At 51.1% G+C, this 68,540-nt stretch overlaps 1 protein-coding gene across 9 annotated transcripts; it reads left to right on the top strand.

Annotated features, from left to right (window-relative positions):
• Positions 1–28,263: 28,263 nt before the first annotated feature.
• SEC16A (SEC16 homolog A, endoplasmic reticulum export factor) lies at positions 28,264–67,445 on the top strand. 9 transcript variants are annotated; one of them, XM_040406001.1, is made up of 34 exons: positions 28,264–28,376; positions 34,345–35,351; positions 35,976–37,547; positions 38,268–38,726; positions 38,953–39,086; positions 39,389–39,450; positions 39,537–39,666; positions 39,740–39,938; positions 40,370–40,550; positions 40,769–40,911; positions 41,342–41,403; positions 41,849–41,987; positions 42,164–42,403; positions 42,572–42,669; positions 43,096–43,177; positions 43,267–43,384; positions 56,814–56,925; positions 57,236–57,341; positions 57,417–57,557; positions 57,706–57,819; positions 57,906–58,107; positions 58,571–58,798; positions 58,953–59,038; positions 59,676–59,723; positions 59,803–59,955; positions 60,397–60,474; positions 60,853–60,912; positions 61,005–61,119; positions 61,333–61,470; positions 63,217–63,308; positions 63,624–63,689; positions 64,035–64,094; positions 65,944–66,027; positions 66,678–67,445. In XM_040406001.1, the coding sequence occupies exons 2-34, from the start codon at positions 34,404–34,406 to the stop codon at positions 66,747–66,749; spliced, it is 6,522 nt and encodes a 2,173-aa protein (XP_040261935.1). In that variant the 5' UTR covers positions 28,264–28,376; positions 34,345–34,403; the 3' UTR covers positions 66,750–67,445. The 9 variants fall into 9 exon arrangements, with proteins under 9 accessions (XP_040261935.1, XP_040261932.1, XP_040261927.1 ...); XM_040405998.1 differs by having other exon boundaries at positions 35,976–38,726; positions 64,035–64,073; XM_040405993.1 differs by having other exon boundaries at positions 35,976–38,726.
• The last annotated feature ends 1,095 nt before the right edge of the window (positions 67,446–68,540 follow it).

Genomic DNA, 68,540 nt, shown 5'->3' with positions numbered 1-68,540 from the left:
AGGCAGAATTCTCTCATTTTCTCCCTACCATCCAGATCATGATGTCCTAGTGCTAGGAGCGGGATATGTGACCGTTTTACCCCTCTAGGACAGAGAAGCATTAATTTTAACGTAAATTTGTTTTCCCTTAGTCCTAACAGCAGCACAAGGGGGGGGGGGTTCTCCCCTGTGAAACTGGTAGGACAGGTGGAATTTTTATTGATAAAAATTACTACCAAGATAATTAAACAATTAACCCACCCCCTATAAAGGGACGCCCACACTTCTACCAGTGCTTTATCAGCAAGTACACAAAACAAAAATAGGGTGGGAAATTTGTGTGCTGCTGTTAGGACTAAGGGAAAACAAATTTACGTTAAAATTAACGCTTCCCTTGCGTCCAAACCAGCAGCACAAGTGGGGACCTAGCAAGGAGCAACAGACAAATTGGGAGGGTCCCATTTTATTTTTTTATTTTTATGAGAGGGCGGCACTGAGAATGGTATGTCCAAATGCCACTCCCTCAGAGCGCCTAGAGTCTAGGCGGTAATGCTTCATAAAGGTGCTGTGGGAGCTCCAAAAAGCTGCAGCACAGATTTGTTCTAGCGGAACCAAACTTTTCTCCGCGTACAAAGTAGATACTGCCTTTGTAGAGTGGGCAGTGACAAAGGATGGAAGAGCCAACCCCTGAGCTAGAAAAGCTTCATGGATTGCCTCTTTTACCCATCTACTCAAAGAGGGTTTAGAGGCTTTTAGACCTTTGTTTTTCCCCGACAAGGACAGCAGGAGGTGTTCGGATCTTCTGAAGTCCGCAGTTCTGTTCAGGTAGATTCTGAGATTTCTTGAAATGCCCAAGGAATGGAGGGCTTCTTCCTCCGGAGATGAGGGAGAGGGACATAAAACCGGTAAGGTGATGGTCTGGTTAGTATTTCTAAATGATGGTACCTTGGGGACAAAGGTCGGTAGAAACCTCAACAGAACTCTGTCCTGTAGGAAGAGGGTATAAGGCTCAGCGGCCGCCAAGGCCTGAAGTTCTCCAATCCTCTTGGACGAAGTTATGGCCAGTAGGAATGTGACCTTCAAAGATAAAAATCTAAGGTCGACATTTCCCAAGGGTATAAAGGGGGGAGAGGATAGCCCCTTAAGAACAACAGATAAATCCCATTCAGGGATAGGTCTCAGGATTCTAGGTTTTAATCTTTCGGCTCCTTTGAGGAACCTCCTGAGTAGGGGGTCTTGAGCTAAAGGTCTGCCTAAAAAGGCAGAAAGAGCACTGGTATGAACACTGATCGTAGACGGGCTTAGACCCTTGTCCAGGCCGTCCTGCAGAAACGGTAAAATAGCTGAAAGAGGAGGATCTGAGGGTACAACCTCTTTAACAGCACACCACTGGAGGAAGATCTTGTAGTACGCTTTGTTTGTAGACTCCGCCCTGGAGTGTGAAATGGTTCTCAAGACCTCCGCAGAAAGCCCTCTACACTAGGTCCTACGTAAGGGGAAGTCTCCAATATGTGCCCCGACTCATCTTCATGAGCTGGGTGAACCAAGACCTCTTCGGCCAGAATCGTATTATCGCAATGACCGGGGTCTGATCTTGTTTGATTTTCGTCAATACACTTGATATCATGGAAATTGGAGGGAATATGTAAGCCAGCCTGAACCTCCATGTTATGGACAGAGCGTCTATTGCCAGAGGAATGTCCTCCTTGTAGAGAGAGCAGAATCTGTCCACCTTGGCGTTCAAGCGGGTCGCCATCAAGTCGATCTCTGGAGTACCCCATCGGAGAGTGATCTGGGTGAAAATGTCTCTGTTCAATGACCATTCGCCTGGAACTGGCAGACCCCGACTCAGCCGATCTGCAACTATGTTGAGATTCCCTCTGATGTGAGCAGCCAAAGGTGGGATAGACTGGTTTCTGCCCAAGCAAGAATTAGACCAACTTCCTGGAGGAGAGGTTGAGATCTTGTGCCTCCCTGTCTGTTGATGTAAGCGACTACTGTCGTATTGTCCGAGCGGACTCTTACCGCGGATAAGAGGAGCAAAGTAGTAGAGAGTGAGACGAACTGCTCTCAATTCTCTCAGATTTGATGAGAGAAGTCTCTCCTGCTGGATCCAGGTACCTTGTACTGGATTCTTCTCCAGATGGGCTCCCCAACCTAGAAGGGAGGCGTCTGTGGTCAACGTGATCCAACGAGGTTGAATCAAGGACCTCCCATCTGATAGGTTCCTCCACCACCTGAGGGAGGAAAGGACTTCGGTAGACAGGGAGTGCATCTTGTCCAACCCCCTGGGGTTGCGATTTCAGACTGCTAACACTTCTTCCTGAAGTGGACGTAGGTGCCATAGGGCCCAAGGAACTGCTTCCGCAGATGCTGACATGTGGCCTAACATCTTCATGAGAGTTCTGATGGACATTCGCCGAGGTGCCATGAGGAACTGCGCGGCTCTTATCACTCGATCCTTCCTCTCTGGAGAAAGGGAAAGAGTCATCCGTTCGGAGCCCACAATAAAACCCAGGAACATCCTGGAGGTAGATGGAAGGATCTCAGATTTTTCACAATTTATGAGCCAGCCCAAGCGCTGGAGATACTGAAGAGCCAGCTGAAGATGAGATAAAAGAACATCTAGAGTAGCGGCTGTTAGAAGCCAGTCGTCTAGGTATGGCACGATCTCTAGCCCTTGAAGCCTGAGTTGGGCGACAACCGGAGCCACAACTTTTGTGAAAGTGTGAGGAGCGGAAGAACTGCAAAAAGGCAGCACAGCAAACTGATGTTTTACCACCCCTCTTATGGAGACCGCAACTCTTAAAAACCTTATTATTTCTAGGACCCACTGGTCCAGAATGTTCTGCAGCCAGGCCTGCTGAAACAAACTTAGACAACCTCCAACCGGCCGCTTCATCCTCAATGCGCCTGCGCCGATGACGTCACATCTACACCTGGCGCAGGCGCATTGAGGATGAAGCGGCCGAGTGAGTGGCCGCCTCTCAGTGCGCCTGCGCCGATTGAAGATAGGTACGGCCGCGGCGCAGGCGCCAGATATTGAATGAAAACAGGCAGGGCCAGCGGAGAAAGATCCCGTCCGCTGGCCCTGTCAATCAACAAGCAGAGGGGGCGTCATTACCATCGGAGGATGCGGCTGCTACCAGCAAGTAGCCGCCCTACTTGCTGGTAGCAAGGTAATTTACATATTATAAAAATAGGGTTTTAGCAAATTCTACTGAACCAAAATTCTTATTTTACTTATGTATGGATAAATCGCAGTGTAGGGGTTATTATTAAGCAAAAAAACAAAAAAACGGTTTAGTGGGCTGACAGAAGCCCTTTAAATCTCTTAGTGAGAACCGGACCTTTTTCAGGATGCTTCCATTCTGTTAGCATTAGTTTCCTTAAAGGGGTTCTGCGCTTTCATTTAACTGATGATCTATCCTCTGGGACCCTCTTCGACACCCGGGACCCCCGCCGATCAGCTGTTTGAGAAGGCAGCGGCGCTCCAGCAGCGCCGCGGCCTTCTCACTGTTTACCGCCGGACCACTGACGTCACGACTAGTATCAACTAGCTTGGGCGGGGCTAAGCTCTGTTCACTTGAATGGAGCTTAGCCGCGCCCACGCTAGTTGATACTAGTCATGACGTCAGTGGTCCGGCGGTAAACAGTGATAAGGGTGTCGGACCCCCGCCGATCAGAAGCTGATGATCTATCCAGAGGATAGATCATCAGTTAAATGAAAGTGCAGAACCCCTTTAAATTTTCATCCACTTTAAAGGCCCTTGGCCCCCTAGAGGTGGACGGTGGAGCTTCCCCTTGCTTAACATCATGATCCCTTGATCAGATGGAGTGTAGAAGTCTTTGCATCTTCTCAGCAGGAAAAAGGTACGTGGAATCATCTTCATCCGAAGAGGAGGAACGGTCTTCTATAGAAATGATGTCTTCCACCATTGGTACAGGACCTGGCAATGAAACTCTGGCCCTTTTGATCTCTATAATGGAATTCCCCATAAATTCTGTCATCCAACCGAACATGTCACCCATAGTGGGTTGAGTCGGGGGAGGCCGGCATAAAGGACACCTATTATATTCATAGGAGTCTGGCATTGGCATCTCACAATTGGCACAAGTTAGGTGCTTCTGTTTATGGGAGGATTTCCCATGCTGGTCGCCATTTGAAAAAAACTTGGAGAGAGTACTTTAGTATGAACAACTCACTGCAGGCAGAGAGGCAGAGTCTGGCGTCTGCCGTGCTTATATAGCTGACAGACCCTCCCCCCAGCATAGCTCCGCCGGAAGTGACCCACAGTCACTACTTTATACTAAAATTAAAAAGGGGGGGCCCCCCCAAAATAGGGTATCAACCCTGCTGGGTAAGAACCTGCAAGAAAAACAAGGGGGGCAGCGCATTGGCAGAAACTGAGTCCGATGTATCGCGCGCCGACCTGGAAGTCGTCATCTGACGCACTTCCGGGTTATGGCACGTGCGCACGAACGCCGAGCGCGGCAGACAGAGCCCGCGGACGACAGCGCCCTTCGCCGAAGTGCTGGGTCGTACCCACAAATGTGGGATCTAGCCAGGCAAATAGACGGGAGCTGCGTGCTCCATCCGGATCGAGGAGGCAGAGGCCGCATCCCGGCCGAAAATAGAAAAAAGGCCAAAAAAGGTCCAAGTCTTGGCAGCAACAGAATATCAATAAGGTAACAGGCCGCCTGAACCTGTCCTAAGTCCACAGGACAGAGAAAAAAGCACTGGTAGAAGGGCGGGCTTCCCTTTATAGGGGGTGGGTTAATTGTTTTATCAATAAAAATTCCACCTATCCTACCAGATTCACAGGGGAGAACTCCCAATGGCCCCCCTCCCCCCACATGTGCTGCTGGTTAGAACGTAAGGGAATTGGTACTCAGCTGCCCCCAGAGTCATATTGCACCCCTTATTTCGGATTGTGGTAGCAAGGGGCGAGCTGTCACTGACAGGAACAAGCCGATCCCACCTGTCAGAGCTTGTGCTTATAGACATGTAGCAGGGCTGCAGTGTTGGTTCAGAGGAGACTGAGCACACTGTCCATAACTGTGCCCTAATGGAGAAGAGCTGCAGGGTAAAGCATAGAGGAAGGACAGTGCAGCAGCCTGAGCTTAAAGGGAAACTGTCATGTGGATTTTTGATTATAATCGAACTAATTATATACAATCATTAACTACTAAAAACTACCTTAGATGTATTCACTTACTGGTGTGACAGATGGTTACCTCATAATATACACACAAAGATGCCGCATGCTAATGAGCTGATTTGAGTCCAGCGTGATGTCATTGAGTCCAGCGTATATTTAATTAACAGCTATAGCCACTCCCCTGCCCACCTGCTGCTGATTCCTATGGAAACAAAGTGTCACTCAGCAGCAGGTGGGCGGGGAGAGTCAGGCGCTCATGAATATTCATGACTCATCATTATCAGCTGGAGCTTTTCAATACAAGATGTTGGCAGATTGACCGGGTCAATTAAAGCAAGTGACCCAGCATTTTGCTAAGAGAATCAGTCACTTATTTATGTTGCCCTTAGTTAGGACACCATAAAACTGGTGACAGGTTCCCTTTAAGGCTGGGGGGCCACATGTCGCACGGTCAGAGATTGCAATGCAGGGTTACCTACATTGTGACCCATGAAAGTGAATGGGGTCACGTCATGACTTACTGTGAGGACAATGCCCAAATAACTGCGTTTCCAGGAAATCAGCAGTCACACACCTATATCCACAGTGAAGTCAAGGACGAAAACCGCACAAATCTGCCATCGTCCTGAAACCCCGAATATCACCCGCAGTGTATAAATGGAGGTAAGATTTCAGTGTAACCGGCGGCGACTGCGCAAAATGTCGAAAAAGTGTCTGTACGAATGAGAAGAAGTGGCGCAGACCGTCACAACCACCAGCCACATAGAAAACACCACAATGTGATATTCTCCAACATACATGGCGTATGGTACAAAAAAACAATGTCCCACAAAATGGGTGGAGTCACAATCTAAACAGGTGCTGTATGGACCTACCTGAGCGCAAATATGGAGTGTATCAGGTAATGAATGATATTAGGGCCACAACCAACACATGTAACCGCGCTCTGTGTGGAACCGTCCTCCACATGTAACCGCGCTCTGTGAGGAACCGTCCTCCACATGTAACCGCGCTCTGTGAGGAACCGTCCTCCACATGTAACCGCGCTCTGTGAGGAACCGTCCTCCACATGTAACCGCGCTTTGTGAGGAACCGTCCTCTGCATGTAACCGCGCTCTGTGAGGAACCGTCCTCCGCATGTAACCGCGCTCTGTGAGGAACCGTCCTCCACATGTAACCGAGCTCTGTGAGGAAACATCCTCCACATGTAACCGAGCTCTGTGAGGAACCCTCCTCCACATGTAACCGCGCTCTGTGAGGAACCGTCCTCCACATGTAACCGCGCTCTGTGAGGAACCGTCCTCCACATGTAACCGCGCTCTGTGAGGAACCCTCCTCCACATGTAACCACGCTCTGTGAGGAACCGTCCTCCACATGTAACCGCGCTTTGTGAGGAACCGTCCTCTGCATGTAACCGCGCTCTGTGAGGAACCGTCCTCCGCATGTAACCGCGCTCTGTGAGGAACCGTCCTCCACATGTAACCGCGCTCTGTGAGGAACCGTCCTCCACATGTAACCGCGCTCTGTAAGGAACCGTCTTCAGCGTGTAACAGCGTTCTGTGAGGAACCGTCCTCAGCGTGTAACAGCGCTCTGTGTGGAAACATCCTCCACATGTAACCGCGCTTTGTGAGGAACCGTCCTCCACATGTAACCGCGCTCTGTGAGGAACCGTCCTCCACATGTAACCGCGCTCTGTGAGGAACCCTCCTCCACATGTAACCACGCTCTGTGAGGAACCGTCCTCCACATGTAACCGCGCTTTGTGAGGAACCGTCCTCTGCATGTAACCGCGCTCTGTGAGGAACCGTCCTCCGCATGTAACCGCGCTCTGTGAGGAACCGTCCTCCACATGTAACCGCGCTCTGTGAGGAACCGTCCTCCACATGTAACCGCGCTCTGTAAGAAACCGTCTTCAGCGTGTAACAGCGTTCTGTGAGGAACCGTCCTCAGCGTGTAACAGCGCTCTGTGTGGAAACATCCTCCACATGTAACCGCGCTTTGTGAGGAACCGTCCTCCGCGTGAAACCACGCTCTGTGAGGAACAGTCCTTCGCGTGTAACTGCGCTCTGTGAGGAACCGTCCTCCGCATGTAACCGCGCTCTGTGAGGAACCGTCCTCCACATGTAACCGCGCTCTGTGAGGAACCGTCCTCCACATGTAACCGCGCTCTGTAAGGAACCGTCCTCAGCGTGTAACAGCGTTCTGTGAGGAACCGTCCTCAGCGTGTAACAGCGCTCTGTGTGGAAACATCCTCCACGTGTAACCGAGCTCTGTGAGGAACCGTCGTCCACATGTTACCGCGCTCTGTGAGGAACCATACTCCACATGTAACCGCGCTTTGTGAGGAACCGTCCTCCGCGTGAAACCACGCTCTGTGAGTAACCGCCCTCCGCATGTAACCGCTCTCTGTGAGGAACAGTCCTTCGCGTGTAACTGCACTCTGTGAGGAACCGTCCTCCACATGTAACCGCGCTCTGTGAGGAACCGTCCTCCGCATGTAACCGCGCTCTGTGAGGAACCGTCCTCCACATGTAACCGCGCTCTGTGAGGAACCGTCCTCCACATGTAACCGCGCTCTGTAAGGAACCGTCCTCAGCGTGTAACAGCGTTCTGTGAGGAACCGTCCTCAGCGTGTAACAGCGCTCTGTGTGGAAACATCCTCCACGTGTAACCGAGCTCTGTGAGGAACCGTCGTCCACATGTTACCGCGCTCTGTGAGGAACCATACTCCACATGTAACCGCGCTTTGTGAGGAACCGTCCTCCGGGTGAAACCACGCTCTGTGAGTAACCGCCCTCCGCATGTAACCGCTCTCTGTGAGGAACAGTCCTTCGCGTGTAACTGCACTCTGTGAGGAACCGTCCTCCACATGTAACCGCGCTCTGTGAGGAACCGTCCTCCGCATGTAACCGCGCTCTGTGAGGAACCGTCCTCCACATGTAACCGCGCTCTGTGAGGAACCGTCCTCCACATGTAACCGCGCTCTGTAAGGAACCGTCCTCAGCGCGTAACAGCGTTCTGTGAGGAACCGTCCTCAGCGTGTAACAGCGCTCTGTGTGTAAACATCCTCCACGTGTAACCGAGCTCTGTGAGGAACCGTCGTCCACATGTTACCGCGCTCTGTGAGGAACCATACTCCACATGTAACCGCGCTTTGTGAGGAACCGTCCTCCGCGTGAAACCACGCTCTGTGAGTAACCGCCCTCCGCATGTAACCGCTCTCTGTGAGGAACAGTCCTTCGCGTGTAACTGCACTCTGTGAGGAACCGTCCTCTGCATGTAACCACGCTCTGTGAGGAACCGTAATTCATATGTTAACGCGCTCTGAAAAGAACAGTCCTCCGCATGTAACCGCGCTCTGTGAGGAACCGTCCTCCACATGTAACCGCGCTCTGTGAGGAACCGTCCTCCACATGTAACCACGCTCTGTAAGGAACCGTCCTCAGCGTGTAACAGCGTTCTGTGAGGAACCGTCCTCTGTGTGGAAACATCCTCCACGTGTAACCGAGCTCTGTGAGGAACCGTCGTCCACATGTTACCGCGCTCTGTGAGGAACCATCCTCCACATGTAACCGGGCTTTGTGAGGAACCGTCCTCCGCGTGAAACCACGCTCTGTGAGTAACCGCCCTCCGCATGTAACCGCTCTCTGTGAGGAACAGTCCTTCGCGTGTAACTGCGCTCTGTGAGGAACCGTCCTCTGCATGTAACCACGCTCTGTGAGGAACCGTAATCCATATGTTAACGCGCTCTGAAAAGAACAGTCCTCCGCATGTAACCGCGCTCTGTGAGGAACCGTCCTCTGTGTATAACCGAGCTCTCTGAGGAACCCTCCTCCGCATGTAACTGCGCTCTGTGAGGAACCGTAATCCATATGTTAACGCGCTCTGAGAGGAACTGTCCTCCACATGTAACCACGCTCTCTGAGGAACCGTCCTCCGCATGTAACTGCGCTCTGTGAGGAAACCTCCACATGTAACCACGCTCTATGAGGAAACCTCCTCCGCATGTAACTGCGCTCTGTGAGGAAACCTCCTCCGCATGTAACTGCGCTCTGTGAGGAAACCTCCGCATGTAACCACGCTCTGTGAGGAAACCTCCTCCACGTGTAACTGCGCTCTGTGGGGAACCATTCTCCGCATGTAACAGCTGTGGGGATTTGCTCTGGTAGGCAGCTTAGCGGACGCAGTATAGAGGCAATCACGAAGTCTTTAACTTAAATAGTTCAGGGTTTATTCACACAAAAGGCAAAACAAAATAACAGTTCGCAGTATTGGTGTATGCTCATGCCATGGAAAGTCCACAGAACACAAATGTTCACCTGGTTAGCAGTTTTTCATCAGCCATCCACTGCAGGCTTTAGGGGGCCTGTTTTCCAGCAATGCGGCTCTCAGCCCTTTAGCACGGCACACCTCATGCAGATCCCAAAACCACAGCATCTCCACAGCTTTACTGAGAAGTGGTGTCACGGATGGTGTACAGGAAACAAGACAAAACCATATAAACAATGTCTCTCTGGATCCACAAGTAAGGAACAAAGGGAGACCCCTGCAATAGACCTGCCGCTCTCCCTCACTGCTCAGCCTATGCGAACACCCCAAAGGTGGATGGCCGCATATCCACGTTCCTCGGCTATCTATTACCTAAAGACCCTACAATAGTGAAGGGACACGACCACCGGCTCCCTACACTGACACGGAGGGAGTCAGGGTCACCTGGATCCAGAAAAGACAAAATCATAAATACATAAACAGCACTTATCTTGCAGACGACTGACGACTGGGAACTGGGAACAGCATGCACACACACTCCAGGAAGTTGTATCAGCCGCACACTACTGCATTATGGGGAGGAACTTAAAGGGTAGCAATCAGTCCAACTGCATGACAGCTGAGATAAACTAACGAGATGAGAAACTAAACCAAAACAAAGAAATTCAAGAAGGAGGATCTGAGAAGCTCCTGTGAGCGCTTCTCAGCTGTCTGGCTGTGACAGTACCCCTCCCTCTAGGAGTGGACTCCGGACACTCAGAGCCCACCTTCTCAGGATGGGACCTATGGAAAGCCCTGATGAGACGAGAGGCCTTAATGTCCGTCACTGGGACCCACATCCTCTCCTCAGGACCATAACCCTCCCAATGAACGAGGTACTGGAGGGAACCGCGGACAAGACGAGAATCCACAATCCTAGAGACCTGAAATTCAAGATTTCCATCAACCATAATCGGAGGAGGAGGCAAAGGCGAGGGTACAATAGGTTGAACATAAGGTTTCAATAAGGACTTATGAAAAACATTATGGATCTTCCAAGTCTGAGGAAGATCAAGACGGTAGGCAACAGGATTGATGACAGACAAGATCTTGTAAGGCCCAATAAACCTAGGACCCAACTTCCAGGAGGGAACCTTCAATTTGATATTCTTGGTAGACAACCACACCAGATCACCAACATTCAGGTCCGGACCAGGCACACGTCTCTTATCCGCCACACGCTTATATCTCTCACTCATGCTCTTTAGATTATCCTGAATCTTTTGCCAAATAGATGACAAAGACGAGGAGAATCTGTCCTCATCAGGCAAACCAGAAGAGCCCTCTCCCGAGAAAGTCCCAAACTGCGGATGGAACCCATATGCACCAAAAAATGGTGACTTATTAGAGGATTCCTGACGACGGTTATTTAAAGCAAACTCAGCAAGGGACAAAAAAGAACACCAATCCTCCTGATTCTCCGCCACAAAACAGCGCAGATATGTCTCCAGATTCTGATTGACGCGCTCTGTCTGGCCATTCGACTGCGGATGGAAAGCAGAAGAGAATGACAACCGAACCCCCAAGCGAGAACAGAAAGCCTTCCAGAATCTGGAAACAAACTGCGTGCCCCTATCAGAGACTATGTCTGAAGGAATCCCATACAATTTGACAATGTGGTCAATAAATGCCTGCGCCAGCGTCTTAGCATTGGGCAAACCAGGAAAAGGGATAAAATGCACCATTTTGCTAAAACGGTCCACCACCACCAGAATCACAGACTTCCCCGAGGAACGAGGCAAGTCCGTTATAAAGTCCATGGACAGATGTGTCCAAGGACGGGAAGGAATGGGCAAAGGAAGGAGAGGACCTGATGGCCGTGAATGGGACCTTGGCACGAGCGCAAGTCTCGCAAGCTGCCACAAAACCCTCAACCGACTTACGAAGCGCAGGCCACCAGAATCTCCGAGCGATGAGATCCAGTGTGGCTCTTGCCCCCGGGTGCCCAGCAAGGACCGTGTCGTGGTGTTCTTTAAAAATCTTGTGTCTCAAAGCGAGAGGCACAAACAACCTCCCAGGAGGACAAAGATCAGGAGCTTCTGACTGGGCTGCCTGCACCTCTGCCTCCAATTCAGGAAAAAGAGCAGAGACCACCACACCTTCAGCCAAAATGGGACCCGGGTCTTCAAAATTCCCACCTCCCGGAAAACAACGTGACAGGGCATCTGCCTTCACATTCTTAACCCCAGGGCGGAACGTAACAACAAAATTAAACCTTGAAAAGAACAAAGACCATCTGGCCTGTCTCGGGTTCAGACGCTTGGCTGATTCCAAGTAGGCCAGATTTTTATGGTCAGTAAACACGGTAATAGGGTGTCTGGCTCCCTCTAGCCAATGGCGCCATTCCTCAAAAGCCAACTTGATGGCCAACAATTCCCTATCTCCCACATCATAATTTCTCTCTGCGGAGGAGAGTTTCTTTGAGAAAAAGGCACACGGTTGCCATTTGGCAGGAGAGGAACCCTGAAACAAGACCGCACCCACCCCTACCTCAGAAGCATCAACCTCAACTATGAAGGGTAACGAAATATCAGGTTGTACTAGGATGGGAGCGGAAGCAAAACTCTCCTTGATATTAGAAAAGGCCTTACGCGCCTCTACCGACCAGGAAGAAAAATCTACCCCCTTTCTGGTCATATCAGTAAGTGGTTTAACAACAGAGGAATAATTCAAAATAAATTTCCTGTAATAATTGGCAAAGCCCAAAAAACGCATCAGCGCCTTCTGATTCTCAGGAAGCTCCCACTCAAGCACAGCGCGGACCTTCTCGGGGTCCATGCGAAAACCAGAAGCGGAGACAAGAAACCCCAGAAATTGGATTTCTGGAACCGCAAACACACATTTTTCCAGTTTCGCGTATAATTTATTCTCCCGCAGGATGAGCAAGACCTGACGTAAGTGTTCCTTATGAGTCTTGAAATCAGGAGAAAAAATCAAAATGTCATCCAAATACACCAATACAAATTTTTCCATTAAATGATAAAAAATGCTGTTGACGAAATGCTGAAAAACGGCTGGGGCATTCATCAAACCAAAAGGCATAACCAAATTCTCAAAATGGCCCTCAGGGGTATTGAAAGCCGTCTTCCATTCGTCTCCTTCTCTGACCCTAACCAGGTTGTATGCCCCTCTTAGGTCTAATTTGGAAAAGACTTTAGCCCCAACAACCTGGTTAAACAGGTCCGGGATCAGAGGAAGCGGATAAAGATCACAAATAGTGATACTGTTCAGCTCCCTGAAATCCAGACAAGGTCTTAAAGAACCATCTTTTTTCTTAACAAAGAAAAAACCAGCGGCAACAGGTGACTTCGAGGGTCGTATGTGTCCTTTTCTCAGACTCTCAGAGATATAAGCCCGCATAGCGACCCTCTCAGGTTGGGAAAGATTGTATAAACGAGATTTAGGCAGCTTGGCGCCTGGGATGAGATTAATAGGGCAATCATACTCCCTGTGCGGAGGTAAACCCTGAACTCCACTCTCAGAGAAGACATCCAAAAATTCAGAGAGGAAAGGTGGTACAGTCTTAGTAGAAACCTCAGAAACAGATGTTATGAGGCAATTCTCTCTGCAAAAGTTACTCCAACCATTTATTTGCCTCGCTTGCCAATCAATGGAGGGGTTATGTTTAGTGAGCCTGGGTAGCCCCAACACTAGAGGAGTAGGCAAACCGCTAAGGACGAAACATGACACATCCTCAACATGAGCATCACTCACAATTAAACGGATATTGTGAACTATGCCCTTTAATGATTTCTGAGAAAGTGGAGCTGAATCAATAGCAAAAACAGGAATATCCTTTCCCAAAGTGCATACCTGGAAACCATGAGTTATTGCAAATTGATTATCAATGAGGTTGACAGCTGCTCCACTATCCACAAAAATCTCACCAAAAATGCTCTTGCTCTCTAGCGCCACACTAGCAGGCAGGACAAAACGGTAACTACAAGCAAACGGAAAACCTTCAATTTCCGCCTCAACCCTGCCAATAGTAACAGACGGAACATTTTTAAAAGATTTTTTCCTTTTTGTCTTTATTACTCCCAGAAAACTGCCTGAATCTCCTAGAGGGACAAACATTTGCCAGATGATTTATACCTCCACAACAAAAACAAACCCTCCCCTGCGGGCTGAATCTTCTATTGTCAGAGGCAATCAACCCCAGCTGCATGGACTCCTGCTCAGAAGGGGCTGACAGCGACTGAGACCCCTGTGCACAGAATGAGACCGCTGCACTGTCCCGGGACTGAGTATGACAGGAAGGAGAGATCTCTCCTCTCTCTCTAAGACGCCTGTCAATACGAACAGCCTGAGACATAGCAGAATCCAAGGAGGTAGGTCTTTCATGAAAGGCAAATGCATCTTTCAATCCCTCTGAAAGACCATAGCAAAATTGACTTCGGAGTGCAGCATCATTCCAACCCGTATCTGCTGCCCATCTCCGAAATTCTGAACAGTATATCTCTGTGGATTGTTTACCCTGGCATAACAGACGTAGTCTAGACTCAGCCAGAGCAATACGATCCGGATCATCATATATCTGACCCAGGGCTAAAAAGAATTCATCCACTGAACGAAGAGGCCATGCCCCCTCCGGCAGCGAAAAGGCCCAGGACTGAGCGTTACCCCTGAGCAGCGATATAATGATCCCCACCCTCCGTTCTTCATCACCAGAAGAATGGGGAAGAAGGCGAAAATGGAGTTTGCAAGCCTCTCTAAAACGCACAAAATTCTCACTACCCCCGGAGAACGTATCCGGGAGCGAGATCTTAGGCTCAGCACAAACTCCATGAACGCAAGCTGAACCGGTCACTTGAAACTGAGAAAAAGTCTTACGGATCCACAACTAAGGAACAAAGGGAGACCCCTGCAATAGACCTGCCGCTCTCCCTCACTGCTCAGCCTATGCGAACACCTCAAAGGTGGATGGCCGCATATCCACGTTCCTCGGCTATCTATTACCTGAAGACCCTACAATAGTGAAGGGACACGACCACCGGCTCCCTACACTGACACGGAGGGAGTCAGGGTCACCTGGATCCAGAAAAGACAAAATCATAAATACATAAACAGCACTTATCTTGCAGACGACAGACGACTGAGGACTGACGACTGGGAACTGGGAACAGCATGCACACACACTCCAGGAAGTTGTATCAGCCGCACACTACTGCATTATGGGGAGGAACTTAAAGGGTAGCAATCAGTCCAACTGCATGACAGCTGAGATAAACTAACGAGATGAGAAACTAAACCAAAACAAAGAAATTCAAGGAGGAGGATCTGAGAAGCTCCTGTGAGCGCTTCTCAGCTGTCTGGCTGTGACAAGTGGAGGATATTCCACACAGCTCAGACTGCTGGCTGGGATTTTATATCCCAAATCAAAACCCGGCCTGGAACGTGGGGAGAAGCCACCCACCCTGCACTTTGGCTGCTCCCAGTAAGAGCCGGCCCGGATCTGCTCTACAGCCATACTAAATAACAAATAGTGTCAGTCAGCACTAACTGCCGCTGACACTACCGGCTCTTACCTCACCGAGGCCAGGAATCTCGGTGACACATATCTTCCGTCAATGACGGATCCTTGCACCTTCCTACATACCTACACCCTTTATTCAACCCTGAGGGGGTGAACACTTGCCAGACAGTGTACACGGGACCTGCCTGCCCTATGTTTCACAGAAAACGTAAAGTTTTGTAAATACAAGAGCCACCCGGTGACCCGAGAATTCCTCTCTTTGGCTTGGCTCATCCACTTGAGAGGGGAGTGGTCGGTCACCAGACGGAACTTTTTCCCCAACAGATAATATCAGAGAGACTCGAGAAAACAATGGGATGTTCCTCCCCATCGGTCTGTACCACAAACGCCCTCTTGAATTCGATAGTCACCAATACCGGGGACCCACACAGGGCCGACTTAAAAGCGGAAAAAGCCTTTTCCGCCTACACATTCCAGTGGACCGACACTGACTGGCGTCCCTTCAAAAGGCCTGTCAAGGGTGCGGCGACTGTATCAAAATTGGGGACAAACCTCATATAGTACCCCACCATTCCCAGGAACAACTTTACTTGCCAAGTAATGACAGGTCGGGGCCAATTCCTAATTGCCTAAATTTTGTTCACCTGAGGTTTGATCATTCTGCGCCCAATTACATACCCCAGGTACTTGGTCTCTTCTAACCCTATCGCGCACTATTTTGGGTTAGCGGTTAAGCCAGCACTTCCTAAGGGAGTCCACTACAGCCTGTCCTTTAGGTAGGTGACTTTCCCAGTCGGTATTGTGGATAACGATATTGTCCAGGTACGTAGAAGCGTACCGACGATGTGGATGGAGTCCAATGTCCATTAGTGTCACGGATGGTGTACAGGAAACAAGACAATGCAATACAATTAATGACTCACTGGATCCACAACTAAGGAACAAAAGGGAGACCCCTACATGAGACCTGCCACTCTCCCTAATTGCTCAGCCTATGCGAACACCCCAAAGGTGGATGGGCGCATATCCACGTACCTCGGCTATCTAATACCTGAAGACCCTACAATAGTGAGGGGACACGACCACCGACTCCCTACACAAGACACGGAGGGAGTCAGGGTCACCTGAAAATCCAGCAGACAGAAAATCACAAATAAAGGAACAGCACTTATCTTGCAGAGGACTGAGGAATAGAAACAGCATGCACACACACTCCAGGAAGTTGTATAAGCCGCAACCTAATGCATCATGGGGAGGAACTTAAAGGGAAGCAATCAGTCCAACTGCATGACAGCTGAGATAGACTAACGAGATGAGGAACTTAACCAAAACAAAGAAACTCAAGGAGGAGGATCTGGAAAGCTCCTGTCAGAGCTTCTCAGCTGTCTAGTTGTGACAGTACCCCTCCCTCTACGAGTGGACTCCGGACACTCAGGGCCCACCTTCTCAGGATGGGACCTATGGAAAGCCCTGATGAGACGAGTGGCCTTAATGTCCGTCATAAGTCACTGGGACCCACATCCTCTCCTCAGGACCATAACCCTCCCAATGAACGAGGTACTGGAGGGAACCGCGGACAAGACGAGAATCCACAATCCTAGAGACCCGAAATTCAAGATTTCCATCAACCATAATCAGAGGAGGAGGCAAAGGCGAGGGTACAATAGGTTGAACATAAGGTTTCAATAAGGACTTATGAAAAACATTATGGATCTTCCAAGTCTGAGGAAGATCAAGACGGTAGGCAACAGGATTGATGACAGACAGGATCTTGTAAGGCCCAATAAACCTAGGACCCAACTTCCAGGAGGGAACCTTCAATTTGATATTCTTGGTAGACAACCACACCAGATAACCAACATTCAGGTCTGGACCAGGCACACGTCTCTTATCTGCCACACGCTTATATCTCTCACTCATGCTCTTTAGATTATCCTGAATCTTTTGCCAAATAGATGACAAAGACGAGGAGAATCTGTCCTCATCAGGTAAACCAGAAGACCCCTCTCCCGAGAAAGTCCCAAACTGCGGATGAAACCCATATGCACCAAAAAATGGTGACTTATCAGAGGACTCCTGACGACGGTTATTTAAAGCAAACTCAGCAAGGGGCAAAAAAGAACACCAATCCTCCTGATTCTCCGCCACAAAACAGCGCAGATATGTCTCCAGATTCTGATTGACGCGCTCTGTCTGGCCATTCGACTGCGGGTGGAAAGCAGAAGAGAATGACAACCGAACCCCCAAGCGAGAACAGAAAGCCTTCCAGAATCTGGAAACAAACTGCGTGCCCCTATCAGAGACTATGTCTGAAGGAATACCATGCAATTTGACAATGTGGTCAATAAATGCCTGCGCCAGCGTCTTAGCATTGGGCAAACCAGGAAAAGGGATGAAATGCACCATTTTGCTAAAACGGTCCACCACCACCAGAATCACAGTCTTCCCTGAGGAACGAGGCAAGTCCGTTATGAAGTCCATGGACAGATGTGTCCAAGGACGGGAAGGAATGGGTAAGGGAAGGAGAGGACCTGATGGCCGTGAATGAGGGACTTTGGCACGAGCGCAAGTCTCGCAAGCTGCCACAAAACCCTCAACCGACTTACGAAGCGCAGGCCACCAGAATCTCCGAGCGATGAGATCCAGTGTGGCTCTTGCCCCCGGGTGCCCAGCAAGGACCGTATCATGGTGTTCCTTAAAAATCTTGTGTCTCAAAGCGAGAGGCACAAACCACCTCCCAGGAGGACAAATATCAGGAGCCTCTGACTGGGCTGCCTGCACCTCTGCCTCCAATTCAGGAAAAAGAGCAGAGACCACCACACCTTCAGCCAAAATGGGACCCGGGTCTTCAAAATTCCCACCTCCCGGAAAACAACGTGACAGGGCATCTGCCTTCACATTCTTAACCCCAGGGCGGAACGTGACAACAAAATTAACCCTTGAAACGAACAAAGACCATCTGGCCTGTCTCTTGTTCAGTTGCTTGGCTGACTCCAAGTAGGCCAGATTTTTATGGTCAGTAAACACGGTAATAGGGTGTCTGGCTCCCTCTAGCCAATGGCGCCATTCCTCAAAAGCCAACTTGATGGCCAACAATTCCCTATCTCCCACATCATAATTTCTCTCTGCGGAGGAGAGTTTCTTCGAGAAAAAGGCACATGGTTGCCATTTGGCAGGAGAGGAACCCTGAGACAAGACCGCACCCACCCCTACCTCAGAAGCATCAACCTCAACTATGAAGGGTAACGAAATATCAGGTTGTACCAGGATGGGAGCGGAAGCAAAACTCTCCTTGATATTAGAAAAGGCCTTACACGCCTCTACCGACCAGGAAGAAAAATCTACCCCCTTTCTGGTCATATCAGTGAGTGGTTTAACAACAGAGGAATAATTCAAAATAAATTTCCTGTAATAATTGGCAAAGCCCAAAAAAACGCATTAGCGCCTTCTGATTCTCAGGAAGCTCCCACTCAAGCACAGCGCGGACCTTCTCGGGGTCCATGCGAAAACTAGAAGCGGAGAGAAGAAACCCCAGAAATTGAATTTCTGGAACTGCAAACACACATTTTTCCAGTTTCGCGTATAATTTATTCTCCCGCAGGATGAGCAAGACCTGACGTAAGTGTTCCTTATGAGTCTTGAAATCAGGAGAAAAAATCAAAATGTCATCCAAATACACTAATACAAATTTTCCCATTAAATGATAAAAAATGCTGTTGACGAAATGCTGAAAAAACGGCTGGGGCATTCATTAAACCAAAAGGCATAACCAAATTCTCAAAATGGCCCTCAGGGGTATTGAAAGCCGTCTTCCATTCGTCTCCTTCTCTGACCCTGACCAGGTTGTATGCCCCTCTTAGGTCTAATTTGGAAAAGACTTTAGCCCCAACAACCTGGTTAAACAGGTCCGGGATCAGAGGAAGCGGATAAGGGTCACGAATAGTGATACTGTTCAGCTCCCTGAAATCCAGACAAGGTCTTAAAGAACCATCTTTTTTCTTAACAAAGAAAAAAACAGCGGCAACAGGTGACTTCGAGGGTCGTATGTGTCCTTTTCTCAGACTCTCAGAGATATAAGCACGCATAGCGACCCTCTCAGGTTGGGAAAGATTGTATAAACGAGATTTAGGCAGTTTGGCGCCTGGGATAAGATTAATAGGGCAATCGTACTCCCTGTGCGGGGGCAAATCCTGAACTCCACTCTCAGAGAAGACATCCGAAAATTCAGAGAGGAAAGGTGGTACAGTCTTAGTAGAAACCTCAGAAACAGATGTCATGAGGCAATTCTCTCTGCAAAAGTCACTCCAACCATTTATTTGCCTCGCTTGCCAATCAATGGTGGGGTTATGTTTAGTGAGCCAGGGTAGCCCCAACACTAGAGGAGTAGGCAAACCGCTAAGGACGAAACATGACACATCCTCAACATGAGCATCACTCACAATTAAACGAATATTGTGAACTATGCCCTTTAATGATTTCTGAGAAAGTGGAGCGGAATCAATAGCAAAAACAGGAATATCCTTTCCCAAAGTGCATACCTGGAAACCATGAGTTATTGCAAATTGATTATCAATGAGATTGACAGCTGCTCCACTATCCACAAAAATCTCACCAAAAATGTTCTTGCTCTCTAGCGCCACCCTAGCAGGCAGGACAAAACGGGAACTACAAGCAAACGGAAAACCTTCAATTTCCGCCTCAACCCTGCCAATAGTAACAGACGGAACATTTTTAAAAGATTTTTTCCTTTTTGTTTCTTTATTACTCCCAGAAGACTGCCTGAATCTCCTAGAGGGACAAACATTTGCCAAATGATTTATACCTCCACAACAAAAACAAACCCTCCCATGCGGGCTGAATCTTCTATTGTCAGAGGCAATCAACCCCAGCTGCATGGGCTCCTGCTCAGAAGGGGCTGACAGCGACTGAGACCCCTGCGCACAGAAAGAGACCGCTGCACTGTCCCGGGACTGAGTATGACAGGAAGGAGAGATCTCTCCTCTCTCTCTAAGACGCCTGTCAATACGAATGGCCTGAGACATAGCAGAATCCAAGGAGGTAGGTCTCTCATGAAAGGCAAATGCATCTTTCAATCCCTCTGAAAGACCATGGCAAAATTGACTTCCAACCAGTATCAGCTGCCCATCTCCGAAATTCTGAGCAGTATATCTCTGCGGATTGTTTACCCTGGCATAACAGACGTAGTCTAGACTCAGCCAGAGCAATACGATCCGGATCATCATATATCTGACCCAGGGCTAAAAATAATTCATCCACTGAACGGAGGGGCCGTGCCCCCTCCGGCAGCGAAAAGGCCCAGGATTGAGCGTTACCCCTGAGCAGCGATATAATGATCCCCACCCTCCGTTCTTCATCACCAGAGGAATGGGGAAGAAGGCGAAAATGGAGTTTGCAAGCCTCTCTAAAACGCACAAAATACTCACTACCCCCGGAGAACGTATCCGGGAGCGAGATCTTAGGCTCAGAACAAACTCCATGAACGCAAGCTGAACCGGTCACTTGAAACTGAGAAAAAGTCTTACGCAGATCAGCTACCTCCAATGAAAGACCCTGGAAGCGCTCAGCCAAAAGTGAAACCGGATCCATGCTTGAGACGGTTTTGGCGGTTTATAATGTCACGGATGGTGTACAGGAAACAAGACAATGCAATACAATTAATGACTCACTGGATCCACAACTAAGGAACAAAAGGGAGACCCCTACATGAGACCTGCCACTCTCCCTAATTGCTCAGCCTATGCGAACACCCCAAAGGTGGATGGGCGCATATCCACGTACCTCGGCTATCTAATACCTGAAGACCCTACAATAGTGAGGGGACACGACCACCGGCTCCCTACACAAGACACGGAGGGAGTCAGGGTCACCTGAAAATCCAGCAGACAGAAAATCACAAATAAATGAACAGCACTTATCTTGCAGAAGACTGAGGAATAGAAACAGCATGCACACACACTCCAGGAAGTTGTATAAGCCGCAACCTAATGCATCATGGGGAGGAACTTAAAGGGAAGCAATCAGTCCAACTGCATGACAGCTGAGCTAGACTAACGAGATGAGGAACTTAACCAAAACAAAGAAACTCAAGGAGGAGGATCTGGAAAGCTCCTGTCAGAGCTTCTCAGCTGTCTAGTTGTAACAATTAGCCTTTGAAACGTGGCGGGAACACCATGTAGACCAAAGGGTAATACCTTGTACTGATACAGCCACTCTGGCGTGATGAAAGCCGTTTTTTCCTTGGCAGCCTCCGTCAAGTGTACCTGCCAGTACCCTTTGTTGAGGTCCAACACAGAAAAATACCGGGCTTGGCCTAACTTCTCAATAAGCTCATCTACTCGGAGCATGGGATACGCGTCAAACCTGGACACCTCATTCAGTTTGCGGAAATCGTTACAGAAACGCAATGTCCCGTCCAGCTTGGGTATTAAGACTATCGGACTGGCCCACTCACTTTTTGACTCCTCGATGACACCTAGCTGGAGCATTAGCTGCACTCCCTCCATGATGGCTTGTCGCCGAGACTCGGGTAAACAGTACGGTTTTAACCGGACTTTTGCCTTAGGCTCAGTGACAATGTCATGCCGGATTATGGACGTGTGTCCAGGGAGGTCCAAGAACACATCCGTGTTCCGACTAATGAACTCCCTGGCTTACTGAGCCTGTTTAGAGGAGAGGCTGTCAGCAATTTTCACTGTGGCAGCCGCTTCCCTTGCTTCAGACCGAGGGGCCGAAACCGCTTCCCCTAAGAACCCTGGTCGTGGGCTGTCTTCCGTACAGGTTTCCCTATCTTTCCAGGGTTTGAGCAGGATCACGTTACGCCTGCTCCGGCTTTCGCCTCCCTGGCTGGTGTACCTTTTAATCTACCTCTCCAATTTTTTCAAGTACCTCGTAGGGCCCCTGCCACCTAGCTAGGAACTTACTGTCTACGGTCGGTACCAGAACCAACACCCGATCACCTGAGTTAAAGTTCCGGACTCGAGCCTGCCGATTATAGATCCTACTCTGGGCTCGCTGCGCTGCTTCCATATGCTCCCTAACCAAAGTTAAAACAGTATCTGAGGAAAGGGATTTATGAGTAATTATTTCAGAAGACTTAAAGGTGGGAAGACAATGTAATAGAGCAGCACGAAATGCCAGCAGAATGCTTGGATGTATAGGGAGAGGTATAAGCAGTAGAAAGAGTGAAGTGCTTATGCCGCTGTACAGAACACTGGTGAGACCTCACTTGGAGTATTGTGCGCAGTACTGGAGGCCATATCTCCAGAAGGATATAGATACTCTAGAGAGAGTTCAGAGAAGAGCTACTAAACTAGTACATGGTACCCTTTCCTAACCAGGAAAGGTTAAAGGACCTTAATATGTATAGCTTGGAAGAAAGAAGAGACAGAGGGGATATGATAGAAACTTTTAAATACATAAAGGAGGAGAGCATATTTAAAAGAAGAAAAACTACCACAAGAGGACACAGTTTTAAATTAGAGGGGCAAAGGTTTAAAAGTAATATAAGGAAGTATTACTTTACTGAGAGAGTAGTGGATGCATGGAATAGCCTTCCTGCAGAAGTGGTAGCTGCAAATACAGTGAAGGGGTTTAAGCATGCATGGGATAGGCATAAGGCTATCCTTCATATAAGATAGGGCCAGGGACTATTCATAGGATTCAGATATATTGGGCAGACTAGATGGGCCAAATGGTTCTTATCTGCCGACACATTCTATGTTTCTATGTTTCCATCCGTCCTTGCATCTGGGTGACGTACTCAACAACACTTTTGTGTGGTGTGGGTTGTTGTTCCCACGCCTCTTTGGCGACGTCTAACAGACCGCGAGGGTGTCTGCCGTATAGCAGTTCAAAGGGCGAGAACCCAGTAGAGGCCTGGGGCACTTCTCGCACTGCGAACATGAGATAGGGTAGAAGAAGGTCCCAGTCCCTCCCATCCTTAGAGACCACTCTTTTTAGCATATTTTTTAATGTTTGATTAAACCTCTCCACCAGGCCATCCGTTTGCGGATGATACACGGACATCCATAGCTGTTTTATGTGGAGCAACTTACAGAGTTCTCTCATGACCTTGGACATAAACGGGGTCCCTTGGTCAGTCAGAACCTCCTTAGGCAGTCCTACTCAGGACATCTCCATTAACTCCTTAGCTATGAGTTTGGCTGATGTATGACGCAGTGGCACCGCCTCCGGGTACCGAGTGGCGTAGTCGAGGAAGACTAAGATGTGTTGGTGCCCTTTAGCGGACTTCGAATGGAACCTCAATAATCGGGAGAGAGACCAGGGGACTACGGAAATGTGGCTGGGGGCTGGTTATCTGGCAGGTTGGGCAAGACTTGCAATACTCTTCTACCTCTCTGAACACACTGGGCCAGTAGAACCGCTGTAGAATCCGGTCCTGCGTTTTCTGCTGGCCCAGGTGTCCCCCAAGAACATGTTGGTGGGCTTACTCCAACAGGAGCTTGCGATACGCCTTGGGCACCACTAGCTGTTCAATATGCTCACCTCCTCCGTATGTAACCGCGCTCTGTGAGGAACCCTCCTCCGCATGTAACCGCGCTCTGTGAGGAACCGTCCTCCGCATGTAACCGCGTTGTGTGAGGAACCGTCCTCCGCATGTAACCGCGCTCTGTAAGGAACCATCCTCCGCATATAACCACGCTCTGTGAGAAACCCTCCTCCGCATGTAACTGTGCTCTGTGAGGAACCGTCCACTGTGTGTTACCGCGCTCTGTGAGGAACCCTCCTCCGCATGTAACCGCGCTCTGTGAGGAACCGTCCTCCACATGTAACCGCGCTCTGTGAGGAACCCTCCTCTGTGTGTAACCGCGCTCTGTGAGGAACCCTCCTCTGTGTGTAACCGCGCTCTGTGAGGAACCATCGTTCACATGTAACCGCGCTCTGTGAGGAACCCTCCTCTGTGTGTAACCGCGCTCTGTGAGGAACCATCGTTCACATGTAACCGCGCTCTGTGAGGAACCGTCCTCTGTGTGTAACCACGCTCTGTGAGTAACCCTCCTCCACATGTAACCGCGCTCTGTGAGGAACCGTTGTTCACATGTAACCGCGCTCTGTGAGGAACCGTCCTCCGCATGCAACCGCGCTCTGTGAGGAACCGTCCTCCGCACGTAACCGTGCTCTGTGAGGAACCGTCCTCCGCACATAACCGCGCTCTGTGAGGAACCGTCCTCCGTACGGAACCGCGCTCTGTGAGGAACGATCCTCTATGTGTAACCGCGCTCTGTGAGGAACCGTCCTCTGTGTGTAACCGCGGTCTGTGAGGAACCGTCCTCCACATGTAACCGCGCTCTGTGTGGAACCGTCCTCCACATGTAACCGCGCTCTGTGAGGAACCGTCCTCCACATGTAACCGCGCTCTGTGAGGAACCGTCCTCCACATGTAACCGCGCTCTGTGAGGAACCATCGTTCACATGTAACCGCGCTCTGTGAGGAACCGTCCTCTGTGTGTAACCACGCTCTGTGAGTAACCCTCCTCCACATGTAACCGCGCTCTGTGAGGAACCGTTGTTCACATGTAACCGCGCTCTGTGAGGAACCGTCCTCCGCATGCAACCGCGCTCTGTGAGGAACCGTCCTCCGCACGTAACCGTGCTCTGTGAGGAACCGTCCTCCGCACATAACCGCGCTCTGTGAGGAACCGTCCTCCGTACGGAACCACGCTCTGTGAGGAACGATCCTCTATGTGTAACCGCGCTCTGTGAGGAACCGTCCTCTGTGTGTAACCGCGGTCTGTGAGGAACCGTCCTCCACATGTAACCGCGCTCTGTGTGGAACCGTCCTCCACATGTAACCGCGCTCTGTGAGGAACCGTCCTCCACATGTAACCGCGCTCTGTGAGGAACTGTCCTTCGCTAGCCGTCCTCTGTGTGTAACCGCGCTCTGTGAGGAACCCTCCTCCGCATGTAACCGCGCTCTGTGGGGAACCATCGTTCACATGTAACCGTGCTCTATGAGGAACCGCCCTCCGCATGTAACTGCGCTCTGTGAAGGAACCGTCCTACGCATGAAACCGCGCTCTGTAAGGAACCGTCCTCCGCACGTAACCGCACTCTGTGAGGAACCGTCCTCCACATGTAACCGCACTCTGTGAGGAACCGTCCTCCACATGTAACCGCGCTCTGTGTGGAACCGTCCACTGTGTGTTACCACGCTCTGTGAGGAACCCTCCTCAGCATGTAACCGCGCTCTGTGAGGAACCGTCCTCCACATGTAACCGCGCTCTGTGAGGAACTGTCCTTCGCTAGCCGTCCTCTGTGTGTAACCGCGCTCTGTGAGGAACCCTCCTCCGCATGTAACCGCGCTCTGTGGGGAACCATCGTTCACATGTAACCGTGCTCTATGAGGAACCGCCCTCCGCATGTAACTGCGCTCTGTGAAGGAACCGTCCTACGCATGAAACCGCGCTCTGTAAGGAACCGTCCTCCGCACGTAACCGCACTCTATGAGGAACCATCCTCCGCATATAACCACGCTCTGTGAGGAACCCTCCTCCGCATGTAACCGCGCTCTGTGTGGAACCGTCCACTGTGTGTTACCACGCTCTGTGAGGAACCCTCCTCAGCATGTAACCGCGCTCTGTGAGGAACCGTCCTCCACATGTAACCGCGCTCTGTGAGGAACTGTCCTTCGCTAGCCGTCCTCTGTGTGTAACCGCGCTCTGTGAGGAACCCTCCTCCGCATGTAACCGCGCTCTGTGGGGAACCATCGTTCACATGTAACCGTGCTCTATGAGGAACCGCCCTCCGCATGTAACTGCGCTCTGTGAAGGAACCGTCCTACGCATGAAACCGCGCTCTGTAAGGAACCGTCCTCCGCACGTAACCGCACTCTGTGAGGAACCGTCCTCCACATGTACCGCACTCTGTGAGGAACCGTCCTCCACATGTAACCGCGCTCTATGAGGAACCATCCTCCGCATATAACCACGCTCTGTGAGGAACCCTCCTCCGCATGTAACCGCGCTCTGTGTGGAACCGTCCACCACATGTAACCGCGCTCTGTGAGGAACCGTCCTCCACATGTAACCGCGCTCTGTGAGGAACTGTCCTTCGCTAGCCGTCCTCTGTGTGTAACCGCGCTCTGTGAGGAACCCTCCTCCGCATGTAACCGCGCTCTGTGGGGAACCATCGTTCACATGTAACCGTGCTCTATGAGGAACCGCCCTCCGCATGTAACTGCGCTCTGTGAAGGAACCGTCCTACGCATGAAACCGCGCTCTGTAAGGAACCGTCCTCCGCACGTAACCGCACTCTATGAGGAACCATCCTCCGCATATAACCACGCTCTGTGAGGAACCCTCCTCCGCATGTAACCGCGCTCTGTGAGGAACCCTCCTCCACATGTAACCGCACTCTGTGAGGAACCGTCCTCCGCACGTAACCGCACTCTGTGAGGAACCGTCCTCCACATGTACCGCACTCTGTGAGGAACCGTCCTCCACATGTAACCGCGCTCTATGAGGAACCATCCTCCGCATATAACCACGCTCTGTGAGGAACCCTCCTCCGCATGTAACCGCGCTCTGTGTGGAACCGTCCACTGTGTGTTACCACGCTCTGTGAGGAACCCTCCTCAGCATGTAACCGCGCTCTGTGAGGAACCGTCCTCCACATGTAACCGCGCTCTGTGAGGAACCGTCCTCCACATGTAACCGTGCTCTGTGAGGAACTGTCCTTCGCTAGCCGTCCTCTGTGTGTAACCGCGCTCTGTGAGGAACCCTCCTCCGCATGTAACCGCACTCTGTGAGGAACCGTCCACTGTGTGTTACCAAGCTCTGTGAGGAACCCTCCTCAGCATGAAACCGCGCTCTGTGAGGAACCGTCCTCCACATGTAACCGCGCTCTGTGAGGAACCGTCCTCCACATGTAACCGCGCTCTGTGAGGAACCGTCCTCCACATGTAACCGTGCTCTGTGAGGAACTGTCCTTCGCTAGCCGTCCTCTGTGTGTAACCGCGCTCTGTGAGGAACCCTCCTCCGCATGTAACCGCACTCTGTGAGGAACCGTCCACTGTGTGTTACCACGCTCTGTGAGGAACCCTCCTCAGCATGAAACCGCGCTCTGTGAGGAACCGTCCTACACATGTAACCACGCTCTGTGAGGAACCCTCCTCAGCATGTAACCGCGCTCTGTAAGGAACCGTCCTCCACATGTAACCGTGCTCTGTGAGGAACCGTCCTACACATGTAACCGTGCTCTGTGAGGAACTGTCCTTCGCTAGCCGTCCTCTGTGTGTAACCGCGCTCTGTGAGGAACCCTCCTCAGCATGTAACCGCGCTCTGTGTGGAACCGTCCACTGTGTGTTACCACGCTCTGTGAGGAACCCTCCTCAGCATGTAACCGCGCTCTGTGAGGAACCGTCCTCCACATGTAACCGCGCTCTGTGAGGAACCGTCCTCCACATGTAACCGCGCTCTGTGAGGAACCCTCCTCCACATGTAACCGCGCTCTGTGAGGAACCGTCGTTCACATGTAACCGCGCTCTGTGAGGAACCGTCCGCCGCACGCAATCGCGCTCTGCGAGGAACCGTCCTCCGCACGTAACCGTGCTCTGTGAGGAACCGTCCTCCGCACATAACCGCGCTCTGTGAGGAACCGTCCTCCGTACGGAACAGCGCTCTGTGAGGAACAATCCTCTGTGTGTAACCGCGCTCTGTGAGGAACAATCCTCTGTGTGTAACCGCGCTCTGTGAGGAACAATCCTCTGTGTGTAACCGCGCTCTGTGAGGAACCGTCCTCTGCATGTAACCGCGCTCTGTGAGGAACCCTCCTCCCATGTAACCGCGCTCTGTGAGGAACTGTCCTCCACATGTAACCGCGCTCTGTGAGGAACCGTCCTCCGCACGTAACCGCGCTCTGTGAGGAACCCTCCTCCAGGCGTAACTGCGCTCTTTGACTTCAGAACCACCATTATTTTGGATTTGACGTCAGAACCACCATTATTTTGGACTCCTGATGATATAAGTACAATATTTTTGGCCATTTTAATACTTTTTTCTTACAGAAATCAGGAATGCTATACTCAGTACTGTCCTACCCTTGGTGTGAAGCTGTGAATGGACACTTCTTGTCATGCAGGGACTTGCAGTTCCTCAACAGCCAAAAAGCGCAGAGAGGAACACACGATTACCTCAGAACCCGACACCAAGAAAATGGCCACGAACGAACTGCTTCTGAGGCGACACGGTTCTGACGCAGACTCCGCCCACTTCGTCGTACAGCTCACAGTCACGGACGCGAGTCTGGTGACGTCACGACGTAACGTGGTCTGACGTAGGAATGTACACGTCGGCGAGCCGGATATCCAAGATGGCCTCGCTGTCGAGTTCGGCTTAGTTCGTTCTCTGCCGGTAACAGTGAACGGAGTCGGTGATCTGTGCGGGCTGAACGGGGCTGCCGGGAGTGGAGGTGAGGAGGGGTGTCATTGAGACATGGCGTGTGCAGTAGTGGGGGGCGCTGCTTGTATCTGGGGGAGGGGGTCTCTGCTGTGTTTTGGGGTTCAGTCATTGCTCTGTGGACTTGTGGGCTGTCATGGAGGTGACTGTCTGCAGCTCCTCTGCTCTGGTGTTTGCCCCCAGTGTCAGGACATGTTGGGGACGTTATGTCACTTGGGTTGTCAGAGTACAACATTACATTGTATTGTGCAGTGATAGTAAAGGCATCTCCTCAGAGTACGAGCATGGTGGTGTCACCTGAGCCTCAGAAGTATTTAGGTTAGATTTTTGGGGGATCTGTTTGAGACATGACCCCAGGTTACAAGTCTTTGTGGGGGGGGGGGGGGATGCCCGGCGGTGGCTGTCGGGGGGGGGGGGGGATGCGCGGCGGTGGCTGTCGGGGGGGGGGGATGCGCGGCGGTGGCTGTCGGGGGGGGGGGGTGCCCGGCGGTGGCTGTCGGGGGGGGGGGGGGGGTGCGCGGCGGCTATGTCGGGGGGGGGGGTGCGCGGCGGCTATGTCGGGGGGGGTGCGCGGCGGCTATGTCGGGGGGGGTGCGCGGCGGCTATGTCGGGGGGGGGTGCGCGGCGGCTATGTCGGGGGGGGGGGGCGGCGGCTATGTCGGGGGGGGGGGGGCGGCGGCTATGTCGGGGGGGGTGCGCGGCGGCTATGTCGGGGGGGGGTGCGCGGCGGCTATGTCGGGGGGGGGTGCGCGGCGGCTATGTCGGGGGGGGTGCGCGGCGGCTATGTCGGGGGGGGGGTGCGCGGCGGCTATGTCGGGGGGGGGTGCGCGGCGGCTATGTCGGGGGGGGTGCGCGGCGGCTATGTCGAGGGGGGTGCGCGGCGGCTATGTCAGGGGGGTGCGCGGCGGCCTGGCGGCTGTGTCGGGAGGGTGCGGCGACCTGGCTGGATAAACTCCTCACACGTTTTCTGGGGTTCAGTCTGTGGGGTTGTTGGGGTCAGTGACATGTGACCCCCTTTGTGGTATGTAACAGACTCCCGGCTGCTGCAGAGCATTTCTTCCCTTCCTCCTGCAGAATGTTTCAGATGTAGTAGCGGAACTCTCATAGATGAACTACAACCCCCATCAGGATCTGCAAGGGGACAACCCTAGACTGAGGCTTTAGCGCTTTCCTGGGGACTCATTAGTCGCCGGATTCTCAGCAGGATGTTTGTCCGGGGCTTGGCACTGCACTGTGACCTGAAAGGGTTAAAGGGAACCTGTCACCAGGATTTTGTGTATAGAGCTGAGGACATGGGCCGCTAGCACATCCGCAATACCCAGTCCCCATAGCTCTGTGTGCTTTTATTGTGTAAAAAAAGATTTGATACATCTGCAAATTACCTGAGATGAGTCCTGTCCCTGACTCCCCTCGCATACAGGACTCCCCTCGCATACAGGACTCCCCTCGCATACAGGACTCCCCTCGCATACAGGACTCCCCTCGCATACAGGACTCCCCTCGCATACAGGACTCCCCTCGCATACAGGACTCCCCTCGCATACAGGACTCCCCTCGCATACAGGACTCCCCTCGCATACAGGACTCCCCTCGCATACAGGACTCCCCTCGCGTTAATTTGCAGATGTATCAAATGTCTTTTTTTACACAATAAAAGCACACAGAGCTATGGGGACTGGGTATTGCGGATGTGCTAGCGGCCATCTAGCAGCCCATGTCCTCAGCTCTTCACACAAAATCCCGGTGACAGGTTCCCTTTAAAGTGCATGGAAGCAACATGCCTAATGCTTCTCACAGCTGAGGGTTTGGAGCTAAACACCTAAGTGCTGAACTCCCTCCTGTTCTGATACTTTTAGTGTCTAGACTGGATAGAATGTAACAAACCCTCAGCTGTGAGAAGTGTTAGGTCTGTACCTGATTCTGGATATAAACAGTGAATGTCCCTATTTGCTGGCAGCAAGCAGAGCTCTTGAAAATGGGGAGAAATTCTGAGGATTTTATTATACAGCATTGGTGGTGTCCCTAGTCTGTAGCCAGTCTGCTCCAGGGGCCAGTCCCCCCCCCCCCCCCTCCTAAAAATAAATAAACATTTGAGAGAAGGGTCATTAGCTGATGGCATTCTGGTACATGTAGTTCACTTTAGTAACCACTATGTGGTTTCCATAGTGGAGTCGTGTGATGTCGGCACATGTGGCTGTGTGTCCTGGCAGCTGCGCTGTGTGGGCTCTGCTATAATCTCACGCAGTGTTTGCTCTTTGACGTGCCCTGTTCCACGCCGTCAGTCATGAGTGTGCAGCACATTATTTGCTTTATACGTTTCATTTCGTCTGCGCTCCTCCTTGTGGACATCCCGGCTCGTCTGTCACTCGAGGAGGCATCACATTGCGGTTTTCTGGTGGCGGTTTACCAGGCAGCGGTGAGTTGGTGACCCCAGCACCGGGGGGCGGTTCTCTATAATGGGGTTTGGCTAGCCGCTCTATTTCCTGTCCACATCCTGGTTGGATAAGGGATTGCTGGCAGGGGTTAGGTGCTGCCGCTCTGCCCGGCACCCTGGGCTCCCACTTCTCCTGCGTCTGGTACTAGTCGCGGACTAAAGCGCTCTCTCCGTGTAGTCAGACACAAAGCGTTACAGAAGTAGTAAATATACAGTCAGGTCCATAAATATTGGGACATGGACACAATCCTAACATTTTTGGATCTATACACGATCACAATGGATGTGAGATGAATCGGACAAGATGTGCTTTACCTGCAGACCGTCAGCTGTAATCTGAGGGGATTTACATCCAAATCAGGTGAACGGTGCAGGAATTACAGCAGTTACATCTGTGCCTCCCACTTGTTAAGGGGCCAGAAGTAATGGGACATAATAATAATCATAAATCAAACTTTCACTGTTTAATACTTGGTTGCAAATCCTTTGCAGTCAATTACAGCCTGAAGTCTGGAACACATAGACATCACCAGACGCTGGTCTCATCCCTGGTGATGCTCTGCCAGGCCTCTACTGCAACTGTCTTCAGCTCCTGCTTGTTCTTGGGGCATTTTCCCTTCAGTTTTGTCTTCAGCAAGTGAAATGCTCAATCGGATTCAGGTCCGGGGATTGACTCGGCCATTGCAGAACATTCCACTTCTTTCCCTTAAACTCTCTGGTTGCTTTTGCAGTATGCTTTGGGTCATTGTCCATCTGCACTGTGAAGCGCCGTCCAATGAGTTCTGAAGCATTGGGCTGAATAGGAGCAGATAATATTGCCCGAAACCCTTCAGAATTCATCCTGCTGCTTTTGTCAGCAGTCACATCATCAATAAATACAAGAGAAGCAGTTCCATTGGCAGCCATACATGCCCACGCCATGACACTACCACCACCATGCTTCACTGATGAGGTGGTATGCTTAGGATCATGAGCAGCTCCTTTCCTTCTCCATACTCTTCTCTTCCCATTGCTCTGGTACAAGTTGATCTTGGTCTTATCTGTCCATAGGATGTTGGTCCAGAACTGTGAAGGCTTTTCTAGATGTCGTTTGGCAAACTCTAATCTGGCCTTCCTGTTTTTGAGGCTCACCAATGGTTTCCATCTTGTGGTGAACCCTCTGTATTCACTCTGGTGAAGTCTTCTCCTGATGGTTGACTCTGACACACATACACCTACCTCCTGGAGAGTGTTCTTGATCCGGCCAACTGTTGTGAAGGGGGTTTTCTTCACCAGGGAAAGAATTCTTCGCTCATCCACCACAGTTGTTTTCCGTGGTCTTCCGGGTCTTTTGGTGTTGCTGAGCTCACCGGTGCGTTCCTTCTTTCCAAGAATGTTCCAAGTAGTTGTTTTGGCCAGGCCTAATGTTTTTGCTATCTCTCTGATGGGTTTGTTGTGTTTTTCAGCCTAATGATGGCTTCACTGATAGTGACCGCTCTTTGGATCTCATCTTCAGAGTTGACAGCAACAGATTCCAAATGCAGATATCAGACTGGAAATGACCTCTGGACCTTGTATCTGCTCATTGTAATTGGGATAATGAGGGAATAACACACACCCGGCCATGGAACAGCTGAGAAGCCAATTGTCCCATTACTTCTGGTCCCTTAACAAGTGGGAGGCACATATGCAAACTGCTGTAATTCCTGCACCGTTCACCTGATTTGGATGTAAATACCCTCAAATTAAAGCCAACAGTCTGCAGTTCGTGGTATCCCGACCTGGATTCCTCCTGACAGCAGGAGCGCACGGCGTCATTGGTTGCTATGACGCCGTGCGCTTTATGCCGCCGCTGCACTACAGTAATACACTCGTATGATCTATACGAGTGTATTACTGTAGTGCTGCGGCGGTATGAAGTGCACGGCATCATAGCAACCAATGACGCCGTGCGCTCCTGCTGTCAGCAGGAATCCAGGCTGGGATACCACGGACCGTTCACGGCCGTGTGCATTCGGCCTAAAGCACATCTTGTTCGTTTCATTTCAAATCCATTGTGGTTGTGTATAGAGCCAAAAATGTTGCAATTGTGTCCATGTCCCAATATTTATGGACCTGACTGTATCTGCAGATGGATCCGGGCTCTGGGTGTAATCCTGTGATGATAGGTACAGGAGCCCCCACCCTGGGTACACAGTGTATTAGGTTCTCTACCTCCTTCCTCACGCCTTGTCTTGTCCTTCCTCACGCCTTGTCTTGTCCTTCCTCACGCCTTGTCTTGTCCTTCCTCACGCCTTGTCTTGTCCTTCCTCACGCCTTGTCTTGTCCTTCCTCACGCCTTGTCTTGTCCTTCCTCACGCCTTGTCTTGTCCTTCCTCACGCCTTGTCTTGTCCTTCCTCACGCCTTGTCTTGTCCTTCCTCACGCCTTGTCTTGTCCTTCCTCACGCCTTGTCTTGTCCTTCCTCACGCCTTGTCTTGTCCTTCCTCACGCCTTGTCTTGTCCTTCCTCACGCCTTGTCTTGTCCTTCCTCACGCCTTGTCTTGTCCTTCCTCACGCCTTGTCTTGTCCTTCCTCACGCCTTGTCTTGTCCTTCCTCACGCCTTGTCTTGTCCTTCCTCACGCCTTGTCTTGTCCTTCCTCACGCCTTGTCTTGTCCTTCCTCACGCCTTGTCTTGTCCTTCCTCACGCCTTGTCTTGTCCTTCCTCACGCCTTGTCTTGTCCTTCCTCACGCCTTGTCTTGTCCTTCCTCACGCCTTGTCTTGTCCTTCCTCACGCCTTGTCTTGTCCTTCCTCACGCCTTGTCTTGTCCTTCCTCACGCCTTGTCTTGTCCTTCCTCACGCCTTGTCTTGTCCTTCCTCACGCCTTGTCTTGTCCTTCCTCACGCCTTGTCTTGTCCTTCCTCACGCCTTGTCTTGTCCTTCCTCACGCCTTGTCTTGTCCTTCCTCACGCCTTGTCTTGTCCTTCCTCACGCCTTGTCTTGTCCTTCCTCACGCCTTGTCTTGTCCTTCCTCACGCCTTGTCTTGTCCTTCCTCACGCCTTGTCTTGTCCTTCCTCACGCCTTGTCTTGTCCTTCCTCACGCCTTGTCTTGTCCTTCCTCACGCCTTGTCTTGTCCTTCCTCACGCCTTGTCTTGTCCTTCCTCACGCCTTGTCTTGTCCTTCCTCACGCCTTGTCTTGTCCTTCCTCACGCCTTGTCTTGTCCTTCCTCACGCCTTGTCTTGTCCTTCCTCACGCCTTGTCTTGTCCTTCCTCACGCCTTGTCTTGTCCTTCCTCACGCCTTGTCTTGTCCTTCCTCACGCCTTGTCTTGTCCTTCCTCACGCCTTGTCTTGTCCTTCCTCACGCCTTGTCTTGTCCTTCCTCACGCCTTGTCTTGTCCTTCCTCACGCCTTGTCTTGTCCTTCCTCACGCCTTGTCTTGTCCTTCCTCACGCCTTGTCTTGTCCTTCCTCACGCCTTGTCTTGTCCTTCCTCACGCCTTGTCTTGTCCTTCCTCACGCCTTGTCTTGTCCTTCCTCACGCCTTGTCTTGTCCTTCCTCACGCCTTGTCTTGTCCTTCCACAGGGTAACATTCTGCAGTCTCCAGAAGATCAGGCACACTTTTCCAATTACAAGGGAAGAAAATGCAGCCGCCTCCACAAGCTGGTCCTGCAGGGACGGGTGGACCTCCTCGCATGGGAATGACCACTACCCCATACTGGCGTAGGAGAACCCCTCCTCCTTCAGCAATGGCGCCCCCTCCAGTGCAACCTGTCACAGACCCTTTTGCTTTTGGCAGAATGACCCCCCAGAATGTACCACCAACTACTGTACCCAAGGCTCCCATTTTGGCCACACCTAGCCCATCCCCGTCATTGTACCCGCAGCCTGCTGCTCTTGCCTCATCTCATGGTGACGGAGCTCAAGCGTCTTTACCCATGGGAGCTGTGACCTCATACAGTAATGTCCCTACTCCACCAGTACAGAGTGGGAATTTTACCAATAACATGGCTTCATCTCCGATCGGCCAGCTAACACTTGGTCCCTCTGCTGGCTCGTCCCTGCAGAACATGGCAGGTGGACTAGAGAATGCCTATGGACCCCTGCCGGGCAGATCTCGGAATATGGACATGAATAGCAGCAGCAGTATTGCACCGCCATTACAGTCTCATCCATCCTCCGCAAATCAGCAAACCACTGCACCTTGGTCGTCCACTCAGACTACGCCACCTACCTCCTCACAGCACGTTCCTGCAGCTCAGCACCCAGCATACACTGCTCCCTATTACTCTCCTCCATATTTAGAAGTATCTCACTTGCCTCCCCAAAACAGTGACCCCAGCTATTTTTCAGCACCACAAAGGACTGCACCAGCTACTTTCCCTCTTGGCGGCGGATCAGGTCAAGTACAGCAACATGGCATCTCGCCATACAGCAGTGTCATGCATACGGATTACATGCAGAACCAGAATCCAGACCACATCAGCTGGTTTAATCCACCACATCCAGAACCTCTCAAGCAAGCTCAGCCGCCCCATACCATGCAGACTGGAACACTGCACAACGCTATTCAGACTGGAGCGCCAGGTCCACAGCCCAGCACCATACAGACTGGAGCACCAGCTTCCCTGCCCAATACCATACAGACTAGAGCATTAGCTCCCCTGCCCTACACCATACAGACTGGAGCACCAGCTCCCCTGCCCAGCACCATACAGACTGGAGCACCAGCTCCCCTGCCCAGCACCATACAGACTGGAGCACCAGCTCCCCTGCCCAGCACCATACAGACTGGAGCACCAGCTCCCCTGCCCTACACCATACAGACTGGAGCGCCAGCTTCCCTGCCCAGCACCATACAGACTAGAGCGCCAGCTTCCCTGCCCAGCACCATACAGACTGGAGCGCCAGCTTCCCTGCCCAGCACCATACAGACTGGAGCACCAGCTCCCCTGCCCAACACCATACAGACTGGAGCACCAGCTCCCCTGCCCTACACCATGCAGACTGGAGCGCAAGCTCCACTGTCCAGTCCCAACACCATACAGACTAGAGCATTAGCTCCCCTGCCCTACACCATACAGACTGGAGCACCAGCTCCCCTGCCCTACACCATGCAGACTGGAGCACAAGCTCCACTGTCCAGTCCCAACACCATACAGACTGGAGCGCCAGCTCCCCTGCCCAGCACCATACAGACTGGAGCGCCAGCTCCCCTGCCCAACACCATACAGACTAGAGCATTAGCTCCCCTGCCCTACACCATACAGACTGAAGCGCCAGCTCCCCTGCCCTACACCATACAGACTGGAGCGCCAGCTCCCCTGCCCAGTCCCAACACCATACAGACCGGAGCACCATTTTCTGCTCTAGAGAACCGGCCACAAAGTGAGCCTGCAGGATCTTTGGGCCAAGCCACCAGTGACACGGATTCTGGGACGATATCCATGTTCTTCAAAGGAGATGAAGCTGAAAATGTGGAGATCCCTTCCACAGATCAGCAGCACATGCCTAGAAACCAATCTATGGACACTGCATACCACCAGAACCTGGGCCGCCAGGGGAGCATGCATCCATTTACAGATCCGCCAGCAGCACCCAATACTGCATCGCTTTTGCCTTTACATCCCAGTGCTCAGCCGACTTCATTATTCCAAAGTGCCAGTGGTTTTCATGATTCTCATGTCCCATGGAAAGCGGGTAACACAGAAAATCAACCCACAGAGGCCAGAGCTGGTTCTGAGCTCCCATACGATAATGTGGAGAATATAGAAGTTCTTCCCAATGAGCCTCCTAATAGCAGTCTCATCTCCTCAGGACCTGAGACCTTTAGATACGGGCCTGTTCTTGGTTCTGCCCCGCCTAAGAATACAGTTGGCCAACCTGAAGGAGGTCCAAATCTGGAGGCTCCAGACGCGTTACCTCACCCTGTCAGATCGGATAGTGTGTCTTCTAATTACAGTAATCTGAGTCACAGAAGTTTACCAACTTCGGTCCGACCGCAGGAGCTGGAGGGGACCTTCATTCAGAAGGAGATTGGAAGACTTGAGAGGGAAAGCTCCACGGGTTTCTTTAAGCAGATTGACTCCTCGCCCTTGACCGGAGACGTTATTACCCACGGTATGACACAAAACCCCTACCATGGAAGTCTGTCACAGCCACCAACGCCAAGTCCACCAAAACCGACCGGGATCTTTCAGGCAAGTGTCAACAGCTCCTTTGAACCCGTCCGTTCACACGCAGGCGTAAAAGCTGCAGAAGTCGACCAGTCAAAAGTAGTTGATGTCCGAGAGAACCAGAAGTTGCCACCAACTTCTTCCCATAGTGCAGGACTTGCCGCCTCCCCGGGGAACCTGGAGCAACCTCCTGATAATCTGGAAACTATTTTTTTGGGTAAATCGAACGCTGAAATTTGTGCTGTGAATAGTGGACACCATTTCCCGACAGGAACCATGCTAGATAACATCTCTTTGCTGCTAGAGAAACGTCCATCTTCAAGAGCGCACGGGTCAAATAAGAAGTGCGAGAGTCCTGCGACCACCCTGTGGGCACAAGGAGAGCTGCCCAATTTTGGAGGCAATGTCCTTCTAGCCCCGCCAGCTCCTGCTCTCTATGTTCCCCCTAAACCTCAGACTGAAGTCATTCAGCCTCCAGAAGATGGGTCACTGGAGGTGCATCCTGGTAGGCCAGACCAGAGCCAGTTCGCAGCTTCACCTGAGGAGCACACATCTTCAGAAAACCTGGAGAACCCTCCAAAGATTGGAGATGATGAACATACCCAGTCCCAGGCAAGTTCCGGCTATGCTAGCTTGCTGTCTTCTCCGCCCACTGAATCCTTACAGAATCAGCCTGTTCTAATTGCTGCACCTAGTAAAAGCTATAATTTGACACAACCTATAAATTTTTCTCTCTCTTTACCCAATCAAATAAGGAACGTTAATTCTGCACAAGATTTCTCCACTGCTGATAAGCCGCTTCCAACCAGCGCTTTTGCAGCAGATCCGAGTGCTGCAGCCTCTCTCGTCCAGCTCGGACCTCCTATTAAAGCGCCCTCATCCTCTAATCCAGCTCATAAATTACCCTCCGGCAGCAATCACTTTTCTGAATCTTTTTCCAATCATCATCCGACGCTCCTGTCTTCATCTAGTCAGATTCCTCTTAATTTAGCAACTGAAAATCAGAGAACTGCTTACACCGAAAGCATAGCCAGCGAGTCCGCAAGCAAGCCTGCGCTCCCTAGCTCCGGAGCACATTTACCGGTGGGTAACGGAGCAGGGATGTACGCCCCACCGGTCAGTAGTGGTGGTGGTGGTGCCAGCGCCAAAATAGAGAATGCAGTCGCTCTAGATTTTACCATTCCACGCATGCCTGCCAATCACAATGCAAATGGGCGGATGTCTGTACCAAACAGGCCTCCAACAGGGGGTCTCCTCTATACCGGGCAGTCGACAGTTGTCCCAAATTTCCCACCCGGGCCTGATGATGATAAACAGTTTTTTTACCAGCAGGTTACTAAAGATGTTCAAGTCCAACCTTCAGTGGAGACTTCACGGCCTGGACCAGGGGCTGCTCCTGAATACATGGCTCCTGCGTCGCATCCACCAGCACCTTCAGTGCAGACCATCGCAGGAGCTAATAAACCTTCTGCTTACCCCCAGCAAACAGGGGCTCATGTGCCCAGTTCTCAGAACCCTGCCGGCCTTCCTTACAGTGGGACAGCAGAGCCAGCCGCTAAATACAGCCACCCCGAACACCCACCATACCCGAGTCAGCCCGCAACGAGCACGTCTGCAGCAGTCAACCCCATGCAACCTGCTGGCTATCCAGAGCCTGCAAGACCTCCTGCTTCTCATACTCCTCAGCAAGCAGATCCCTATTACTACTACCAAGGTTATGGAGCATACCCGTCTGCGTACCAGCCTCCGTACCCAACAGTGGACCCCCGAGCATCTCATTTGTACTACCAGGTAAACGCTGCATTGTCTGGGCAGTTCAGGAGGTTGATAAAGGGGGGGTCTGAATGTATGTTATAGTACATGCTGGGTGTTCAGCCTGTGAGTAAGAGCTTGGGCCTGCAGCTGGCAATAGTCTGCAGGTGAAAGCCTAAAATGGTGGGCCCTGTAAGTCGTTGACCTGCGTCATATGTTTTTCTTGGAAGGCTGTCTCTTGATATATGCGCCTTTCTTCCTGCAGGACTCCTACGGAGCCTATGACCCTGCATACAGACAGTACAGCAATTCCGGCTTTGTGAACCCTGCAAAGTACTACCAGGAACCTGAACGGCCCAGCTCGAGGTCCAGTCACTGCTCGGATCGGCCCCCTTCAGGGTGCGTCACACGGCCTTCAGAATTGTACATTTCCTACTAGAAAACTCTTGATCTGCTTTGTAGTTTCTTTTCAGAATCGGGTATATTTAGGTAATTGGGTGGTCTCAGAATGGAACGCCCCCCTTGCCCTCGTGTGTCTGCATTTTAGGGATGGCCTGGTAATTGCTGGGCAATGCTTTGGAGTATTCCCGTCTTAGAGGTGTATGGCATATGCTATAAATGTCTCCAATATTTCCATGTTTCTGGTCACTGACAGCAAGCAGAGATCAGATCTTGCTGAGTAGTACTTTTTCATTCTGCAGGCAGGGCTACACGGCTCCCGCCAGCTACTACGATTACTACCAGAGTCAGTATGAGTATGGAGGTGAGTAGTGAGCCCCAATTATACCCAGCGCCTTCTGTACACGGGCGATGGCTGATGCCATTATTCGGCTGCTTTCTTATTTGCAGACCCTACCAGGTGGGATCGGTATCCAGGGGCCTATGATCCCGGGTACAGGGACCCTCGAAACAACTACTGGAACTACACGTACCGAGAGGACGCCTATGGCAGGAAGGTTCCTTATGCCTACACGAGCAGGTAACTATCCCTTTAAGAAAAGCAGTGTGGACTCCACGAGTTTCTGCAGCAGCTGATAAAGGATTGATTCTAGGTATGATGTGTATGAGGACCGCTGGCAGTATGACCCCCGTTACGTCGGCGGTTTTGATGATGAACCAGATGCTCGGAGGGATCTTACGAAGGACGACTTTGATCGGCGTAGCGTGCACAGTGAGCATTCAGCCCGTAGCGTCCACAGCGAGCGCAGCACCCACAGTCGCCGGAGCAGCTTCAGTTCTCGCTCCCAGCAGGTGAGTTCCTGTGACTGCGTCCTTTCTCTGCTGGCCGAGGAATAGTTAAAAGGGTTTTCCGAGATTTAAATACTGATGGGTAATCGGTATCTGATTGGTGGGGGTCTGACACCAGCGTTCCTGTGAGTGCCGCTGCCTTCTCCGCGCTCGCCAAGCACAGCGCCGCACATTGTACAGTGGCCGTGCTTAGTATCGCGCTCAGCCCCATTCACTTCTATGATGCTGAGCGGCTCCGAGGCCACGTGACCGATGACCGTGATGTCACTGGCCTAGGAAAAGCTGTGAGAAGACTGCAACGCTCACAGGAGCTCCAGCTGATCGGTGGGGGTCCCGGGTGTCAGACCCCTACTGGTCAGATACTGATGTCCTAACCAGATGATAGGTCATCAGTTATAAAATCCCCTTTAATGTGACTGCATCTCTCTTTCCAGAGCCAGGTCTACAAAAGCGAACAGGACCTCGCTGCCAATGCCTATGGCGGCCAGGTGCCTAACCCCCCACTGGAGGATTACTCCTATCGTCTCTATCCTAATGACTACAGCACCCAGCAGTCGCTGGACTCCTATCAGTATGGTTACCCGGTCACCAGTGAGTGGCAGCCGGTGGAACAAGGTGAGTGTCCCATACCCCTGAACCTACCTGCAGGGGAAGGGGAGCCGACAGGATGAGAAACCATTGCTCTACTCGAAGCTGCAGCAGCTGGTGTGTATGAGATTAGAAGAACATGGCTGCTTTGTTCCAGAAACAGCGCCACGCCTGTCTGTGGGTTGTCTGGTATTGCCCCGGAGAGCTCCTTTATCATATAGGAATTAACCCTTCTTTATCTGTAGTTCCTTCTAGGTCTCTGACTCCAGAGAAGTTCGGCAGCCCACATGTGTGCGCCCGGTTTGGCCCTGGTGGACATCTAATTAAAGTGCTTCCCAACTTGCCTTCAGACGGGCAGCCGACCTTGGTCGAGATCCACAATATGGAGGTGAGCAGACTGCCCTGCGTGACTTCTCGCGCTGCCCGACCCAATGACCGTGCCAAATCATCCGATCCAAGTGCATTATGTACACTGACCGCATCCGTATTTTGTGGACCATAAAGGGGATACGGTCGTGTGCTGGAGTCCAAATCTAAAGTTTTAATTCTGCTTCCAGTTGATAATCTCTGCTTGCTGTCACTGAATGGGACTTATCATTATTTACAGTGGAGATGGGAGGTCTTCAGCCTCTGGCTGTAAAGAACTTTTACATGGCAGCAAGCAGAGATCTTGAAAGTGGTGAGGAATGGCCCGAGGTCTACAGGAGCAGATTCAATAGCTTTCCTACTCTGCTCCGCACCCTGCCCGCCATACTTGGGTTTTATAAGCTGCTCCTCCTCTTTAGTAATTATTATTATTATTATTATTTTTCCTTCAGGTTATTATGCAGAACAGCCCGGAACAGGAGCAGATGAGGGGCTTCCCCGGCCCCTTGGTCAAGTAAGAATTCTGTGACCCTCATCTGACAAATGATGGATTTTGGGTGGAAGGGGTCTTCTGGTACTTGGGTATGAGAGGGCTATCCTCAGGATAGATCACAGATATCAGATCTGTGGGGGTCCGACGCTCCCACTGATCAGCTGTTCAGAAACGATCCAGTGGATGGAGCAGGTAGCGGTAGGTTCTGTGCACCGTGGGGATAGCCTTCCATGCAGCCTGAAACAGCTGGATCGGTGGGGATGCCAAGTATTGGAACGTGAGATTGATGATCTACCCTGAGGATAGCCCATCACTGTCTTAGTCCTGGAAAACCTCTGGGCTGCAAATGACCCTCTCCCGGCGTATTCCGGGATGTTTTATGCTCCATTATCTTATTAAGGGTTAATCATGTTGTCCTTCCCGCACTTCGCCTTCGTGTCTCACGTTTCTCGTTTATTCTCTGCAGAGATGAAACTCACAAAGTCGACGTCATCAATTTTGCACAAAATAAAGCCAAAGAGTGTTCCCAAAATGAGAACTTGTTAGACCAGGAGTCTGCGCGCCTTCTGTGGGATTTCATCGTCCTCATGTGCAGGCAGAATGGGGTGAGTAGTTCCGGAGGGACATCTGTGTACGGGTGTATATAGCATGGGGTTGTTGTGTTGAACATGAGACAGATATAGGTATGTGCCCTATAACTAATGCCGAGCACTATGTGATGGGGAACTAAGAGTCCCAGCATGCCCTAAAGCCTCCTGATTCCACGTTCTGTGTCTCGTAGACTGTCGTAGGCACGGACATCGCAGAGTTGCTCCTTCAGGACCATAAAACAGTCTGGCTCCCCGGGAAGTCGCCCAATGAAGCCAATCTGATAGATTTCACCAACGAGCCTCTGGAGCTGGAGGAAGAGTCCGGGGCCTCGCAGCTCTCCTTCCTCACAGACACTCTACCCAACTCCGGGGCCGTGATCGAGAAGGAGACCGAGCGCTTCAGGGAGCTGCTGCTTTTCGGACGGAAAAAGGTTAATGAGCCCCTCTTCACTATGCTTCCTCGCGTCTTGTCGCCCCGCCGCCCTTTGTGCGGTTCCTCGCTCTTCTTGTGAAATCGGAGCCTCTTGGTCTCTGAATGTTTCATGCGTCTGTGAGTGACGGTGGATCCGCTGCTGTCCTGAACGTCTCCTCTTTCACAGGATGCTCTGGAGTCTGCCATGAAGCACGGCCTCTGGGGCCACGCTCTGCTGCTCTCCAGTAAGATGGATAGCCGCACACACGCCCGGGTGATGACCAGGTAACCCCCGCCATCATATACAGCTGCTTTATCCCTTATGGCATTTACCTGCGCAGTGCACTGGCCACGTGTCTGGCTTTCACTTGTTACACCTCCTGCATTTATTTCAATGACGCTTCGTCTCTGCTTTATGTTTGTGTCAATGGTTTCACTTGCTCTGTGTTCACTGTGTGCCTGAAATACTCTGTGCTGCTGTTTCCTTTGATGTCTGTTCCTTCCTGACCTTATCGTTCCTAGTTTTCTCTGCATATAGAGATTTTCAGTTTTGCCGCTGCATGCAGTCTGTGGGGTAAACCCTCAGCCATAGGAATTAGTGGAGGTTCTGGTCTTTGGTTACTGTGGGTAGATGCCGGTGTGCGCCAGTCACAGTAACCACCTCAAGGTCCAGCTGCTAAATATACGGGGCTGGTGTCCCTTCCATTACAGGTTTGCCAACAGTCTCCCAATTAACGATCCCCTGCAGACGGTTTATCAGCTCCTGTCTGGCCGGATGCCGGCGGCTGCCACGGTGAGTCTATTAGGATGGTTGTCTTACCGCTCTGTGGGGGAGTTTTGCACTTTGCGAACCTGAATGAATACGTAAAATTCTTGTTGCAGTGTTGTGGAGATGAGAAATGGGGCGACTGGCGACCGCATCTTGCTATGGTGCTCTCGAATCTAACCAGTAATGTCGATGTACCGACCCGGACCATTGTGACTATGGGAGACACTCTGGGTGAGTACTGGTAATGGTGGTCTTTGATTTGTTTGGGGGGGGGGGGGGGGGGGCATGGGCATAGCTAGCCATAGCACTTGCTATGAGGCCCAGAGGTTGAGGGGGCCAATCGGGGGCAAACACATTATTATTATCTCTAATTATTGCTACTTATGCCACTGTTTTAATTTTCTTACACTAGGTGTTGGGGGCTCCATCTTATTTTGCTGTGGGGCCCTATGAATTATAATTCCGCCCCTCGGCGGGGGGTGCTGCCTCTTGTATCGTGCTATAAGGTTCAAAGAGGACCTTTCATGGGTTTATGTATTACAACCTGGCATGCTGGGCAGCCCCTACAGATGCCAGCCCTCATCTGGTAATAATAATCTTTACTTCTATAGCGCCAACATATCCCGCAGCGCTTTACAGTGCGGGGGTTCATGTACAGTCATCAATAACATGGCAACAGACAAGTCAATAATAACAAAAGGAGTGAGGACCCTGCTCGCAAGAGCTTACAATCTATGAGGAGATAGGGGCGTCACAAAGGGTAAAAGTGCTTGTTTTGTACAATGGTCCGGCCGTCTTGGGAGATTAGGGGAGCGGATATGAAGTGCTTCTGGCTGTAGTGGAGGATGAGGGTCAGGAAATGGTCTATATATGGAGAGGGGTTAGATCAAGGGAGGCGACACCTTAAAAAGATTAAAACTGTGTATGTTGTGGTTTAACCTGATTTCTTGGGGTAGGGCGTTCCAGAGAACCGGTGCAGCTCGGGAGAAGTCTTGCAGCCAGGAGTGAGAGGTTCGGATAATGGTGGAAGTCAGTCGTAAATCGTTGGCTGAACGGAGGGCACGGGAAGGGTGGTAGACGGAGATGAGGGAAGAGGTGTAGGGGGTGCAGCACTGTGGAGAGCACAGGTAGGGTGGTAGACAGAGATGAGGAGGAGATGTAGGAGGTGCAGCACTGTGGAGAGCACAGGTAGGATGGTAGACAGAGATGAGGGGTGCAGCACTGTGGAGAGCACAGGTAGGATGGTAGACAGAGATGAGGGGTGCAGCACTGTGGAGAGCACAGGTAGGATGGTAGACAGAGATGAGGAGGAGATGTAGGAGGTGCAGCACTGTGGAGAGCACAGGTAGGATGGTACACAGAGATGAGGAGGAGATGTAGGGGTGCAGCACTGTGGAGAGTACAGGTAGGATGGTAGACAGAGATGAGGAGGAGATGTAGGGGGTGCAGCACTGTGGAGAGTACAGGTAGGATGGTAGACTGAGATGAGGAGGAGATGTAGGGGTGCAGCACTGTGGAGAGCACAGGTAGGATGGTAGACAGAGATGAGGAGGAGATGTAGGGGGTGCAGCACTGTGGAGAGCACAGGTAGGATGGTAGACAGAGATGAGGAGGAGATGTAGGAGGTGCAGCACTGTGGAGAGCACAGGTAGGATGGTAGACAGAGATGAGGAGGAGATGTAGGGGGTGCAGCACTGTGGAGAGTACAGGTAGGATGGTAGACTGAGATGAGGAGGAGATGTAGGGGTGCAGCACTGTGGAGAGCACAGGTAGGATGGTAGACAGAGATGAGGAGGAGATGTAGGGGGTGCAGCACTGTGGAGAGTACAGGTAGGATGGTAGACAGAGATGAGGAGGAGATGTAGGAGGTGCAGCACTGTGGAGAGCACAGGTAGGATGGTAGACAGAGATGAGGAGGAGATGTAGGGGGTGCAGCACTGTGGAGAGCACAGGTAGGATGGTAGACAGAGATGAGGAGGAGATGTAGGAGGTGCAGCACTGTGGAGAGCACAGGTAGGATGGTAGACAGAGATAAGGAGGAGATGTAGGAGGTGCAGCACTGTGGAGAGTACAGGTAGGATGGTAGACAGAGATGAGGAGGAGATGTAGGGGGTGCAGCACTGTGGAGAGTACAGGTAGGATGGTAGACAGAGATGAGGAGGAGATGTAGGGGGTGCAGCACTGTGGAGAGTACAGGTAGGATGGTAGACAGAGATGAGGAGGAGATGTAGGAGGTGCAGCACTGTGGAGAGCACAGGTAGGATGGTAGACAGAGATGAGGAGGAGATGTAGGGGGTGCAGCACTGTGGAGAGTACAGGTAGGATGGTAGACAGAGATGAGGGAGGAGATGTAGGGGTGCAGCACTGTGGAGAGCATGGGTAGGATGGTAGACAGAGATGAGGAGGAGATGTAGGAGGTGCAGCACTGTGGAGAGTACAGGTAGGATGGTAGACAGAGATGAGGAGGAGATGTAGGAGGTGCAGCACTGTGGAGAGCACAGGTAGGATGGTAGACAGAGATGAGGAGGAGATGTAGGAGGTGCAGCACTGTGGAGAGTACAGGTAGGATGGTAGACAGAGATGAGGAGGAGATGTAGGGGGTGCAGCACTGTGGAGAGCACAGGTAGGATGGTAGAAGGAGATGAGGAGGAGATGTAGTAGGTGCAGCACTGTGGAGAGTACAGGTAGGATGGTAGACAGATGAGGAGGAGATGTAGGAGGTGCAGCACTGTGGAGAGTACAGGTAGGATGGTAGACAGAGATGAGGAGGAGATGTAGGAGGTGCAGCACTGTGGAGAGCACAGGTAGGATGGTAGACAGAGATGAGGAGGAGATGTAGGAGGTGCAGCACTGTGGAGAGTACAGGTAGGATGGTAGACAGAGATGAGGAGGAGATGTAGGGGGTGCAGCACTGTGGAGAGCACAGGTAGGATGGTAGAAGGAGATGAGGAGGAGATGTAGGAGGTGCAGCACTGTGGAGACCACAGGTAGGATGGTAGAAGGAGATGAGGAGGAGATGTAGGGGGTGCAGCACTGTGGAGAGTACAAGTAGGATGGTAGACAGAGATGAGGAGGAGATGTAGGGGGTGCAGCACTGTGGAGAGTACAGGTAGGATGGTAGACAGAGATGAGGAGGAGATGTAGGGGGTGCAGCACTGTGGAGAGTACAGGTAGGATGGTAGACAGAGATGAGGAGGAGATGTAGGAGGTGCAGCACTGTGGAGAGTACAGGTAGGATGGTAGACAGAGATGAGGAGGAGATGTAGGGGTGCAGCACTGTGGAGAGTACAGGTAGGATGGTAGACAGAGATGAGGAGGAGATGTAGGAGGTGCAGCACTGTGGAGAGTACAGGTAGGATGGTAGACAGAGATGAGGAGGAGATGTAGGGGTGCAGCACTGTGGAGAGTACAGGTAGGATGGTAGACAGAGATGAGGAGGAGATGTAGGGGGTGCAGCACTGTGGAGAGTACAGGTAGGATGGTAGACAGAGATGAGGAGGAGATGTAGGAGGTGCAGCACTGTGGGGAGTACAGGTAGGATGGTAGACAGAGATGAGGAGGAGATGTAGGAGGTGCAGCACTGTGGAGAGTACAGGTAGGATGGTAGACAGAGATGAGGAGGAGATGTAGGAGGTGAAGCACTGTGGGGAGTACAGGTAGGATGGTAGACAGAGATGAGGAGGAGATGTAGGAGGTGCAGCACTGTGGAGAGCACAGGTAGGATGGTAGACAGAGATGAGGGGTGCAGCACTGTGGAGAGCACAGGTAGGAGGATAGACAGAGATGAGGAGGAGATGTAGGGGGTGCAGCACTGTGGAGAGTACAGGTAGGATGGTAGACAGAGATGAGGGAGGAGATGTAGGGAGTGCAGCACTGTGGAGAGCACAGGTAGGATGGTAGAAGGAGATGAGGGAGGAGATGTAGGGGGTGCAGCACTGTGGAGAGCACAGGTAGGATGGTAGACAGAGATGAGGAGGAGATGTAGGAGGTGCAGCACTGTGGAGAGTACAGGTAGGATGGTAGACAGAGATGAGGAGGAGATGTAGGGGGTGCAGCACTGTGGAGAGCACAGGTAGGATGGTAGAAGGAGATGAGGAGGAGATGTAGTAGGTGCAGCACTGTGGAGAGTACAGGTAGGATGGTAGACAGATGAGGAGGAGATGTAGGAGGTGCAGCACTGTGGAGAGTACAGGTAGGATGGTAGACAGAGATGAGGAGGAGATGTAGGAGGTGCAGCACTGTGGAGAGCACAGGTAGGATGGTAGACAGAGATGAGGAGGAGATGTAGGAGGTGCAGCACTGTGGAGAGTACAGGTAGGATGTTGGACAGAGATGAGGAGGAGATGTAGGGGTGCAGCACTGTGGAGAGCACAGGTAGGATGGTAGACAGAGATGAGGAGGAGATGTAGGGGGTGCAGCACTGTGGAGAGCACAGGTAGGATGGTAGAAGGAGATGAGGAGGAGATGTAGGAGGTGCAGCACTGTGGAGACCACAGGTAGGATGGTAGAAGGAGATGAGGAGGAGATGTAGGGGGTGCAGCACTGTGGAGAGTACAAGTAGGATGGTAGACAGAGATGAGGAGGAGATGTAGGGGGTGCAGCACTGTGGAGAGTACAGGTAGGATGGTAGACAGAGATGAGGAGGAGATGTAGGGGGTGCAGCACTGTGGAGAGTACAGGTAGGATGGTAGACAGAGATGAGGAGGAGATGTAGGGGTGCAGCACTGTGGAGAGTACAGGTAGGATGGTAGACAGAGATGAGGAGGAGATGTAGGAGGTGCAGCACTGTGGAGAGTACAGGTAGGATGGTAGACAGAGATGAGGAGGAGATGTAGGGGGTGCAGCACTGTGGAGAGTACAGGTAGGATGGTAGACAGAGATGAGGAGGAGATGTAGGAGGTGCAGCACTGTGGAGAGTACAGGTAGGATGGTAGACAGAGATGAGGAGGAGATGTAGGGGGTGCAGCACTGTGGAGAGTACAGGTAGGATGGTAGACAGAGATGAGGAGGAGATGTAGGAGGTGCAGCACTGTGGAGAGTACAGGTAGGATGGTAGACAGAGATGAGGAGGAGATGTAGGAGGTGCAGCACTGTGGAGAGTACAGGTAGGATGGTAGACAGAGATGAGGAGGAGATGTAGGGGTGCAGCACTGTGGAGAGTACAGGTAGGATGGTAGACAGAGATGAGGAGGAGATGTAGGAGGTGCAGCACTGTGGAGAGTACAGGTAGGATGGTAGACAGAGATGAGGAGGAGATGTAGGGGGTGCAGCACTGTGGAGAGCACAGGTAGGATGGTAGAAGGAGATGAGGAGGAGATGTAGGAGGTGCAGCACTGTGGAGACCACAGGTAGGATGGTAGAAGGAGATGAGGAGGAGATGTAGGGGGTGCAGCACTGTGGAGAGTACAAGTAGGATGGTAGACAGAGATGAGGAGGAGATGTAGGGGGTGCAGCACTGTGGAGAGTACAGGTAGGATGGTAGACAGAGATGAGGAGGAGATGTAGGGGGTGCAGCACTGTGGAGAGTACAGGTAGGATGGTAGACAGAGATGAGGAGGAGATGTAGGGGTGCAGCACTGTGGAGAGCACAGGTAGGATGGTAGACAGAGATGAGGAGGAGATGTAGGAGGTGCAGCACTGTGGAGAGTACAGGTAGGATGGTAGACAGAGATGAGGAGGAGATGTAGGAGGTGCAGCACTGTGGAGAGCACAGGTAGGATGGTAGACAGAGATGAGGAGGAGATGTAGGAGGTGCAGCACTGTGGAGAGTACAGGTAGGATGGTAGACAGAGATGAGGAGGAGATGTAGGGGGTGCAGCACTGTGGAGAGCACAGGTAGGATGGTAGACAGAGATGAGGAGGAGATGTAGGAGGTGCAGCACTGTGGAGAGTACAGGTAGGATGGTAGACAGAGATGAGGAGGAGATGTAGGAGGTGCAGCACTGTGGAGACCACAGGTAGGATGGTAGAAGGAGATGAGGAGGAGATGTAGGGGGTGCAGCACTGTGGAGAGTACAAGTAGGATGGTAGACAGAGATGAGGAGGAGATGTAGGGGGTGCAGCACTGTGGAGAGTACAGGTAGGATGGTAGACAGAGATGAGGAGGAGATGTAGGGGGTGCAGCACTGTGGAGAGTACAGGTAGGATGGTAGACAGAGATGAGGAGGAGATGTAGGAGGTGCAGCACTGTGGAGAGTACAGGTAGGATGGTAGACAGAGATGAGGAGGAGATGTAGGGGTGCAGCACTGTGGAGAGTACAGGTAGGATGGTAGACAGAGATGAGGAGGAGATGTAGGAGGTGCAGCACTGTGGAGAGTACAGGTAGGATGGTAGACAGAGATGAGGAGGAGATGTAGGGGTGCAGCACTGTGGAGAGTACAGGTAGGATGGTAGACAGAGATGAGGAGGAGATGTAGGGGGTGCAGCACTGTGGAGAGTACAGGTAGGATGGTAGACAGAGATGAGGAGGAGATGTAGGAGGTGCAGCACTGTGGGGAGTACAGGTAGGATGGTAGACAGAGATGAGGAGGAGATGTAGGAGGTGCAGCACTGTGGAGAGTACAGGTAGGATGGTAGACAGAGATGAGGAGGAGATGTAGGAGGTGAAGCACTGTGGGGAGTACAGGTAGGATGGTAGACAGAGATGAGGAGGAGATGTAGGAGGTGCAGCACTGTGGAGAGCACAGGTAGGATGGTAGACAGAGATGAGGGGTGCAGCACTGTGGAGAGCACAGGTAGGAGGATAGACAGAGATGAGGAGGAGATGTAGGGGGTGCAGCACTGTGGAGAGTACAGGTAGGATGGTAGACAGAGATGAGGGAGGAGATGTAGGGAGTGCAGCACTGTGGAGAGCACAGGTAGGATGGTAGACAGAGATGAGGGAGGAGATGTAGGGGGTGCAGCACTGTGGAGAGCACAGGTAGGATGGTAGACAGAGATGAGGAGGAGATGTAGGAGGTGCAGCACTGTGGAGAGTACAGGTAGGATGGTAGACAGAGATGAGGAGGAGATGTAGGGGTGCAGCACTGTGGAGAGCACAGGTAGGATGGTAGACAGAGATGAGGAGGAGATGTAGGGGGTGCAGCACTGTGGAGAACACAGGTAGGATGGTAGACAGAGATGGGGAGGAGATGTAGGAGGTGCAGCACTGTGGAGAGTACAGGTAGGATGGTAGACAGAGATGAGGAGGAGATGTAGGAGGTGAAGCACTGTGGAGAGCACAGGTAGGATGGTAGACAGAGATGAGGAGGAGATGTAGGGGGTGCAGCACTGTGGAGAGTACAGGTAGGATGGTAGACAGAGATGAGGAGGAGATGTAGGAGGTGCAGCACTGTGGAGAGTACAGGTAGGATGGTAGACAGAGATGAGGAGGAGATGTAGGAGGTGAAGCACTGTGGGGAGTACAGGTAGGATGGTAGACAGAGATGAGGAGGAGATGTAGAAGGTGCAGCACTGTGGAGAGTACAGGTAGGATGGTAGACAGAGATGAGGAGGAGATGTAGAAGGTGCAGCACTGTGGAGAGTACAGGTAGGATGGTAGACAGAGATGAGGAGGAGATGTAGAGGTGCAGCACTGTGGAGAGTACAGGTAGGATGGTAGACAGAGATGAGGAGGAGATGTAGGGGGTGCAGCACTGAGGAGAGTACGGGTAGGATGGTAGACAGAGATGAGAAGGAGATGTAGGGGGTGCAGCACTGTGGAGAGGACAGGTAGGATGGTAGACAGAGATGAGGAGGAGATGTAGGAGGTGCAGCACTGTGGAGAGTACAGGTAGGATGGTAGACAGAGATGAGGAGGAGATGTAGGGGTGCAGCACTGTGGAGAGCACAGGTAGGATGGTAGACAGAGATGAGGAGGAGATGTAGGAGGTGCAGCACTGTGGAGAGTACAGGTAGGATGGTAGACAGAGATGAGGAGGAGATGTAGGAGGTGAAGCACTGTGGGGAGTACAGGTAGGATGGTAGACAGAGATGAGGAGGAGATGTAGAGGTGCAGCACTGTGGAGAGTACAGGTAGGATGGTAGACAGAGATGAGGAGGAGATGTAGGGGGTGCAGCACTGAGGAGAGTACGGGTAGGATGGTAGACAGAGATGAGAAGGAGATGTAGGGGGTGCAGCACTGTGGAGAGGACAGGTAGGATGGTAGACAGAGATGAGGAGGAGATGTAGGAGGTGCAGCACTGTGGAGAGTACAGGTAGGATGGTAGACAGAGATGAGGAGGAGATGTAGGGGGTGCAGCACTGTGGAGAGTACAGGTAGGATGGTAGACAGAGATGAGGAGGAGATGTAGGGGGTGCAGCACTATGGAGAGCACAGGTAGGATGGTAGACAGAGATGAGGAGGAGATGTAGGGGGTGCAGCACTGTGGAGAGCACAGGTAGGATGGTAGACAGAGATGAGGAGGAGATGTAGGGGGTGCAGCACTGTGGAGAGCACAGGTAGGATGGTAGACAGAGATGAGGAGGAGATGTAGGAGGTGCAGCACTGTGGAGAGTACAGGTAGGATGGTAGACAGAGATGAGGAGGAGATGTAGGGGTGCAGCACTGTGGAGAGTACAGGTAGGATGGTAGACAGAGATGAGGAGGAGATGTAGGAGGTGCAGCACTGTGGAGAGTACAGGTAGGATGGTAGACAGAGATGAGGAGGAGATGTAGGAGGTGCAGCACTGTGGAGAGTACAGGTAGGATGGTAGACAGAGATGAGGAGGAGATGTAGGAGGTGCAGCACTGTGGAGAGTACGGGTAGGATGGTAGACAGAGATGAGGAGGAGATGTAGGAGGTGCAGCATTGTGGAGAGTACAGGTAGGATGGTAGACAGAGATGAGGGGGAGATGTAGGAGGTGCAGCACTGTGGAGAGCACAGGTAGGATGGTAGACAGAGATGAGGAGGAGATGTAGGAGGTGCAGCACTGTGGAGAGTACGGGTAGGATGGTAGACAGAGATGAGGAGGAGATGTAGGGGGTGCAGCACTGTGGAGAGTACAGGTAGGATGGTAGACAGAGATGAGGAGGAGATGTAGGGGGTGCAGCACTGTGGAGAGTACAGGTAGGATGGTAGACAGAGATGAGGAGGAGATGTAGGAGGTGCAGCACTGTGGAGAGTACAGGTAGGATGGTAGACAGAGATGAGGAGGAGATGTAGGAGGTGCAGCACTGTGGAGAGTACGGGTAGGATGGTAGACAGAGATGAGGAGGAGATGTAGGGGTGCAGCACTGTGAAGAGTACAGGTAGGATGGTAGACAGAGATGAGGAGGAGATGTAGGGGGTACAGCACTGTGGAGAGTACAGGTAGGATGGTAGACAGAGATGAGGAGGAGATGTAGGAGGTGCAGCACTGTGGAGAGTACAGGTAGGATGGTAGACAGAGATGAGGAGGAGATGTAGGAGGTGCAGCACTGTGGAGAGTACAGGTAGGATGGTAGACAGAGATGAGGAGGAGATGTAGGGGTGCAGCACTGTGAAGAGTACAGGTAGGATGGTAGACAGAGATGAGGAGGAGATGTAGGGGGTACAGCACTGTGGAGAGTACAGGTAGGATGGTAGACAGAGATGAGGAGGAGATGTAGGAGGTGCAGCACTGTGGAGAGTACAGGTAGGATGGTAGACAGAGATGAGAAGGAGATGTAGGAGGTGCAGCACTGTGGAGAGTACAGGTAGGATGGTAGACAGAGATGAGGAGGAGATGTAGGAGGTGCAGCACTGTGGAGAGCACAGGTAGGATGGTAGACAGAGATGAGGAGGAGATGTAGGGGTGCAGCACTGTGGAGAGTACAGGTAGGATGGTAGACAGAGATGAGGAGGAGATGTAGGAGGTGCAGCACTGTGGAGAGTACAGGTAGGATGGTAGACAGAGATGAGGAGGAGATGCAGGATGGCAGCACTGTGGAGAGTACAGGTAGGATGGTAGACAGAGATGAGGAGGAGATGTAGGGGTGCAGCACTGTGGAGAGCACAGGTAGGATGGTAGACAGAGATGAGGAGGAGATGTAGGAGGTGCAGCACTGTGGAGAGTACAGGTAGGATGGTAGACAGAGGTGAGGGAGGAGATGTAGGGGGTGCAGCACTGTGGAGGGCTTTGTGGGTGAGGACGAGCAGTTTAATTTGGATTCTATAGTGTATGGGCAACCAGTGCAATGACTGGCACGGGGCAGAGGCATCGGAGTAGCGGTTGGGCAGATAGGATAGATTGGAGAGGGGAGAGTCTGGTGGGGGGGGGGGGGGGGGGGGGGGCCTATTAGTAGTGAGTTACAGTAATCAAGGCGCGAGTGGATCAGGGCAACAATGAGAGTTTTTGTTGTTTCCATGGTGAGAAAGGAGCGGATTCATGAGATGTTTTTGGCGACATGAGCGGGAGAGAGACTGGATGTAGGAGGTGAAGGAGAGATCCGTGTCCATGTCACCCCGAGGCAGCGGGCATGCTGCCTAGGCCTGATTGTAGTGCCACGCACGGAGAGGGAGACATCAGGTTTGGACGGTTAGTAGATGGAGAGAACAGTCACTGGTGGATTGTAGTACAGCAGGGGAGATGTCGGGGGATGAGGTGTAAAGTTGTGTGTCATCATAGCGATGGAACTGGAAACCAATTCTGCTGATGGTCTGTCCAATTGGGGCTGTGTAGAGAGAGGAGAGGATCTAGGACTCAGGAACTCCGACAGCGAGAAATGGCGCCACTGATACGCTGAAAGAGCGGCCAGAGATAGGGAGAAAACCAGGAGAGGACCGTGTCCTGTAGGAGATGGGGGTCTACAGAGAGGTCAAGGAGAATGAGCAGAGAGTAGTCACCGGTGCTTTTTGCTGTCAGGAGGTCATTTGTCACTTTGGTTGAGGGCAGTTTCTGTCGAATGTAGGGAGCGGAAGCCCAGATTGTAATGGATCAAGGAGAGAGTGAGCAGAGAGTAGAGCGGAGGAGGCGAGAGTAGAGCGGACGCTCCAGGAGTTTAGAGATGAAGGAAGATTGGAGTCTGGTCTGTAGTTAGTTGTGATGGATGAAGAGAAGGTTTTTTTTAATGATGGAGTGTTTGAAAGAGGAGGGGAAGATACCAGAAGAGAGGGAGAGGTTGAAGATTTTTGCTAGGTGAGTGATCTCAGCTGGAGAAAGAGGCTGGAGTAGGTGTGAGGCAATGGGGTCAGAGGCACAAGTGGTAGGAGGAGAAGACAAGGAGCCTGGAGACTTCTTCTTCTGCGACTAGGTCAAATGTGGACAGTGGGGGGGGGGGTGGAGGTGGTCAATAGCACTTGGTGGCCGGGAGCTGATTTCATGCCGGATGTGCTCTATTTTCTCTGAAGTAGGCGGCCAGGTCTTCAGCAGAGACGTCTCTGATGGGTGCCTGGACTTTAGGACTGAGGAGCGATTGGAAAATGTCAGTTTTTTGGGTTGTTGGACAGTGAAGAGATTAGGGTGGTGAAGTAGGTCTGTTCAGCGAGGTGGAGGGTCCATAGCATGAATTTGTAATGGAGGACATTCTCTGAGGTGTGAGTTTTCCTCCATAGGCGCTCAGCACTCCCGTAGCAGCGCTGGAGGAAGCGGGTTTGTGGTGTAAGCCAGGGCTGCTTGGGTCTGTGTTCGGAGGTTCTGAGGGTAGGGGGCGCTACTGTGTCCAGGGTGCAGTGGTTTATGGCCAGATCAGGGCAGAAGAGGGAAGAGATTGGTGACCACGATGAGGGTCAATGGCAGAAGAGGGAAGAGATTGGGGACAACGATGAGGGTCAATGGCAGAAGAGGGAAGAGATTGGGGACCACGAGGAGGGTCAATGGCAGAAGAGGGAAGAGATTGGGGACAACGATGAGGGTCAATGGCAGAAGAGGGAAGAGATTGGGGACAACGAGGAGGGTCAATGGCAGAAGAGGGAAGAGATTGGGGACAACGATGAGGGTCAATGGCAGAAGAGGGAAGAGATTGGGGACAACGATGATGGTCAATGGCAGAAGAGGGAAGAGATTGGGGACAACGAGGAGGGTCAATGGCAGAAGAGGGAAGAGATTGGGGACAACGATGATGGTCAATGGCCTGTAGGTTTCTGTGCATGTAGTAGGTGGGGTGGTGCGGGGATGGGCGCAGATCTGTGAGAGTGAAGGAGAGGATGTTGTGCTCAGAAAGCGGGAGAGTTATTAAAGCTGGAGATTGAGCAGAGGCGGAAGTCGAGTGCGTTACCGTCTGAGAGAGAAGCGGCAGGCAGACGGGCGGCGGGGCTGCTTATGGGGATGTTGGAGTCTCCCAGGATAAGGGTTGGTATTTCTGAGGGCAGGAAAGTGTGTCAGCAAAGTGGTCTCGGAACTGGGTGGGTGAGCCAGGGGGACGGTGTGGACCTGGAAAGAAGGGAATGAGCGTGATGGAACTGGGGGGACAGGAGAAGGCCGTCTCCACCACCAGGTCTGGGAGAAGTGTAGGCCGCCATAGGAAAGAGCAGTAATACGTGAACCCACCATAGAGCATCTTTTAGCGTCCTCTGTTTTCTGTAACTGTTGGTGAATAGGACCTTTCGTATTCACATCACTAATGAAGATTGCTACAGTGTATTCAGTCTATGCAATCCACTGTGTGATTAACAGGCTGGACTTATACACTTCACTTGCGCTGATAGTTTGTTACAATGTATCAGGGCAGGAGAGGGTGTTCAGCTCACTTTTGATTGACTACACTTACAGTTGTGAGAAGCATGGAGTACTGAATACTGTTTGTGTAGCCCTGCTCATGTGACCTCATGATGAGGCTCCGCGTCCCTGCCCGACCTCGGCTGTACGGCATTGTGTCAGTACGGTTCATGACAGCCAAGGTCGGCCAGGAACGCTCAGCATTATAAATCGTTATGGTGCTGTTTGTTTGTGTTCGGGGAAATACCCGTCACACAGAGTGTATTGTATTAGACACACTGCATACGCAGTAAAGTTTCCAACTAATTGACAGCAAGCAGAGCTCTTAAAGGGGTCCTCTCATTTCAGTAAGTTGCATTTATCATGTAGAGAAAGTTAATACAAGCCACTTCCTAATGTATTATTATTCTCCATGTTGCCTCCCTTGCTGGCTGAATTCATGTTTCCATCATATTACGCACTGCTCATTTCCATGGTTACGACCACCCTGCAATCCATCAGTGGTGGTCGTGCTTGCACAATATAGGAAAAAGCTTCAGCCTCTCTGGTGGCCGGGACCGTGGGAGCTCACATAGACCAGTGCTTTTTCCTACATTTTACAAGCACGACCACCGCTGAAGGATTGCAGGGTGGTCTGTAACCATGGAAACGAGCCGTGTGTAATATGATAGAAAAATGAATCCAGCCAGCAAAGGAGGCAACGTGGATAATAGCAATACATTAGGAAGTGGCTTGTATTAACTTTCTCTACATGATAAATGCAACTTACTGAAGTGAGAGGACCCCTTTAAGAATGTCAGTAATTGGTTATGGCTAGTTGCTGGCAGTTCCGTGATGTAGTCCTGTCCTGTAATGTGATTGCTGAATAGACCTGACTCCACCTCTGGCACAGTGATGGCTGACCTCCAGCTGTGCTAAAACTACGACTCCCAAAATGCACAATGAATGGAGCATGCTGGGAGTCGTAGTTTCCCCACAGCTGGAGTGTCGGAGGTTTGCCATCGCTGCTCCATCATATTCAGTATTTTTTTCATGTATTCCAATGATTTGTGATGTTTCTCAGCGTCCCGAGGTCTCTTGGAAGCCGCTCATTTCTGCTACGTAATGGCTCAGGCTGGTTTTGGCGTCTACACAAAGAAAACAACCAAGCTGGTTCTCATCGGCTCCAACCACAGGTGAGGACGCGGCGGAATGTTCTTCTGTTAGACAATGGAGCCGAAACTTGCCTAGAAGCTGGTTCACACTGCGCATTTTACTGCTGTCAAACATGGCGGCCCTGGTTTAGCCTCATTCCACAGGACTTGATGGAGCGGACACCCGCGGCAGCGTCCTTCCAGACACCGCTGCTGTGCTACAGAATGTGGGGGCCTAGGCACATGTCCTGACGCGTGGAGCCCCCAAACTGAAGACGTACCCCAGTAATGCATCGTCCTGTGACGGGCCAGCCGGATTTACTAAGATTTTATTCTCCATTATTTTTCTCAGTTTGCCTTTTGCAAAGTTTGCCACGAATGAAGCCATCCAGAGGACGGAGGCCTACGAGTACGCCCAGTCGCTGGGGGCGCAGACCTTCTCGCTTCCCAATATACAGGTACGGGGCCCTCCATGTGGATGGTTCGCTTCTGCGCGGCCGAGCTCACTAACTGCGTTGGATTCTCTCTCGCAGGTTTTCAAGTTCATCTATGCCTGCCGCTTGGCTGAGTGCGGACTTTCTGCTCAGGCTTTCCATTACTGTGAGGTCATCTCCAAGACTGTGATCCAGCATCCATCCTACTACTCCCCTGTGCTGGTCGGGCAGCTGCTTGAGGTAGATTGGCAGACGGGGCGTATCTATAGTGGAGGAGACGGTGCAGCTCGGCAATGCGTCCGCTGTAGTCTGTGCTCACAGGCGTTGGGATCCGGTCCTGCACACCGCCATATTGAGGTTGTTAACCCTGCCTATGTTGTTGTTTTAGGTGTCCTCACATCTGAGGTTCTTCGATCCTCAGTTGAAGGAGAAACCAGAGCAGGAACTATTTGTGGAGCCGCCATGGCTTCTTAGATTGCGCCACTTGGACATGCAGATGAAGGTACGAAGCATTACAGGTTTTCTGTCGGATATTTGTGACTACACAGGGTGTGAATAAAGCAATGTGTCTTATTGCTCCACCTTTAGCAAGGAGCCGTGGTATACAACACGGGCAGGACCACACCGCAGCAGTACGCCTGTAGCACGCCCAGCTCGGAGCAAGACCTCATCAGCCAGTCTGAAGGCATCGCTGCAACACACGAGGGTCCAGCTGCTTCCGATAATCCATTGCTGACAAACTTCCTACCCAACGTGGTGCCCAACCAGGGGGTCCAGCTGGCATTGCCTGGTATGATTAATTGTAGGGGCAGGCAGACAGCGTCATGTCTCCTAATCAGATGTGACCTCTATGCCGAATACCAGCCATCGAGGGCATACTAATGACTTCATGGGTAGCAGGACTCCATACTTATCCTAGCAGGAAGTAGTCATGGTAAAGGTGACTCCATTCTGACTTTAGGCTGCGGTATATATGCCCACTACTTGTGAGGACACTGAAATCGAGGTCTGTCTTTAGGGGCTAGCAGGGGGTCATCTCTTGGCTTTGCCTCTCTGCCCCTGAGGTTGCTCATGCGCCCGTGACAAGAAGCGTTTCCTAACATGTGGTGTCAGGACGTTACCTTGTGGGTTAGGACAGAGGTTACCATGTTGTCAGTATATACCCAGAGGAATACCCCGGGCTTTGTATCTGTGGCTCCAGCCACCAGCAGCCGGTTGGTCGCAGTTCATGACCGCACTTTTATCCTTCCTAGGTCCTGATCACACGGCTGCTCTTTATCCACCTCCTGAGCCACCCAGCTCCTTCCCACCCCAGACGTTTCTACCCTCACCCACACTAGCCCCTCCAGCAGCTGGACAAGGACCTGTACCTGTCAGCAGTGAGCCGGTGGCGGCGTATACCCCTGCACCTATGGAATCTGTACCGTCCCCTCTGCAGCCGGCAGAATATATTTCTCAGGAGCAGTGGATCCAGGACCCTGGTAAGTTACGGTACGGTGCTGGATGGTGCGTCCGTCAAGCACAATGGCCGCGGCTACACATCCATATATGTGACGTGTTTCCACTGTGAATCTCCCCATCCATGGCCGCTGACTCCATGAATGAAGCGTCATTTGTTGTCTCTTCTTTCTTCAGCCTTACAGAGACCCCCAACAAACTCTCCAACCAAAACCACCTTCCACGACTCTGGCTTTGACTTCTATGGCGAAATGGCCAAAATGGTAGGTACTCGTTTTCCTGCCTTGAATAACCCTGTAGAAAGTGGAAGGGGTGCAGAGACGGGCTACACAAATGGTGGCGGGTCTTAAGCATAAAACGTGCCAGGATAGACTGGGGTTCATTTGTTAGGACCAGCGTTTTAGATGCCGGTCTCAATAAAGCCCCTGTGCAGGTGGTGGATCGCCGACGTTACGAACAGGCGCCGGCCTCGCCATAACTTCAAAGCATCCAGCGCTGCTGCTAGCCGTCTTAAATTTGGATCATTATTACGACTAGATGGGGGGGGTATTTTTCTGCCGTCAGTCTTCTATGTTTCTATGGATCAAGTGCAAAATGGATATTCCCAAGTCATTTGTTGAAAGGGTTAATAATTGACTTTATAAACCTTTTGGATGTGTCTGAGAACGTTTTAAATGGTGGTGATGCAGGAGCTGAGGCCGACGGATCCCTGAAAGAAAGGGGAAGAAGCCTTGCGCTCTAGTCCGTAGCGGACAGGGCTCCTCTCTCCGGAGTGGGCCCTTACAGTTAGCTCTGCAGTGCTGGTCATGACAGCGATCGGTGGGGGTCTGCTCACTCAGACCCCTCAATAGAAACCTCTGGCATGAGCGTTATCAGTGATTGTGACCATTGTTGTCTCAGGCGCCGGGGCAGAGGTCCAGAACAGTCTCTCAGTCGTCATCTCATATGGTAAGCTGCTGTGCTCTCCTTTATGTGGCGGTTTACCTTCTGCTCTAGAGCGCCCCCTAATGTTTCTTCTTATGTGCAGAGACGGACCCGGACAACCTCCGAATCCTCCACGCACTCGGTGGGGTCCACCAGGAGGAGTTCTATCGGTCTGCAGCCATCACCTCCTCCAATCCCTGAAATGAAGAAGCCGGAGCCCAAGAAAGAACCAAAGCCCAGTTCTTCATCACAAGGGGTGAGCGGAGTCCGGCCGCAGGCATTAATAGCCGGCAGTAGCGCTCTAGTGAAACCTTTAGACAGGTCTATACTAGTACAAGGCAGCGGGTCCCACCTCAGGAACCTGCTCTGGAGTAGAGGGCACCATCCTGCAGTGAATGGGGGCAGGCGACGTACCATCACCCACTCCAGTCACTGCTATGGGACTCAAGAAAATAGTATTGTAAATGCACTTGGCTATTTTGGGAAGTCACATGGCAGTTAATAGAGAGAGAGGCGTATGCACAGCCTGCTCCCCACTCACTGCAGTCCCGGCTCTGGGACCCCCCATCCGATATTTATGGCGTACCCTGTGGGTATGCTGAGAATGCAGCCATGCAAGCGCTTCAGTCTGTACTGATCGGAATGAATGCTCAGCACTTTAGTCCTTACACTTGTCTCTCTTCCAACCATTTTGTAGAGCGGTAGAAGTTGGCTCGGCTGGCTGATGAGGAAAGGGAAGAACGAGGCACACTTGCCAGATGACAGGAATAAATCTGTAAGGATGATGGCTATGAGCAGCGTGTCCTCTGCTTGCTGTGCTCCGGCTGCGTCTGGGCCTTCTCTCGCCGGGGGTCATATAGTAATCCTTCTGAGGCGCCCCATGATAGTGATACCCCCAAAAGTCAAATGGGTGGTGTCTGAGACAGTGACCACGTGTATGTCCCCATGCGCCTGCTGAGACTCCGCTGCCACCAGTGTACTTTGTATTCAGGCATTTGATCCATTTAAGCCGTGGCTGGCGTCACCCATGAATGAATGTATGAAAAGGTTGGAGAGCGCAGCTCTGGAGCAGCTTAGCGGTTAATGCCCGCCGCGCCCCCTTGCCCGCTGCACCCTGTCGGTCACTTGCTGAAGTCTTTTGTTTTTGTTGTAGATCGTGTGGGACGAGGCAAAACAGCGATGGATTAACCTGGATGAGCCCGAGGGGGAGGAGGTGAGGAGGGCCCGGCGGTGCGGGCAGAAGTCTCATCCTCACGGGAGGAGGGATTTCCATTATTCCATTTCATCCAATTTTCTGTTTTCCAGAACAAGCCACTACCACCTCCTCCATCCAGCATGCCCAAACTTCAGGTTCCTTCAGGCCCCGGGGGGCTGAGCGCTCCCCCCAATTCTTCAGTCAATATGTTCTCCATAAAAGCAGGTACAAGTAACCCCTCGCAGAATGGCCTGAGCACGTACTGGAGGTGATGGCTTTCTCTATTGATGTGGGTGTCAGGCCATCCTCTTCGGAAAGGCTTGCAGGCTCCCACCATCGGGGACAGTTATCTTCTTACCTGCCCTGCACACTTGTGTCCCTGTATGACCTTGGCACGGACATCTTCTGAGCGCCCTTCTGCTTGTCATCCTCTTCCAGGTGGAGCACGAACCCGTTATGTAGATGTGTTAAACCCGGGGGGCAACAAACCTACAACCTCTGTGCTGCCACCAGCCGATCTGTTCGCTCCCTTGGCCCCGATGCCGATCCCTACAAATCTCTTTGTCCCTAATGCAGGTACCTGATGCTTCTCTCTCCTCATTAACTGTTTGTTTCTCAGAATTTATACCCCTCACGTGGTAAGTTTATACTGCTCTGATAAACGGCTTAATTTATTTATGGAAAAACAATCTAAATCTGTAATAGAGGAGATTCTAACTTATTTCCACAAATAAAAACGAGAGCTCATTATCTGCGCTACAGTTGAAGGAAAAAAGGAAGACGGTTGTCTACAAAATATATATTTATTAGTAATAGTTCAGTGCAATAAAAAATATTTATAGAAGACAATATAAAATTGGTGACAATTCAAGAATAATAATCAATTATATGCAATTAAGAAGACAAAATAACCTATGGGATATAGATCTAATTAAACTGGTATCTTAGTAATAACAGAAAATAAAAAAAAACTCAACATTGACACTTGATTTCTCCCAGCGAACAGGTTTTCCTACTCAAGATTTAACGGTGCATGATGACTTCATCTGGACATGCATGAGTTTTGTTATAACTCTAGATTACAATCCAAATAAAATTAAGCTTCCACCATGTTATGTAATATATATCAATTCAATTAGACCATCTGGCTAGAACTACAATCTTTGGAGATCACACAATTGTATAGATTTATCTCCCTAGATTTAAAAAGGCACAATTGATACTGCAGTTACAATTATCTCAAATCAATCTAGATCCTATAAAGAACAATATGGTCTAATAAAAAAAATAATTATAATATATATATATATATCTGTGTGTGTGTATATGGCTAATCAGTTGCCTAATATACAGACAAAATGTATACTATACCAGAGAATCTGTCTGGGAGAAATCAGCGTCAAGGTTGAAATGTGAAGTAAGATCAGATAATTTTTTCCTTCTGATCTCTTCTCTCTCTTGTGTGTGTCTTGTCTTGGGTGGTGTCCGCTCCCTTGTTGTGGATCCTTCTCCTCCTATGGTGTCCCACGCTATTCTTATCCCCCCTTACACTGTGGCCTGACCTGATTTTCCACGTGACTAATGACATCATTTTGTGTATATATTTGTTTTTTTTCCACTCTTGTTTTATTTATTTTCACCACCAGAGGGCACTAGGGTTCTGTGTAACAAACCTGTGTAATGACCCTTCATTTTTCTATTTTCTTTTGATAACCTATGACCTAAATCTAGGACCAAGTTATAAATATAGATAAGAGCGACATTAAGGCATAGTAACTGTCAGACATTCAGTCTACTTCAAAAATATACAAGTTTTAAACAAACTCCCTAGATACACAATTTTCTTATCTACACATTCTTTAGACATATGGTAATTAGCGCCAAACGTTCTTCACGCACTTGGAGACTATATTGGAAACCTTACCTAATTATCCACACTCAAAGAATATATTTTGATTACAAGATTATACTTCAGCTTCTTAAAACATAATCATCTAGGATAACGTAGATCACAATACAATTATAATCCTCACAATGAATATAAAAATGATCCCCTTCTATTTATTGGGAATGGGAAAAAAAACTTGGCACATTCAGACCATTGTTCTGCAAGGGTCTGCATTTTTACGGTACGTCTCGGCACCCCCCCCCCCCCCCCTCAATTTATGACCCTTCTCCTCCCATGTAGTTTCCTTCCCTCCATGTTTTAGTGGAGGGATTGTTCATTTCTTATAGGGGTCTTTGTCAGCTAATAGACGGAGGTCCAGGGGTCTGCAGGCGTGAAGGTAAATTTACATGGCCTTTATGGTTTGTTTCTGACAGTCCCAGAAGAGGCTCAACCTCCTGTAGGCTCTGAGGCAGAAATGGCGCAGCTGTCTGATCAACCTGGGATCGATGGCACCGCACAGACGCAGGTGAGAAGCAGTGGTCACTGGTGATCATGGAGGTAGGAGGTTCCCTATTCTTAAGGTGGCCCCTGTGGCATCTAGTTCTTCACCTGTACAAGCCGCGCGGCTGAAAACCGTGTCGTGGTAAAGTCTGCTCTCTACGGCCTGGCAGACATTTTGGTTACGGGTATAAATCCCAATTCCTGATTGGTTGCAGAAATCCATGTGCTGATCTCCAAAGCGACCTCGTTCAGATGAATCTGCTATAGCAGCAGAGGGCGCACAGGCAGTCGGGGGTTAACTGAATATGCGGTCCGGTGATCTCCCTGTCATTTCTTCCAGTTTTTGAATGCAGCCCCCGGACTGGATCTCCTGACGACGAACCATGAAGACGTTCCTTCTGGAGAGGTAGGAGCGGTCAGAATATCATAGGCCGAAATCTGCCCCCCCCCCCCCCATCATGTCATGGGTCTGCAAGTGATGCCGCTGAGATTGGGAGGGGCGCTCTGTGTCCCCCGATATCAGCCCTATATGGGGAGCAGGCTTTATTATATGTGGCACCCCAATGAGGTCAGAGGAGCCAGGGTGCAGGGGTCCTACATCTAAAGGGGGCTGTATGGAGCCCCGTCTGCTCTCCAGGGCTGTTTTGTGCTCAGCGTTCGCCGGTTGTCCGGTTTTGGCGGATGTGACGCACGATGATTTGCATGAATATTTATCATCATTTTTTGTGTGGATTTTGCTTTTTCTTTGTAGCTTTCTCGATCTAGTTCTCAGAGTTCCTTATCTCGTGAAGTAAGCCAGCATTTTCATCAGGTATTCGCCGCTGGCCGCCATTCATTCTCCGTTTTTTTTCCGTCCTTTTCACACCTCTTCTGCACTAATGTTGCTTGCTTCCTGCTGCACCCGTCCTAACCCTGTGAAGGTGCGAGGAGACCCTCTGTGCACGCCCCACTTTACACAGGCCCAGGGGGTTAGGCCGCTCCCCACCAGCCAGAATCCTGTTCACCATTTCCATCTCTGCTTGCTGTCAGTGAATGGTGGAAACCTTCCCTGGTCGTGTGCTGCTCATGCAGGTCACCAACTTATTGCTCTCTTGTATTGATGCCATGACTTACAAGACTGGCTTGAGTTTTTTCATTGACAGCAAGCAGAGTTCTTTATAAGGTGAGGCATTGAAGCACTGCGTATACTAGACTATCAATCTTTATTCACAAGCGACTGGCGAATCCTTTACGGACACTATACCGGCAATGATTACATCAGACGGCAGTCCACTGCCGACCGTCGGCCTCTTAACCACATCCTGAGTTATATCATCCCTTATATTGTAGTCACATCCAAAGCTGCCCACACTACAATGCAGCTGTTGATGTGACTAGAGTAGAAGACATTATTCTGATGTCTTGCTGGTAGCCGGTGCATACGTGTAAACTCGGACAGACGCGCAGAGTGACTAATATACTAACGCCACGGCGTGTGCATGCTGCGTGTCCCTCCTCACGTGTTGCATGGAGCGTGCCTGTAATAACTCCTCATCGCTGTGAAGAAGTTGTCCTGCAGAGCCAGACACGCCAAACTGCACCAGAAACTTTCTAAAAGAAATCCTCGCCAAAACCCTGCTTGCTGTCGGTGAATGGAAAAATTCTCGACTACTTATGGCAGCTGAAAACCCCTTCACTTATCCCTGATCTGGTGCAGTAGATTCCAGACTGAAACACCCAGGTACATTGGGCCCCATTCACACGACCCTGTGATGGCCATGTCCGTTTTTTAGACCGCAAGCAGCGGATCCCCAAAACGCAGTCATTAGCCGTGTTCACCCCGCATCGCATTTGCGAACCCAGTGACTTTAATGGGTCTGTGATCTGCATGTTGGAAACAAAGGTAAGGACAGGTCCTATGTTTTTCCATCTGGCGGCACGGAAGGGCCCCTGCGTGCTTCTGGGTCCATGTGGCCACGCTACAAAAGATAGTGTCCTCATCTTTGTCTTCAGCATGCCGATGGCAGACCCTTTGACGTCAGTAGGTCCGCACCGTAATGCAGGTTGAACATGGCGCTCATGTTTTGCGGATCTACTGTTTGTGGTTCGCAAAACGGACCCAGCTGTCCCACAATCGTGTGACTAGGACCTAAGGCTCGCAAAGGATGGCGCTGGGAATTCAGGACAGGTTTACTGCCACTGAATGTAAGCCAGCATAGTTCAATTCACTGACAGCAAGCATAGTTCAATTCACTGACAGCAAGCATAGTTCAATTCACTGACAGCAAGCATAGTTCAATTCACTGACAGCAAGCATAGTTCAATTCACTGACAGCAAGCATAGTTCAATTCACTGACAGCAAGCATAGTTCAATTCACTGACAGCAAGCATAGTTCAATTCACTGACAGCAAGCATAGTTCAATTCATTGACAGCAAGCATAGTTCAATTCACTGACAGCAAGCATAGTTCAATTCACTGACAATTGATATACAAATTTGATTAGAAAGTCTTCTAATTCTGAGACCTGGAGCAGGAAGGCCTCAGTGCCGCCTGCAGCCCCCATCATGCCCGGTGCCATTGTCCCGGAGACGGTGACTCCGGCGTTGCGGTCCGGCTCTGCAGGCGCCTTCGGCAGCGTAGCGGTGTTCAGAGCTGACCATTCACATTGCTTCTTGCAGGTCTCCGGTAACATGGCTCCCGGCGGTGGCCCCCCTCCCCCTCCTGCTGCGGTTCCCTTCTATAATCCTGCAAGTTTTGCACAAGTAAGTGCAGTCCACTTCCTGTCCACGTCGTGCCGGTCCCCGCAGGAGGCTCTCGGGCCCTTTTCACCTCGCACCTTCCTGCTGGATCCACCCGAGCACTGCAAGTGTGATTCCAGCCCAGTGCTCCAGTCACATCCAGAGCTGCATTCATGGTCTAGGGCAGTGACGACTAACCTCCGGCACTCCAGTTGTGGTGAAACTACGACTCCCAGCATGCTCCATTCATTTCTAAGGAGTTCTGAGAACAGCCAAGCAAGTGTGCATGTTGGGAGTTGTAGTTTTACCACAGCTGGAGTGCCGGGGGTCGGCCATCACTTTCCCCGCTGTAATATGTGCTGTTATACATGAAGACCGCGCAGCAGGTGGCGGTGTACACGAAGAAATGTCTTACGGCAGTCCTTGGCCGTTTTTGCAATAAAGGACACCTTATGTAACCGCAGAATTTTGACTGCAGCTTGGGATGTGATTGGAGTGTAAGACATGATGTAGCTCTTCTACCTATCTTGTTTTATACCAGGGCTCAGAAACCTCCAGCTGTTGTGAAACTACAACTCCCAGCATGCCCCACTGGCGCTGGAGGTTGCTGACCCCCCCCACAATGATGAGCGTTCCTGTTCTATGTCTCACAGCCTCCCTTTGCTTCCCCGCAGCCTCCAGCCTCCTCATCAGGCGCAGCGCGGCCGGGACGACTTGGGCAGCGGAAATATCCATCTCTGAAGTAGAGCCGGCGAATCCTCCCAAACATTTCACGACTAGAGGGCGGCAGCCGCCAGCGACTCCTGCAACTGACATGACGGAGGAGGGGCGTCCGCCATCACTCAGCCCCCCCCCCACGCTACGGAACGTTCTAGAACAGATCTGTGGAGACAGTAGATGTCGCTCTGTGGCCTTTTCCCTTCTTTGCCATTTACGCTGCACAGAATTAGCGCTGACCTCCGGATGGACACGCGGCCGTACCGCCATCCCTTTCCCCTTAGAAAGTAATATATTGAGTTAAGACTGTGACTAATTAAACCCAGAAGATTTTATAATCCCGTAGTCTGTCGCTAGCGGCGTCTCCCCGGCGCCCTCCCGCTTGTATAGTCTCCTTTTGTATAATAGGTCCTGGTGGGGGAGGGGTCCGCAGCGCCGCCGGCTTCTGCTGTCGACCCCGTAGGTTTTCTGATTTCTGTGATTGATTTATTATTATTTTTTAAGTGCAATATAATGACCGCTGTATCTGATTACGGGAATAGATGATCAGGAACCGGCTCCACCGCGCTCTAGAACCGTCTTCTTCTAGCCCTTCCTGTGTCTTAAGAGACTGTGGACTCGGCGCCTACAGGAGCGGCAGGAGAGACGGCGCCGAGCAAACTTGAAATGCTTTTAATGTTTTTTAAAATTATTTAATTAAAAAATGCACAAAAGCTTAGATTTAATGAATATGGAGCGCGATGTCTGACGGCGGACCACTGCGAACACATGATGCCCATATACTGTATTATACTCCAGAGCTGAACTCTCCCAAAATTCCCTGCTTGTTCAGGTAATGCAACAGAATAAATAGTGAGTGCAGCTCTGGAGTATAATACAGGGTGTAACGCAGGATCAGTACAGGATAAGTAATGTATGTACACAGCGACTGCACCAGCAGAATAGTGAGTGCAGCTCTGGAGTATAATACAGGATGTAACTCAGGATCAGTACAGGATAAGTAATGTATGTATACAGTGACTGCACCAGCAGAATACTGAGTGCAGCTCTGGAGTATAATACAGGATGTAACTCAGGATCAGTACAGGATAAGTAATGTATGTACACAGTGACTGCACCAGCAGAATAGTGAGTGCAGCTGTGGAGTATAATACAGGATGTAACTCAGGATCAGTACAGGATAAGTAATGTATGTACATAGTGACTGCACCAGCAGAATAGTGAGGGCAGCTCTGGAGTATAATACAGGATGTAACTGAGGATCAGTACAGGATAAGTAATGTATGTACACAGTGACTGCACCAGCAGAATAGTGAGTGTAGCTCTGGAGTATAATACAGGATGTAACTCAGGATGAGTACAGGATAAGTAATGTATGTACACAGCGACTGCACCAGCAGAATAGTGAGTGCAGCTCTGGAGTATAATACAGGATGTATCTCAGGATCAGTACAGGATAAGTAATGTATGTACACAGTGACTGCACCAGCAGAATAGTGAGTGCAGCTCTGGAGTATAATACAGGATGTAACTCAGGATCAGTACAGGATAAGTAATGTATGTACACAGTGACTGCACCAGCAGAATAGTGAGTGCAGCTCTGGAGTATAATACAGGATGTAACTCAGGATCAGTACAGGATAAGTAATGTATGTACACAGTGACTGCACCAGCAGAATAGTGAGTGCAGCTCTGGAGTATAATACAGGATGTAACTCAGGATCAGTACAGGATAAGTAATGTATGTACACAGTGACTGTACCAGCAGAATAGTGAGTGCAGCTCTGCAGTATATAATTTCATGGGTTTTGTTTTTACAT

Source organism: Bufo bufo, chromosome 8 (assembly GCF_905171765.1).
Source record: "Bufo bufo chromosome 8, aBufBuf1.1, whole genome shotgun sequence".
Classification (NCBI taxonomy): domain Eukaryota; kingdom Metazoa; phylum Chordata; class Amphibia; order Anura; family Bufonidae; genus Bufo; species Bufo bufo.
The sequence above is the reverse complement of the archived record's forward strand: the minus strand, read 5'-3'. Positions and strand labels throughout refer to the sequence as shown.

Bases quoted from the DNA above. Each gene is read 5' to 3' on its own strand.
- SEC16A (XM_040405993.1), top strand. From the start codon at position 34,404: ATGCAGCCGCCTCCACAAGCTGGTCCTGCAGGGACGGGTGGACCTCCT. The intron at 40,551-40,768 runs GTGAGTGTCCCA...CTTTATCTGTAG, and splicing joins GTGGCAGCCGGTGGAACAAG to TTCCTTCTAGGTCTCTGACT. The intron at 41,988-42,163 runs GTGAGTAGTTCC...TGTGTCTCGTAG, and splicing joins TCATGTGCAGGCAGAATGGG to ACTGTCGTAGGCACGGACAT.